General features: G+C 39.3%; 2 protein-coding genes across 7 annotated transcripts; both read left to right on the top strand.

Annotated features, from left to right (window-relative positions):
• The first annotated feature begins 15,832 nt into the window (after window positions 1-15,832).
• C4H1orf53 (chromosome 4 C1orf53 homolog) lies at window positions 15,833-26,949 on the top strand. The gene is made up of 6 exons (XM_044003141.1): window positions 15,833-16,355; window positions 19,845-19,946; window positions 21,343-21,426; window positions 23,892-23,996; window positions 26,657-26,779; window positions 26,866-26,949. Exons 1-6 carry the CDS (start codon window positions 15,978-15,980, stop codon window positions 26,947-26,949), a joined length of 876 nt encoding a protein of 291 aa, XP_043859076.1. The 5' UTR covers window positions 15,833-15,977.
• LHX9 (LIM homeobox 9) lies at window positions 25,723-51,860 on the top strand. 6 transcript variants are annotated; one of them, XM_043964477.1, is made up of 8 exons: window positions 25,723-25,786; window positions 26,657-26,779; window positions 27,153-27,226; window positions 33,180-33,298; window positions 35,467-35,669; window positions 36,761-37,116; window positions 43,658-43,860; window positions 45,140-47,701. In XM_043964477.1, the coding sequence occupies exons 3-8, from the start codon at window positions 27,199-27,201 to the stop codon at window positions 45,395-45,397; spliced, it is 1,167 nt and encodes a 388-aa protein (XP_043820412.1). In that variant the 5' UTR covers window positions 25,723-25,786; window positions 26,657-26,779; window positions 27,153-27,198; the 3' UTR covers window positions 45,398-47,701. The 6 variants fall into 6 exon arrangements, with proteins under 6 accessions (XP_043820412.1, XP_043820416.1, XP_043820413.1 ...); XM_043964481.1 differs by lacking the exons at window positions 25,723-25,786; window positions 45,140-47,701 and adding exons at window positions 25,945-26,006; window positions 48,145-51,860; XM_043964478.1 differs by lacking the exon at window positions 25,723-25,786 and adding an exon at window positions 26,274-26,320.
• Window positions 51,861-72,089: the final 20,229 nt, after the last annotated feature.

A 72,089-nucleotide genomic window follows, 5' to 3' on the forward strand; every position in this document is an offset into this window, starting at 1 on the left:
AAGTTGTCATACCCCAAGGGTGATTGCTGCAGAAATAGTTCTTTATTCTTGTGTGGATCTTCGCCTGATAAATAGCTGATTCTATCCACCAGCAAGTGAATTATTCCTTGGCTCAATACATAAGTGAAAGAGTCAATTAACTTAATGGATATAGTTAACACCATCAGCATAATAACAATAATAACTGACATTTGTATGGTGTCTTAAGGTTTGAAAAATGCTTTACATGTATTATCTCATCAGCTGGTAGTCTAGAACAATAATCAATAAATCACATGGGGATAATTCTAATCATTTGCTTTGAGATTGTACAGAAATGTGGGGTAATGGAAATGGCACTGGTCTGAAAACTTGGATTTGAGTCCTGGTTGTACTACTTACTGAGTGGTACCTTGGGCTATATACTTAACCTTTTTTTGTGAGGCAATTGGAATTAAGTGACTTGCCTAGGGTCACACAGCTAGTAAATGTCATGTGTCTGAGGCTGGATTTGAACTCAGGTCCTCCTGAATCCAGGGCTGGTGCTCCATCCACCGCGCCACCTAGCTGCCCCAAAACCTCAGTTTCTTTATCTACAAAATGGAGATATTGATAGATGTAATACCTTGGTCCCTGGGTTGTTGTAAAGCATAGTGCTTCATAAAATTTGGAGTTATAAATAAGAGTTTTTATAAGAGAGATTAAATGAGGTAACAAATGTATAACACTTTGTAAACCAGGTACCATATAAATATGAGCTATTGTTATTCAACCGCATATTGGGGAAATCAAACCACATTTCACAGGATTTCAAAGACTTTGACTGTACACCTGTAAAAACATGAAGGGGACTGTGGATGGTGTGATGATCATTGAAGCATATCTCTCTTGTCCACCGTTGGGAAGATATTAACATGTATCATACTCAGTAGACTAGTTGTACACATCAAAGTCGGAGATACTTGACCTGAAAGTCAGCAAAGCTTTCATTCCAGTCATGGAACAGCAGACATGCTTTTCTCCCTCAGCAACCACAGAAGTGCCAAGAACGGCACTGTGATTTGTATGTTGTATTTGTGACTTTAGCCAAGGCATTTGACTTTGTTGGTATATGAAAAATTATTTAAAAGATCAGCTTCTCATAAAATCTCCAAAAATCATGTGGAGACATTTTCTATGTCTACTCGGACTCAAAGAGGGCTATCTTTTTAAATACCATTGCTGTTTATTAACTATTTTCCCAGCAAAGACTGTGTTTTGAATAATAGGAATTAATGTGAAGTGAAGGTATGTTATATGATTCTATATCAAAGCATGATGCAATAGAAAGTGTGCTGGATTTGGTGCCAAAGAATTGGGGTTCAAATCCCAGCTCCAGGGTCACCTGGATGATCCCAATTAGGCGAATCACTTAGACCCTCTGGATTTCAGTTTCCTGAATTAGAGGCTTGAGCTAAATGGGTCCTTTCTGACTCTAAATTTATGATCTTATGATAATTATTCAAGATATTTTATGTATAGCCCACATAAACCTCTGGGGATCCTCATCCTGACTTATACTCACTCTAATGAGGCAGGTCCCCAAGAGCAAGACCACATCTCCTCTCCAGGGTTTTGAGGGTAACCCTACTAGGTTATATTTTATTTTTCTCTAATGCCATTGGCTTGAGCCCTGATTCTGGTGCGTTCTCTCCAATATCAATCACCAGTGATTAGTATCCCAGCATCATTTAACTGAATAACATCAATTAACTTCTACAAAAGAATATTTACTGAAAAGTTATAGGAAGAACAGATGTATAAAAATTTCCCTTCAATACCTGAGGAGACTCTGCTATACCATCTCAGGATCCCCAGGATAGTGAGTTCAAACTTAAAAGAGTTTTTACAAAGTATTTGCCCCACTGAGTTCACTTCCAAATTCAGGACAACCAAGGGGTGTGTGGGAACCAGGTGGATTGTTAAATTTTCAGTGTGAACATTTACACCTTGTAAATTGGCAAACACTACAAATTAAGGCTTAATTTATTGTTTTGTTGATTGTCTAGACTTAAAGTGATAGAGAAAATGTTAATGCAGATTAAATTTAAAAGTGTGTCCTGCTTCTCTCCCCTACCCACAACCAGTCGTTAAATATTTACCAACACACCACTAGATGAGCTCCTACCTTTTATAGGACTCGTATCTAGGTTGTAGGGTCAATATACTGCTAAGCTGGCCTGGGTCCTGGTCATTCTTTAGGGATATGCTGTGAGATCACAAACTCTAGTCTTGGCTCCCAAGACCTCTGGTAGTTAGTTCTCCTGATCTTTAAAATTCACAAGGCTATAGCCTAATTATACTCAACCTACAAGCAGGAGGGAATCCACACATAAGAGACAGAAGCAACAATGGGGCCATGAGCTCATGGCCTACTTGGTGGTGGTCCAGGTGGGAAGATAAAGGGGAAGAGACAGGAGAAGGAGTGAAGCTATCCCTTGCTTGCCTCCTCACTTGAACATGGTCATAGGCAAGCGGAAACACCTTGTCTGGTTAGTGCCTTTTGAATGCATTCTCAGTTCTAGTTGAGCAGTCAATTGGAAATAGTTCAAAATACCAACGTATGCTCTGAATGTGGAGCAGGGCCCTTCTATTACATGTCATTATACCTTTCTAGAATTAAGCCCCCCACCCTCTTTTAAATGGGCTAGCAGCAAGCAAAGCATGATGCACATGCTTTTAGAATTGGCCAGGGTCCTATATGTGCCAAATCAAATCAATTCGATTAATATTTAGGTGCCAACCGTATGCATGACACTATACAAGGCACTATACCAGACTCTGGAGATACAATGACAAAAATGAAAATGGTTTTGACCTCAATTAGTTTACATCCTACTTGAGTAATAAAATATGCACAGATAAGTAAATATAAGGTAATTTGAGGGGAAGCAAGCAGTTAGAACTGACCTTATCAGGAAAGGCTTCATGCAGGTGGTATATCAGGTGAGGCCTGAAGAAAATCCTGATTCTGAAAGGTAGAGATTAGGAAAGAGTGTAGGGAATGGGTTCTGCATATGATTATAGGCAGGAGATGGTAAGTCGAGTTCAGGGAGGAGCTATAAGGGTAGTTTCATGCAAACTGAGCATAAACAGAAGCAATGTGAAATAAGGCTGTAAAAACAGGTCATCCAGAATGTGAAGAACTGTCAACACTGGACTGATAAATTTTTACTTAGTCCTAGAAGCAACAGGGAATGGCAGAAATATTTTGCACAAAGGAATAAAATGGTCAGGCCTATGCCTTAGGAAAATATTAGCAACTATGCATAAGATAGGAGGAGGTGAGATTCTAAAGGCAAGGCCATCAGTTAGGAAGCTTTATAATAGTCCATCTAAGAAGTGATGACTATCTGAACTCGGGTGGTCACCTGAGTGGAAACAAGGGGAGGATTGGAAGAGATGTTTTGGAGATAGAATCAACAAGACTTGTCAACTAATTGGATATGAGAGAAAAAAGAAAAGAGAGTCAAGAATGATTGGGGGTTTTGAACCTGGGTAACAAAGAATAATGGTGCTCTCAACAGGAGCAGAGTTTTTTGGTAGAAGAGGTTTTGGTGGGAACTTTAATTAGGTAGAAGCTCAAGATGGAGGCATTTAGAAGATTGTGGCAGCCTGGAATTCAGGAAAGTGAGCAGGCCTGGATTTGAAGTCATCTTTGAAAAGATGGCAATTGAACCAATGGGATCAGATGAGAATATGAATACCAAGGAAAAAAATATAGAGAAAAAGATAAACGGGAGTAAATCAGCATTTAAAGAAGGAAAGAAGGTTGATGATCAGAATGTGGCACAATTATTGGGTCAGTTTGCCATGGCAACTTCATTTTGGTCTCTTGGAGAAATGGGACACTGTAGGCGTTCTACAATGATGCTGAAGTCTGCCTTTTCAGATAGCTCTTATCTTAGTAAGTTTCCCAGGACACTTTCTTTGAAGAATAAATAACTGCTTGGTGTAGGAGATTCAGTGTTATGAAGTTAAAGTCAGAAGCATATCATATTTGTATCATGTAATAATACTCAATATTTTGTTAAACTATATAACTACAGATTTTTACTATCATCATATAAAAAAACTCAGTTTCATATGCACTTCCAATACAAGATAAGCTATAACATGATTATTTAAGTTATTGCTCTAAATATGTAACATCAGTGGAGTAATAAGTTCATTGTGGTATCAGAACAGGTTCAGCTGGTTATGCTAGACAAATGTTAGAATCTCCCAAAGAATTTTCTATGGTTAGCTCCATGGTACATAGTATGCTATTGGATGTCCCATTAAAGGATAGAAAGATTCCCCCAAAGGCAACCTTAAGGGCATGTAACATTTGTCTTCAATCATGAGAATTGATAGTGATAATGTGCCCTGCATGGATCATGACATATCAGGACACCATCCAGCTATCTGAAAAATAACCAGTTCAGAAATCAGTGTCTGAAGAAAGGACCAGACAAAGCAGATGAAGTGCAGAATATAAGCATGACATCTATGGACAGTACTGATGAATCCAAAAAAGTTAATCAAGGGGTCTACAAATGAACAATTCAGTTTATTCCTTGTTTATCAAGACTAATTGGCATTCTTTTTTAATTAAATTCAGGCTGTATTTTTAGTGTTTGAGTAGGAATCCTGTTGTCAATTACAAGGCATATATTGTAAATCAATAAATTTAATCTAAAAATATTTCAGAATATTGCTTTTGGGGGTTCAGTCTTGCTTTTATTCAAGACATACTAAATGCTTGCTATGCTGCAGTAGTCTGATGTACAGGAAGTTCATTAAAAACCCCACATGACATTTCTGTCCAACAGTTGGGAGCATGCATTTGAAATTGAAGAACCAATGTTACAAAAATAATGACAAGCATATGTTGAAAATATGAACCTAAATACTGATAAGGTTGGGTGAGTTTGACAGGTGTTTGTTGTTTTATTACACTATATATATATTTTTTTTTTTGGCAGGGCAACGAGAGTCAAGTGACTTGCCCAGGGTCACACAGCTAGTGTCAAGTGTCTGAGGCTGGATTTGAACTCAGGTCCTTCTGAATCCAGGGCCAGTGCTTTATTCACTGTGCCACCTAGCTGCTCCTAATTACACTATATTTAAAATTATATTCAAAATTGAATGATAATGATTTGGGGGGAGGGGTTTAAGACAGTGCTCCAGTCACATTTCCCATGCAAAAGGTAAGCCTGAATAACCAGGTCAAATAGAAAGATAAATATTGGGATCTGGCACAAAACTTCTCTCTGTCAATTATGAAATAGATCTAATATGGGGCAAGGTATGATAATAAAATACTAGGCTACAAGTTAGAAAAAAACATGGCCTCAGGTTTTGATTTTGCTTCCACTATCTAGCTGTGTAACATTGGTCAAATAATATCATTATTGTGGATTTCAGTTTTCCTGTCTGTAAATAAAAGGGTTAGACAAGTTCTCTTGTAAATCTAAATTCTATAATTTTAGGGGTACAAAATTTAGAGAAGCAGGGGAAAAAAATTGGATCATATTGTAAACAGTAAGGATACATTCTACAATATGTTAAGAGAAACAAGGACAGGTAGTGACCTGGGTAGAAGTGAAAAGCAAAGAAATTCTGTGACACTATAAATATAACAAAACAGTGACTGAAGAAGTGTGAACAAAAATTTACTTATAAAAACTTCAATGTTAGTCATGTGATGAGCACTGTACTCCAATTAGAAAAAAAAATTTAGCTACTAATTTGCAGGGCAATGAGGGTTAAGTGACTTGCCTAGGGTCACACAGCTAGTCAGTGTCAAGTGTCTGAGGCTGGATTTGAACTCAAGTCCTCCTGGATCCAGGGTTGGTGCTTTATCTACTGTACCACCTTGCTGCCCCAGAATAGAGTGTTTTAAAGACAACTTTACTAGAATTTATTATAACATTAAAAAAACCTATTAATCCCTACCAATTAAAATAAAGAAGCAGCTCTAACAAAAGTTTTGAATTTTAAGATCAATTTTATTACTTTGCAAAGCTAAATTATATTAAAAACTAAGATATTTGTTGGGTACTAAGTAAACAAAGTAAATCCAACTAAAGAAAAATGATCATCCACAAAGGGCCATATCATATGACTCATTCAATTCAACAAAGATTTTAAGTAATGTGAAAAATTTTGTGCTAGGCAAAAAGGAAATGGTCCCTACCTTCAAGGGGCTTATATTCTATTTGAGGGATGAAATGGGAATGCAAATAAGTCTAATAAAAGAGAAAACAAAAGGAATAAGAGAACGTTAATAACTGGAAAGGTTAAAGAAAGCTTCCCTGAAGAAGTGGCGTCTAATCTACCTTGCAGACAGACATAGAACAAAAGGGCTTATCAGGAAGTATCAGAGAGTGATGGGAAGAGCTAAGAAGAAAGGTACTTATTATATAGTCCTAGAAAGTCCGGGCGGGGGAGGAGAAAAAAGGAAAACATCACTAGTTTTAACTTATTAGGAATATTAGCTCATTTGATCCACATCCTGCTAGGAAGATGGAGATCTCTCCTCTCTTAAAGTATTTTCACCAAGACCAGGGAAGAATTTCTGGTAGGCTAGAGGATGGTAAAAAATGGAGACTGAGAAGTTCACAGAATCTGTTAGTTGCCATTCATATAGAGAATACACCTTTCCTCCAAGAATGAGAAACAAATACCCTTCCTTTCTATGTTTATCTATTGGAAATATAATAGGAATAGATGCATGCATAACTATTCCTTGCCTGGTTTCACTCCAAGAGACCACGTGGAAGTTTGAGGTGAGCTTGTTTCTGGCCATGCATGACAGAGGGGCTGGTACTGTGTGATCATGAAAAGACTTCTAATTGGCCATGGAGCCAGAAAAATTGATGGCTCAGGGATTGCTGAGCCAGAACTAAATGGGTATATAAAAAAAGCAGCCCATCCCCTCTTTTTTTCCTACTGCTTCCAGTGAGGCAGAAATATTTGGAATTGCCTCCACAAGTTAGGTGGGGGAAGGATAGTTTCCTTGTCCCCCAGTCAGCCAAGGTAGCTATGAGCATATGGGTTATGTCATCTGCATCTGTTCTTTCATGATCTTGGGGGAACTAGTATTCCTAGATGGAGGTGTCCAGGTGACCTTTTTGAGAATTGGAATGACACCTCCTGCTGGAGGGACATTGTAAGCTCTGGCCTGAAAAGAAATCATGTGACTTTGGTATCCAGAAGTTGTGTCTGCCACCTGTGGGTCCTGTCAATCAGTGTTACCAGCCAATTAGCTTGGAGCTCTGTGTGTGGATGGCTCTGTTTCCAGTTTCACAGGCGGCTTCTGGGAGAAGCTGCTTAAGAGCGAGGTCCTTTTGTTTCTAGACTTTGGCATGGTGGGGGACTTCACATAGGCTGTTAGGGAAAGGTAGGTTTTTCTCTCTAGCTATACTTAATAGTTCTAAACTAGGATTTTCCATGCTATAAAGAATCTGTTCTCAAGCTCTCTCTCTCTCTTCACTAACTTCTAATGCACTTTAATAACTACTTAAAAGTCTAAACTCTTGCTAAAGCTTCTAATTTAAGGCAACAACACATTAGATTTTAGACATCACTGCTAGAATTTTAGGCCCTTACACCTTATAAGTTCTGGAATTCGAGGGGTCATATTAGTTGCTACAGTTAAATGTTAGCAATAGTGATGTCCACCAGAGGTGGTAGAAGCCAATGGCAATAAAAACCCAGCAATATGTGTAGGAAAAGTCATCTGTGGATGGAGGAAGTCTCCTGAAATATGAAGAGTAGTTAGTCTATGATGCAAGAAAGGTACCTCAAAATCTAGCAGACCTACACCTAAGAGAAGCTGCTTTGAGATTCCACCAAGGAAAAAAAAGGACGACCAGTACAAATAAGAATCCCTCTTTTGTCACAAGTATTCTCTCTCTCTCTCTTTCTCTCTCTCTCTCTCTCTCTCTCTCTCTCTCTCTCTCTCTCTCTTTTTGGTCAGGCAATGAGGGTTAAGTGACTTGACCAGGGTCACACAGCTAGCAAGTGTCAAGTGTCTGAGGCCGAATTTGAACTCAGGTCCTCCTGAATCCAGGGCCGGTGCTTTATCCACTGCGCCACCTAGCTGCCCTACAAGTATTCTCTATTCATGCTCTTCTCTACCATGATTCTCTAAGTTTAAGCCCACATGCCCCACACTCTGTGTGTATTTATAGGAGACCAACCCCACATTTGAGAGGAATGTTTTGTTGTAACTGTTCTTACCATACCACAAAAGTAAACACCTTTGTTAAGAGCTATTTAAATCTGCAATAATGACAGATTGTTAGTGGGAAACACACTGGCGAGAATTCATGAGCAACAGTATTAGAACTCTAAACCCGTAAGATTACCCCTAAATGCCCAAGTTCATAGTAGTAGTCATCCCACTGCAGGGGACCCAACTTGTGAGTGCAATCAACCAGTGGAAGAAGTGGTTCCAGAAGGGATGTATATAAACATAAAGGTTATTTAACTTTTGAGGATTTCTATGTCCTTAAATTACTTTTAAGAAATTCTTAATTTCTTAAGCACTTAGTTTTAGAAAGGCTATCAATTTTTAGCTATAGTCTCCTTATTTATTGTACTTTATTATTAGTCTCAAGGTAAGATCCATGACTGGATTTAGATCTATTCTTCTCTAGGGTTTAGTCTGAGCAGGACTTTTACATTAAGAACAGTTTTATTGAGTCTTGATGTGCATATTTATACTAATCAAATGTAAAGGAAAAATGCTGATATAAGCTTCAGTGCCAAATTATTTAATTTATAAGATCTATAACCAGCCAGTCAACCACATTCTGATTTTAGGTGGTTATAAATTTTCATCCCAATAAGGAGGTATTTACTTAGAAGACCAGATTAAGATAAGGTTGACTGGGGGCGGCTAGGTGGCACAGTGGATAAAGCACCGGCCCTGGATTCAGGAGTACCTGAGTTCAAATCCGGCCTCAGACATTTGACACTTACTAGCTGTGTGACCCTGGGCAAGTCACTAACCCCCATTGCCCTGCCAAAAAAAAAAAGATAAGGTTGACTTATGAATACAGAATTCAAAGGGGCAAGGGGTAAGGAAGCATGGATACTTTGATGAATTGCTCTTCTCTAGTATAGTCTATTAAAACAAAGACCACCGAGTTCTACCATTTAATACCTGTGTGACCTTGCACAAGGCACTAAACCTCTTCAGTATTTAGATTCCTCATATGTCAAATGATGGCATTGGTATAGTTGATCTCTAAGGTATCTTCTAGCTTTAGGTTCTATGATCTTGCCTACCTATTAAGACAACTGGATCCTCCACTTATCAGGGCTTTCTTTCATCCTACAAAGTTGAGGAAAAACAAAGTTCTACCCTTTAATCCTCCTTTATCTAAGTTTTATGATGGGTAGAGTTATGGTACTTTAATTCTATTCTTAACTGTTTGGCTTATGCTAATTTCACTCAAAACAAATTTTTTCTTTCACCTTTGCCAAATTCCACCTTTCTTGAATTCCTGATATTTTGCAGGGACCTGGTTTCTATTTCCATTTTATGAATTCATTTTACTCAAAAGACGCACATGGAGAGAGTGCTAGTATCAGAGGCAGGATGACATAGGCTCAAATTTCACGTCTGACACAAAGTGTTAGCATGACCCTGGACTCAGAAACTCTTTAAGACTTTAAGTTGCAGAGAAGGTGAGAACCTGCATGACAAAGAACTTCCTCAACAAAGAATTCCTATATCATTAAAAATCACAAAGTCTACTCTTTATTCCTATAAAAATGTTGAGCATCTATTACGTACAAGTACTGTTTTAGATTTCTGTGAAGGATATAAAATGAACAAGATGCATTGCTCTTTTTAATCAACAAGCATATATTACGTGATTACTGTATTCACGGTAGACAATAAATGTTTAAGCGCCTACTATGTGCCCAGGAACTGTGCTAAACAGAGGGAACACAAATACTAAAAGAGAAAGACCCTATCCTCAAGGAGTTTACCAATCTAATGTGAGAAGACCAAAACACAAAAGGAAACTGAAAAATTGTGGGGGGCAGGGATAAGTACCAATTGGGGCCCTGGTGGATAAGTCAGAGATGTCCAAAGTAGCCCAGCCAGGTGAGAAATAAGATGTCTGAGCTGGGCTCTCTCCTAAATTAAGGTTTGGAGTTCATTCATTCAATAATTCTTTCCAATGTTGCTGAAGGCAATTCATTGGTCTTGTGTCTCTTGTCTATGTACTTCCAAAGTTCACCGTATGAGATCCATCCAATGTGCTGAATTCCTTAATTTCTCTCAACATTTTGAGGGTATGTGTAGAGCACTCTGGCTGTCAATCTCTCACTCCTTGCTCTTGCCTTGTGACCAGTCATCTTCTCTCCCAGTCACACAATTCTTAGTGACATCCTTTTTAGAGTTCCTCATTGGTTATACTGTATTAGACTCTTCACACCCATCATACACCTTTCTTTTTGCCCCTCTCTGTGATATTCCTTTTTACTTGTTCAGAGGTATATTATACAGCTGTAATATAGTAGCTTTGTTAAAATGTTAGTATGAAAAGATGGGCCTTTGGTTTCATAGCAAGCTATAAGGTCAGTAAAAGTTTTATAATACTTAAAAGTGATCTATACCACTCTTCTCTTTTCAATGCCAGGAATCAGTTCATTATCCATCTATACAATCTTCTAAGATAGACGTAATGATAGATGTTTTACAGGTGTCCATCCAAATACAGGACTCAAAGAAATAATTCTGGCTGGAAAGGTTTAATGGAGGTTAAAAGATTTCAAAAGGCAATATGTGAAGCATGTCAAGGTGGGGGAGAAAAAAGTATAGGAGCCAAGGTAGAAGATAAAAAGTATACTCTATATTTAAATGTGTTTCAAGAGTTCCATGTAATAGAATATAGGTATCGGAAAGAATATACAGTGAGATATGGTTTAAACAGGCTAGATGATATCAGCTCACATAGGGCCTTGAAGTAAGGATAAGGAATTCTGAACTTTGGGGCAGCTAGGTTGTACAGTGGATAGAGTACCAGCCCTGGATTCAGGGGGACCTGAGTTCAAATCTGACCTCTTACACTTGACACTAGCTGTGTGACCCTGGGCAAGTCACTTAACCCTCATTGCCCCACCCCCCCCAAAAAAGAATTCTGAACTTTATTTGGAAGTAGATGGCAAACCACTAAAGGTTTTTGAGGGAATTTAATCTATATGATAGATTGGTGGCTGGGTGCTTGAGAAAAGGCTAAAGGCATAAACCTATCTGGAAGCTATTACAGTGTGACAGGAACACTCAACTTAAATGAAGGTAGTACTTTAATGGAAATAGAAATGATAATGGAAAAAAATTTGAGATATTGTAGGCGTATGCCTTAGTACAGTGCCTGGTTGTAGGTAGGCACTTAATCAATGTTTGAATGACTGTGTAGAATCAATAAGCCATTGGTGGGCAGCTAGGTGGCGCAGTGGATAAAAGCACCAGCTCTGGATTCGGGAGGACCTGAGTTCAAAGCCGGCTCATATACTTGACACTTACTGGCTGTGTGACCCTGGGCAAGTCACTGAACCCAACTGCTCACCAAAAAAAAAAAAAAGAAAAAGACATTGGTGCTGTTTGGATGTGACCTGTATATGCCATTATCTATTTAGGTCACCTAATATAGAAGAGTAAGACTGAAATTTACACTGGATCATTCATTCTCCTTAAACACCAAGTGATCTGATTGCAATAATTTTTGTTTGTTTGTTTTGTTTTTGCAGGGCAATGAGGGTTAAGTGACTTGCCCAGGGTCACATAGCTAGTAAGGGTCAAGGGTCTGAGGCTGGATTTGAACTCAGGTCCTCCTGAATCCAAAGCCAGTGCTTTAACCACTGAAACCACCTAGCTGCCCCCTCTGACTAATATGTATGGGAAGATTCCCCCCTTCTCCCAATCTCCTCCCTCCCCTGCCTTGGACAGGGAATGTTTGTTACCTTTTGACTGTGCCAAAGAAAAACATGCTGTGGAAAAGGTTAAAAATTCTTCCTTTTCAGTTTTCTCTCCCAAGGTCTTCCCAAAGCTGCATATTTCACCATTTTCTCTCCCCTTATTAATCCCATCAATTGATCAAACAGCAAACATTTATTAAAGGCCTACCTACTATGTGTTAAACACTGAGGGATAAAAGTCAAACATCTTTTGCCCTTCAGGGGATTCTACCAAGGCAGATAAAAAATGTTCACAGATTAATAAATATAACTACTTGTCCAGTTGGTCCTCAGAGGGCAGCTGCTAATTCTCCCCTCAGGTATGTAGGACCTGAAGGAAATGGAGAGCGTGGTTTCCAATGCTTTGGCTCTTGAGCCCTCACTGGTGTGCCTATCACCAGGATTACCAGGTGACATTAATTAGCCAGCCAGACAATTATTTTTGGTTAAGGGTATTTACTAAGGTAATACAATAGAAATAGTGGCATAACCACCACCACCACTATAACCAAGTCCCCATCCCCCTCCCTCAAACAAAAAAAATAGGTGCACTCTCCCACAAGTACATAGAGTCCGGGGAAAGTGTGTCTGTGCTTGGAGCAAAGGGATATCATGGTTCCTGGAAATCCTTTTCCTGAAAGTCCTTTTCTTCTCTTTAAAGGGGGATTCATAAAGTTTCTCTTAGGTGTGGCACAGCCTATTGCTAGACTCCTTGTAGAGTGCTGAATCTGACTTCCCTTGTTGTGTCCAGTTTGTCCCTTAGCTATTCTTCAGATACTGCTAGACACGATGAGACGTCCAAACCCTCTAAAGTTTGGTTCTGCTCAAGGTAGGCAGGGCGAGATTGAGACTTCCTCAGCACCTTCCCATCTCCCAGTGATTCTAGTTTGGCTGGAATCTCTCTTCTAAGCTGCCAGACTGATAAAGATGGTTTCTAAGCTCAAATAATGGATCTTTATCTAATTACCCCCCAAATAATGGGTATTTATAAACCTTTACTAGGTGTTACAGGGGCATACATTTGCTTAAAGCATTTGATGCAGGGGCAGCTAGGTGGTGCAGTGGATAAAGCACTGGCCCTGGATTCAGGAGGACCTGAGTTCAAATCCAGCCTCAGACACTTGACAATCACTAGCTGTGTGACCCTCGGCAAGTAATTTAACCCTCATTGCCCCACAAAAAAATAAAAACAAAAACAAACAAAAAAAAAAGCATTGATGCCAGATCTTCTCACCTAATAAAATATCACCATGATAAATATTGATGTTACTTTAAGTAGGGTTGGGTGATTGATTAGCTCAGTTGACAACCCTCCCCTCCCCCCCCACACACAACTTTACACTGTTTGGGTTCACTTTCCCCTGGACTCTGTATGTATCTGAGGGAGAGTCTGCCCCTATTTTGTTCAGGAGGGAGGGAGTTATACCACTATTTTTAATGTACCACCTTGACTATTTAATAACCAACTGTTAATATTGGGGAGGTCCGGGGCAGCTAGGTGGCGCAGTGGATAAAGCACTGGTCCTGGATACCCCGGGCAAGTCACTTAACCCTCACTGCCCCGAAAAAATAAATAAATGAGTGAATGAATGGATAGATAGATAGATAGATAGATAGATAGATAGATAGATAGATAGATGGATGGATGGATGGATGGATGGATGGATGGATGGATGGATGGATGGATGGATGGATGGATGGATGGATGGATGGATGGATGGATGGATGGATGGATGAACAAACAAACAAATAAATAAATAAGTAGACAGATAAATAAATAAATTTGGGGGAAGGTCCAGGATTTTTTCCTTCTATTTTGGAGATTAGTTCTCTGACAGGCAAAGTGGATGAAGGAGATTAAATCTTGGAGTTGTTACTCCACCCAACTAAGTAAACTTTACTAAGAATTTAATCCAAGGTGAATTCCAGTCTATTGTGTTCTACTCATAGGACTGTGTAGAGGTAGATTCTTTGTCTAGATTGCTCAAGGCTGGAGGTGATCTGGGAGTCATCAAAGTCACATCTCCAGTCCTTCATTAGAAAGGGCACGCCCTCTCTTTATAATATTCATTCTTCTCATTAATTGTTAACCAATCACAGTTAATTGTCACTCTCAGGAACATTCACTCTTCAAAGGCCACATAAGCCTTGAGAGAGTTCCATGAGGTGTCTTTGACGTTCGAGAATACCACTGTCCCCCTTTTTTAATCTGCTAGCATGATTAATAATTAATAATTAATTACCCAGAAACTATGTCTCTTTGAATGAACCTGTTATCTGTCACAATACCCTAAACAAAAATAAAGTCTGGCTGGTCAACGAATTGCTATTCGTTACTGATACTTGAAGAAAGCACACCAGTGGGAACTTGAGAGCCATAGGGCTACCCCTAGAATCCTTAGGGGAAAGATAATAGTCACCCTCTGGGGAGCCATCCTTCCAATGTGGGTGGGGCTCCAGAACCTGTGTTGCATAAACAAAATAAATACACAGTAATTTGAGGCAGAGCTAGTAACAATTAGGGGAATCAAGAAAAGCCTTTTGAAGAACTTCTTGAGCTGAGTTTTTAACGGAAGCTAGAAGTTCCAAGAGGCCAGAGGTGAGGGGAGAGAGGATTTTCAGGTTCCAGGTGACAGCTGTTTCTTTTTTTTATTTTTATTTTTATTTTTAATTTATTTTTTTTTTACTGAGGCAGTTGGGGTTAAGTGACTTGCCCCAGGCTCACACAGCTAGTAAGTATTTAAGTGTCTGAGGCTGGATTTGAACTCAGGTACTCCTGACTCCAGGGCCGCGTGCTCTATCCACTGCACCACCTAGCTTCCCGTGACAGCGGTTTCTAATGCATGGAGGCAGCAGATGGAATGTTGTGTACTGGAGAAGCAATGGACTAACTGAATTGAGGAGTAACTTGTGGAGAGAGTGAGTAATGTGCAAGCTAGGAAGAAAAACTGAATAAGAAAAGATTAGGAAGGGCTTTTAATGCCAAACAAAAGAGTTTGTATTTTACTCCTAAAGGCAATGAAGTGCTACTAAGGCTTCTTAAGCAGGAATTAACATGTCTGGCTTGTATGGTAGCATATTAATTCGGCAGCAGGTGTAGAGAATGGTTAAGGAGGTCGATTTGAAGGTTATTTCAGTAATAGTCCGGCGTGAGAACTGCGTGGACTTGGACCCAGGTTAGTATGGGCATACTCTGAAAAATTGGAAGGAATGCAAGAAATGTTGAGGATCGACAAGATCTGGCAACAGGGGTGGGGATGGGAGGATTGATAGTAAGTAAAGGGTAACTCTTTCCAACTTGACTAGAAGAATGGTAGCGCCCTCAACCGAAATAGGGAAGCTAGAAAGAACATGAGGAAGCAGATGTGACCGTGAATAAAGAGCCAGAGAGCTTCAGGATGACCAGGATTCAAACCCTGCATCTGACATTTGTTGTCTGTGTGACCCTGGCAAGTCACGTAAAACCCTGGTGTCCTAGGCAATTAAGACTAAACTGTTTAACTGCTTTAACTAAACTCATTAGCTGGTATTCTTTACACCAACAAAAAGCCTAGATCTTGACCTGTGGAAATCCCATGCATGATCTTCTTAGGGCGGATTTATCATTTTCTAAACCTTAAGAGGGGAATGGATAGTCCCATTTGGCTGAGGGGAAGAGGAAAGGTGTATGCGTGCTAAAGTGAGCACAGGGACCTACCTAGCCTGTGCTAGGAGGGCGTGTTGTTACTACCAAGCTTAGGACAAGAGCCCAAGTCTCAGGTTCCCCGTCAGTAGATGGAGTTAGAGCATTGGGGGTGGGGGTTTACACCTGCAAGGTCCCTCCCACTGAGTCTAGAGTGCAGACTTCCTGGTCCAGAGGAAAGAACGTTTCCTAGTGAAGTTTGGAGTCAGAAGAAATGGGTTCAAACCGTGACCGTGGGCATGTGCCTTAACCTCTCCGGGCCTCAGTTTCCTCAGCTGTAAAGTGGAAGGGGGTGGGAAGTGGGGGATGGATGCCCTCTAAAGCCTCTTCTAATTCTAAGTCTAGACGTCTGCGCGCAGCTCCGCCGCTCTGCCTGGGCTTCAGGGAGCTGCGCCCCGCCTCCTGCGGCCCCGCGGTGGCGGCCATGGTCACGGGCAAGACCATGGCGGTGTGGCGGCTCCCGGTTTTGGCAGGGGGCTCCAGGGGGTCGCCGTTGTCCTCCTCCCTGGGGATTCGGGTGCCTTCCGGCTCTACGCTGAACTCCTCCTCCGGGCCCTCCGGCGGCGGTGGCAGCGGCAGCGGTCCGGAAGCGCGGGTCCCGGAAGGTCCGGAAGGCACCAGGCCCGAGAGCCCCGAGCTCACAGAGGCCGAGCTGCGGATCGCCCGGCTGCACGCGGCCGCCTGCGCGGTGAGCTCCTTCCCTCCGCTTTTCTCGGCGGCGGCCGCGCGCCTGCGCCAACCCCCGCGCTCGCTTCCTCCCCGCTCCGGGCCGCGGCGCCGCTCGGAGCCAGGCCGCGGCCCGAGCCCGGCTGCCGGTTCGCGGAAGGCGAGGAGGCGCCCTCCCGGGGCCCGTGCAACGGCGCAGCTCTGGGCTGCCCTGCTCCCCCCGTCCCCCATCGCATTGTCGTTCTCCGGCCCAGGCCGATCCTCTGGGTAGCTTCTTGGGAGGGCAGCGGGTCAGCTCTCTGGCCCCGGAGGCGTACGCTCTGCCAGCCAACCCTGCGGGGCCCGCACCAGGAGGGCATGCATGCACGCCTAGGTGCACCTGGGAGATTGTGGGTAAATACGCTCTCTTGGAGCTGACCTATGTAAACTAAGTCCACGACACGAAATTCTCGTGTGTATATATCAACGTGTGCCCACGTGGGTGTGGACTTTGAGGGAAGAGTAGGAAAAAAAGTTGCATGTTTATTTCATGTGTAAAACAAAACCTTCTACGTTTTAGTGAGTAGATGATGACATTAACGCAGCAGGAACCCAAGACATTCCCAAATGCATCGCTTCACATTTACTAACCCAGAATGTGTTCAAAGTTATCACTTCCCTTTTTTGTAGGTACCTTCCCTTCCTTCTTTCCCCTCACTTCGTAGTCCAACATAAATAAGAATATTTGGAAAGAAACGAGAATCAGAAGTTTCCAGAAGACACTTAAACTGCATTCTCATGTTCTGGGCTTTTTGATAATTGTTTAAAACGTGTCCAGGACTGAGAACATCTATAGTCAAAACTATGGCATAACCTGCCCATGAATAAAGTTTCCCTCTACCCTTCCTTTCCTTTGGAAGATAATAGGAAGACTAACCGAGATTCCTATAACAAATCAAAATTGAGTAAGGATTTATTAATGTTAATTAATCATTTGAAGCCAGAACTTGGCTTGGACAAAAGGGAACAAAAGGGAAGCTAGGTGAAGGAGGAAATTTACTTCTTCAGAATCTTATTTCTTTTGCACAGGAATCAGTGTATACTAAGGCTGCAGACTTCCCAACAGCCTCTTTTTTAGGCTGCGATTTCCTGCCTTAAAATCCTCTGGTTACTGATTGCTTGGATTTTCAACAAATTGTTAGGTATTTGTTGATACATTTTTTAAGGGCTCCAAATAAGGCATACTCCTGTTCTTTTCCCTCTATTCTAACCTAGGCATAGGTGAACGCAAATTCATTTTTTTTTTATAGTCACCCCTATCTCTCATCTCTAGATATTTCTCTGTCTCCCATGTCTGCACTACTCTTCTTTCTCATTTCTGCCTACTAGATTCCCTTGCTTCCTGTTAGTTCCACCTAAAATCCTATCTTCTATAAGAAGTCTTTCCCAGCTCCTCTTAATTCTGGTGCCTTCCCTCTTTTTATTATTTTCTATTTGTGTAGTTTGTGTGTATGTGTTTGTTGTCTCCCCCATTGGATTGTGAGCTCCTTCAGGGCAGAGACTATCTTTTGCCTCTTTTTGTATCCTCTGTGCCTAGCACTTAGTAGTTGCTTAATAAATGTTTATTGACTGATTGCCTTCCATCTAATGACTGAAAATGCCATTGTTTTTACAAGGGAAAGCCACAGTTGTATCATCAGGGTTCAAATGATTGTCCATAAATAAAGCCAATAATGATATTGTTGTTATTTTTCTTCTTAACAACAAACCAGACTCCCCTGAAAACCCTGCTTCAAAGCCACAGGGTAGATAGCTTGCTCTCTTTCCTTTCCCCCTTGCTTTGATGATCATCACTTCACATCTTGCTCTTCAACTAAACTGTCAGCACCTCAGCTACAGCTTCATCCACCCACCACCATTATGAAATTCGTTTACTGAAGACAAATTAAATTCTTATGGACAAACGTTCTCAACTGGAGTGGAAGGCAAGATCAGGAGTTTGAGGTTGTGGGGTGACCTCAGAAGGCTTCTAAAGGTTATTGAAGGGGGTTTGGGGGAGGAAGGAGTTGCTACTGATTCCTAATCTTTTCACATCCCAAATTTAGACTTAGTTCCCAAAGTAAAGAAGAGATGATTAAGTGATCAGCCATTCTGAGGTGGAGTTTCATGCCTTCAGTTTTCAAGAGGTCTTTCTTTGTGTGTCAAGGATTTTGGAGATATTATGGACCTTTTCTATCGAATGGCTTGCTTTTCAGTCCTCACTCTATTTATCTACCTCTGGGACAAGGGTTGCAGTTCAGTTAATACTGAGCTTTCTCACTTTATGGTACACTTTTCACTCAGTGGAGGAGAGAAAGCCAGAGCGTTAAGTCAGCATAAAATGTTCACCAACAAAGATGATTCCCCCACTTATTTTTCTAAAATAATTTGAAGTGACTTAGCTATTTCATATAAAACCCTCTCTATATCAAAAACGTTTGAATGACCTCTAAATGATTATGAAGGGAATTTTTCTCAAGAATGAGGGATAGAATTGCTGCATATTCAGTGGACTATATTAAAACACCCAGAAAAGGTTCCCCTGTAAAAATGAGAGACCAAGAAGCATTATGCTGAGGCACATATATTTGAGTTCCTCTCAAAAGAGAGGGTGGGATTTACTCTTATACTAAATACTCATTTTACTAAATTTGCAAATTGTAGAGTGTTTCTTTAGCATCAGAACTGTTAGGATGAGTGACTTTTGATCAAGCAGCAGTTGAAAGCAGTGAATATTGATATTTTATAAGAAACTCCCCTCTCCCCATAAATCATGTTTTCGAAAAAGAAAATATTGTTTAAAAGTGTAATGAGGGGCAGCTAGGTGGCACAGTGGATAGAGCACCAGCCCTGGAGTCAGGAATACCTGAGTTCAAATCCGACCTCAGACACTTAACACTTACTAGCTGTGTGACCTTGGGCAAGTCACTTTACCCCAATTGCCTCACTAAAAAAAACCCCAACACAACAAACAAACAAAAAAGTGTAATGAATAAAGCAGATAAAATGTAATGAAGATTGTAAAATTACAGCACATGTTATACTTTCTCTGAAACCTCTATATCTTCTGATTGGTATGTTTTCTGGACATTTAAATCCCTCTATACAAATCTAAGTTGAACTTCACATTCAAGGAAGGTCCTCTGCAACTTGAGACTGTCCATTTTCAGAGTTTTAAGTTGTTAAAGAAACTTAAATTGCTATGGTCCTGAGAAACCAGATGAAGAATATTTAAGCCATCATTGGGTGCAGTTGAGTTTTTGGTTTCTTATGTTTAATTTTCTTTGTTTTCCCCAATTTATTCATTTTTTCCTTCCATCATCTAAATTATGCACAGTAGCTCAGAAGCAATCTTTAGTTATTAATGGGTTGGGTTCCAGGGAAGGAAGTAAATTTTTGTAGAAGTATTATAGTCTCTTATGAAAAGAAAGTGCAGTGTAAATATGAAGACTATAGAGCTTTCTAAAGTTTTAATAGTTTTTTTATTTTTAAGGCTGGCCAACTAAATTATGTGGATCCAACCACTGGCTATTTTGTACTCACCAAAGTTGCCCATTTGCAGAGAGGGGACTGCTGTGGTTCTGCCTGCAGACACGTGAGTAGTAAACTCTCCCATTATCGCTGCTACTTGCCTCGCTTCTATAACTTCGTAAATAGGTATTATTTGAAAAACAAGTCAAATAAAAAAGCTAAATGGACCTAGAGTGCACTTTTCACAAGCTACTTTAGCCAAAGACAATGAAGTCCTTAAGGGCCAATGAAGACCTTTAAAGTTAATAGAATTTTGCCCCATTTCACATGAACATCAGTTCCTTAAAATGCTGTGATTTGAAATTCACAGGAGTTCATTATTACAGGGAAACTTTTCATTGTTTTTCAAGTTAAATTACATTCACTAGGCAAACCCAAAGGGCAAATTGCAAAGAGCCAGTATATTACAGGCCTGAATTAAAATGATTGAAATGGTTGAAAACTGACCAACCTTGTTTCTTGGACTTGTTCGGGGTAATTTTTTTCTTTCCTTTCTTCTTTCTTCCCTCCTTTTTTCCTCTCTTCCTCCCTTCCTCCCTTACCTTATTTCTTTCTCCATATTTTCTGTTTCCTTTCCTTTCCCTTTCCCTATAATGGTTAGGAAATAGCAAAGAGACTGGATTATTAAAAATAACTCTGTTTCCTCCTTAAAATGTTTGGTATGGTGTTTATAGCAATACATCATATTTATTGATCAGGGAGTCTAATTTTTTTTTCTTTCAAGCATACAGTTTGTGAGACTCATGGAAGGAAGAGGCTATTTGATGTGACTTTTCACGTTGTATTAGAAAAGGGAGGGAAGTTGATAAGTCAAGGGTAAATGAACAGGTAGCAAGTCTCAATTCAAAGTATTTGTTTATACTCCAACTTGATTATGCTTCTAGTTAAGGTACATTATGATTCTGAGTCAAATGCAAATTACTGTATATTTTCAGTGGATTAAAAAGATTCTTTTAGGATTATGCATAAGAACAAACCATAAATAAGAAAATGTATGTATGATTTAGAGGGACAGGGAGAATGTTTTCATTGATAATCCATTTTAACAATTGAAAAAATGGGTATTACATGTTTATGTTAACTGTAGCCAGTATTAAAACGAAAAAATTTAACTTGCACATTTTCCTGTCTTTGTCAATTGCTATTTAAAGATAGAGTACATAAGATGTATGGGAGTAAGGGCCCAAATAAATTGAAGTGATTGGTGTTTTTTAAGGAGAAGGTTTGGACTGTAAAACCCCTAAAATTCGAAGGAGCATTTAGGAAGTGGTTTCTTGGACACTAATTAGGACCATTTGCTTGAGGCTGCCATTATTTTTCCTTTTAGTCTGGAGGGCACGATAGATCAAATGAGCTGTATAACATCATTAACAATCTCCTTTTTCATCATAAGCAGACTTGTAGTTTTCTGCTGTTTGTTTATTTTAATGCAATAACGATTTATTTTATTTATTCTGCAGTGTCCATATGGCCAAATAAACGTTAAAGATCATCGAAGAGGAAGCCGATTCAAACTCATTGGTTTATATTTAAGAATGATTTCCGTTTGTGTTTTCCTTTTAACCGCCTGCAAATAAAATACAATAAAAAGCCTAATCCAGAATTGTTATTCGTTGAAGAATTTAATTCCTCCCTTTTTTTTTTTCTTTTTGATGCTCTTTAAAAAAACTAGTAATAAGATTAAAACTAGCTGTTGGTTTTTTGTGTGCATTGAGTGTTACAGAAGTAACACATCAATAGTTAATTTCCTCCCATTATCTTCCCATTCCCAAGCACATATGTTAAAGCAAGAAAATAACTCTCCATTAAATAAATAGTGGCAATAGGTCACAATGGAGGTTTCTTGATAATATATTACTTCAAACTTTCCTACTATCTCTTATATGACTGATCCATTACCAAGGAGGGTTGCTGGACTGCTGGCAAATGGGGTTTGAATCAATGATTCACTTCATTTCTGTCTACAGGTATAAAAGATGACGATAACCCTATTTTGTGTGGCACACGAGTGCCAGGAAGTATAATTTTGCTGTAGAGTAGCTCTCATCTTCCATCTTTTCTTTCAATACAAACTTTAAATCATTACCACCTGGGGGTCGGAAACTAAATATGAAGGAAGGGTTTTGACCATCCTCCCTTCTCTTTTGCACTTTTATTTCTCCCACCCATTCCAGAAGCTCCTGAGAGTTTTCCACTAGCTCACAAGGAGTTTGCAGTGTGATGGGAAGGGTGAACAGGGGCTTACATAAGTATTTGAGGTGTCCCCTATCTATACCTTTCTCCATTTCTTTGATCAGTATCAGGAGACCCAGAGGATCATTCTGTGTAGCTGGGAGCCCCTAATGTAAAGCAAGGAACTTGCTAAATTGAACTTGCCCAGAACCCTAACCTTCTCACCAGTGTGGATTCAAAGGTATGAAACAGCTTCAGTGGTCCTGCCAAAAACACACCTATCCTTCAAGTTCAAAGGTGGTCTCCAACGGCATATTCATACCACTTTCTGAATAGCACTCTTTGGAGTGGTGGCGGTGGATTTACCCTCTCAGGATGGAGGGTCGGAGAAAGATTGGATTTTGCTTCATAGGAGTACCCATGGATCCCGAAGGGAACCACGTTGTGCATCCTAAGAGTGTTTTAGCATTTCCAGAAAATCTGGTGTATGTTAGTTTCTTATTGCTAGTTTACTTTCTAATCACAAGAATAAGCAGCTTCCATGTCTCCCACTAGGTTTGAAATGACCAAATATAAATCCTGCTTCCTCCTCTCAGGGTCAAGGCCAGCTATTATGGGTTTACTAGCAGCTGGGAGGGGAGAGGGATTCCAGATATGTACAAGTTGAATGAATCCACCAACCCTGAGGACTTGAGGGATCTGGCCTGGGGGAAGAGGAGGTAAGAAGAAGAGATTCTTTGGGTGAGAGCAAAAAAAGAAGATAAAGGTTTTGTTAAAATTTCCTTTCCAAATGGAATCCTCACAGGCTAGATACCTTTAGAGAGGCGTCTGTTTTCTTCTACCCGGGGTTGTGTTGCAGTGGGCATAGGCAAAGGAAAGAAGAAACCTTAATCTCTCCTCAACTTCTCTCCGTCACTGGAAGAATAGCAAGTAGCCTTTGAAATGCTTCCCTAGGGAGGTTTCTGCTTTTGTAGACTAACGTCATCGGACCCTTCAGGAATCCGCTTCTGAAGAGAACAGTTTTGTAACGATACCTGCCCCATTTTTCCCCCTCCCATTTACCTGGACGCTGGGAAGCTGAGGACTGCAATGCTCCGGCTCCAGTTTTTGTAATGATACAGTAGTCAGTAACACATCTGGTAAGGCAGTAGTGAGACCGCTCCCACATGAAACAGAATAGGGCCACATAAATGGGACTCACTTCAAGTGCTTGGAGCTATATTGTATTCACACGTTGTAAAGTAAAAATGAGGGCATATTACTCTGTGTGTGTGTGTGTGTGTGTGTGTGTGTGTGTGTACGGACACGTGTGGACCCTTAGAAATACACACAGTCTAGCAAAACTTCGTATTAAGTTGCTACTGCTATTTAAAGGTTTCTGAGCATTTCTTTTGCCCGTTGTGCAGGAATCAAATGATTGTTTCTAAATTCAATGACCCAACAAGAACTTGTTTCTCATTGTCAGCCAGGAAAATCCTGCACCTTCAATTCACTTATTAGCTGGAGAATTTCCAAAATGAGGTCTAGTGGCGTTATCTGGGCAGCAATCATGTACTGTAACAATGAAATAGAACATGCTATTATTGAGACACGGCGCAGCAGGTGGCTTATTATGCTCTTGCATATTCCCCTTTCTCTTCCAACCATTTAGATGCTGGTAATTGAGGGGAGCAGAGGCGGAACTAATTTTATTTTCAGAGATTAAAATGTTGGCTCCCCAAGCCGTGTTTGGGGTTTGTTCCTGATGGGATAACTGATGATGACCATGGAAGCGTGTGAGCTGCCCCGGGTGACAATATTAGACAGCTTCCTCTAACCTGTATTCTGCTCCTCAAAGAGTCCTTTCTCCGTGTTTGCTTCTACACCATCCCCTGGCAGCACAGAATTGGCAAAGACACAAACACCCACCAGAGGAGTCCACAGGACAGAGCTACGTTGCCAGGCAAGTGAAATATGGCTTCTTGGCATTATAGTGAATTCACTGGGAATCAAATGGACTTTTTGTGTTGGCACAGAATCAACCTCAGTTTTCTCTTCCTTCCATTTGCTGTCATATCCCTTTTCTAACACTCAGAAATTCTAACTTTAGACCCTGAGCTCTATTTAGAAATTGCCCTTGGCAGGAAGATTTAAGCTCCTGGGAAAGGATGTTTAAGTCGTAGGGACAAAACCCTTAAAAATCTTCAGGGTTGGTCCTGGTTTTGAGATAATTAAGTGAAAACCATCGGCAGCATTTTTTAGTCCAATAATAGCTTAGAGGCAAAGCCTGATTGAATATTATTAATGGGCTATACACAGGAGGAGGATTGCTAATTTGCTATATACGGTTCCATATTGGTCACACATAGAATATCACAGTTTTCATAGAAACTGACTGACCGAGGTTTTTAGTGCTGAGTTTAGAACTGGAGATTCTCACCATTATGGCTCTGTTCTGTCCCAGTGCAGCCATGCACGCTAGGTAGAAATGAACAAAGGTAAAGAGCTTTCTTCCAAACGTAATACCCAGTGTCATCTATTTTAATTCAAGATGCTTGAATCAGCCAAGTTTAACAGCCTTGGGCAATTTGAAGATTCCCTTCTCCTTAACTCCTGATTGGGATCCAAATAGGGTGAAGAAGATTAACAGATCAAAGAATTTTGTGTGAGGAGAGAAGAAAAAGAAAAGAGGGATGGAGAGGAAGGAAGGTAAACCAATAGAATTTGCTGGTAGATCTAGCTGCTTAGCTAGAAACAGGCACTCACTTCACCCTGATCCAAGGTTCAGTGACAGCTCTGACTCTGTGTTAGAAGTAAAGGAGAGAACCAAGAATTAACTGACTCTGTTTCCCCTCCCCTAGAATATGACGCTGAACCTCTCCCAAAGGTAATGTCTTCTTTTTGGTTGATTCTCTTAGCCTTAGTTGATTTCAGAAAGTCCATTCCTATAGGAGGTACCAAAGAAAATTTATTCTATTAGGGCCCTCTGGATGGAAATTGTCTATTTCAGGCAACATTCTGAAGCTCATTAACACAGTTTGTCACTTGGAATAAAAGAGGTTGGTTAGATATGCTAAAGAGCCTCATTGTTTGGCTGGGCTAAGGAGGAAAGGGAAAAGAGTGGGGGTGGCTGGCACTGTCACATGGAAAAACATTAAGGAAGGCAGCCAATGTCTGTGCTCCTACAACAACCACAAATATGATGATCCTCCCAATAATTCTCTCCCAATTCCCCGCCCCTTTCTTCGCTGCCCCCTCCTTTCTTAGAAGGGGGAAAATAAAGTCTGTAAATAAAGGGCGAAAGGGACAGACATCCTTTTCTGGTTATCCCTTCAACTTTCTGACGGACTTTGCTTAGGTCAGCCCGAGAACAGGCAGTGTGCTTGTTAGGAACCTGAAATCAGGTAAAACCAACCCACCCACCAATTAATCAACCAACCAACCAAACAACAACAACAACAAAAACCCCTCTCTCCACCAGAGGGTGGATGCCTATTGTTCAGTTAGTTGGCCACTTGTCACTGGACTATAGCTTTCCCAAGGATGATTTCCATTCATTCTGGCATCCGATTTTATCGTAATGGGTTAAATTGGATTCACTTTGCTGATTACTCTGCGTCTGACTGCCTAGCTAGGCAATACCAAAATCACACAAGGGTGGGTTGTGGGCTACCGCTCCCTTCGGATACATCAGGAGATCAGATCACATCAGATCAGTTGAGATTGGAATTTTCTTTTAATGGAGTCTAGAATGTGAGAGATGGGACTGGAGGAGGGCAGGAGGGGGAAGATGGGGAGTTCGGAAGGGGAGGAGGAGGAAAGAGAGGAAGACGTTGTTTAGCTGTGGCCAAGCTATCCATAGATACTGGCTCCGATTAATCATCTTCTATGGGCTTGCTATGTGGGGAGTTACTGGTGGGAGCATCTTAAGGCACAGGGTCCAAGAAGGAAAATCCGAACTCCGGGCCTGGAGGTACAGGTTGCTGAGAAAGACTCCAGACATAGCACTCTGCAAATTTCTAAAGATGCTCCTTCTTTTATTAGTTTTATTTGCAGCAGATTCCCCATTAACACTTTTCCTGAGTATTGAAGGGTTGAAAAAACTGAACAAGGGAACTTAACATCTCGATCTACATGGGCTCTTTGCTTCCCTCCCCCTTTACCTCCTTTGTTTCTTCTCTCCCTCTTTTCCTTTCTCCTCCTTTTCTCCCCTTCGTCCTCAGTCACAATTTAGAAACAAATAGAAAATAAAAGACAGGTGGAAAGGCTTGGCAGAGGAGGTCAGAGGTGAGAGTTGGACATCAATTCTATATTCGAGGCTGCAATCGGAGAGAGAAAAGAGACGGGAAAGACAGAGACAGACAGATAGACATACAGGACAGACGCACACAGAGACAGACACAAGGGAGGGAGAGAGGGAGAGAGGGAGAGAGACAGAGAGACAGAGAGAGAGAGACAGAGACAGAGAGACAGAGAGAGAGAGACAGAGAGAGAGACAGAGACAGAGAGAGACAGAGACAGAGAGAGACAGAGACAGAGAGAGACAGAGAGACAGAGACAGAGAGACAGAGAGAGAGAAGCGTTTGTCTTCCGATCCAGCAGTTTGTTTATTTTGATTAACAGAAGTACCCTCGGCGAGAAACGAGGAACAACACGGATCTACTGGCAGGCTTACAGTCGCCGCCTCTCTGTCTTCTCTCCCTTACTAAGGAGTCAGTTTTCGGGGGGAACACCTGGGAACTCAAGGTAAGATTCTGCCAGGTTTCCTCCCCCTCCCCCCTTTTCCGGTAGCTGCGGGTTAGTGCAGTTGTGTGTCATCCCCCTTTTAACAGCACGGGACGGCCGATTCCCCTGGTGTAATCTCAGGCAAACGTCTGGTGTCTTTTCCCCGCCTCCCCTCAGCTTCAGAAGATTGAGTCTTTCTACATCCTAAAGGGGGAAAGCCTCATTTGCTAGGGAGCTGTATCCTTCACCTGAGTTTGCGGTTGACTGCAACTAGAGGTTGTGGTTGTGATTACCAGCGTTAGTCTCTAACCTTGCTTAACCAAAGACCGTGCTGTTTAGGAAGCACTGTGATCTGAACTGAATGGGAATTTAACGCGCTGCTTTTTAATTACAGTGGCGGGCAAGTACCATTAAGGTTGAGATAAAAGTAAGCCTTAAGGATGCTGAACGGCACTACTCTAGAGGCAGGTCAGTTATACACTACATTCCTTCTCATTTTCTTTATGTCTCCCCCTCTCCACCCCTAGCCCCGCTATTGCACTTGTGTGCGTATGTATATTTGTCTGTGTCTGAGTTCGTGGTTGTGTCCGTGTGTCGGTTTTCCCTGTGTGCTAGGGGAAAATCTGCATGTATTTTATTTTAATTTTTAAATGGTCAGTAACTTCCAAATGAGAAAGTAATCCAGCTATGGATATACAGAATGGAATTCTTTCATCTCACTCCCCCCACCCCCCATCTTCCTTGAATTTAGTTCTCCTGTCTTCTCATGTACTTGTGTATCCTTCCTTTCCTTTCCCTTGAATGTCTTTGCATTTCTCCAGGGTCCAGTGTTCGGTGTAGGGCACAGTCAGAGGAGCTGGCTTGACAGGATAGATACCTTGGTCTATTGTAAGGGAGGATTTCATCCCTGTCCGATTGAGTATACATTTATTGGGATGAGAGGGGTAGAGAGAGTTGATGGAAGATGGACGTTACCTGATGAAAAAGCGGTAGGAAACAGGAGACAGTTTCTGGCACTGGGTATACCTTAACTACAAGCTCTGTTCAAGTATATGGTCATTCGTATAGCATATTGGCAAATGCTATCTATCTGATATGGCTTATTCAGTAAAACCACAAGGCAAACTTATTTCTCCCATCCCTTGTGAGGACCAATACTTTATATTCACATGGTTTGGTGATTTGGAGTGTGATTTGGTATGGATATGGGGAAACACAGCAAAAGGTTTTTTAAAATTTTGAAAGCATCTTTTTATCATCAGCACCTACCCAATTCGAGATAACTTAAGGGGCTTCAGGAGAAAAGAGGTTTAGAAGAAATGAACACTCAGAAAATTCTTCCCCAAGCAGTAAAAGATTTGGTGAAGGAGATGGGTGTGTGTTGCAGAGGGAAGAGGTGCTGACCTTCTCAGCTCAAGGAACAATGCTTCGGAGTTCTGAGGGAAGTTGTTCATGAAGTTGTCCTAGACATGAGACTGAACAGTGGCGTGGCTCCTGGTGGGAGACTGACTACTTCTGACAAAGGCGGAGTGTATTCTCACCTCTCACTTCTCATCCTCCTTTCACTCTGTCCTGAAATTCCCACCGTAAGAAAGCTCTGTTACATGGTCTGAAAGGAAACTTGCTGCGTTCAGGTTAAATCAAATCCCTCTTCAGTTTGGACATTTGTTGTCCAGTATTCCATGACCTGTAGGGTATCAGTGGCCATTAAGAAACTTCACCCAGCAAAGATTGACTTTGGATCTTAGGGCGTTGCCAGAGGTCCTAAATTGTTTGCAGATTAAATGATGGTCAGTGAAGACCACGAGGTTTTTATCATCTGCCAGGACTTAGCACAATGCTTGGCACATAGAAGGCACTTGATAAATGTTTATTGATTGAATGAGGAAAGAGAGCTAGGTTTTGGTGGAACTGAGAAAAAAGGAGGGAGACCCTTTAACCTGTGATGATCTGAAACACAAATCATTTGGCCACCTTAGATAGCTCTGTAAAAATCTCACAATCCCAACCATTGTATTTGCAAAAATGTTTGTACATTTTAGGGGAAGAGAGAAAACCTGGCATTATCTAACTGCTGAATTAAAGCGGGCAGCGTGTGTATGTGTGTGTGTGTGTGTGTGTGTGTGTGTGTGTGTGTGTGTGTATGGTTGTGTGTGTGAAATTTTGTTTTATTGGTTCAGGGCAAAGGGCTCTCTCTGGCTTCAGATTTTGTCCAACAAACATGCTGATTGATAAATCAGTTGATTTGTTTGCAGTCATTCGATTTGTTTGTCGAGAGTGATTTTCTTTCCTAATCAAGCCATTTTGTCTTGCCACCCCTATGAGGTAAGGACAACTTTGCCTTGGGGTGCTAAGGTTGTCTTGGAGAAACCCTAGGAGTCTCATCTGAATATCGCCTCAAAAGGCCCAGACTTCCTGTTTTGGATCCTTCCGACATTAAAAATTCCTAATCCAAGAAAACACTGGTCTTCTCAGAGCCAACAGCAGCACTAGCAACAGTAGCATGAGAATGACTGGTGGAGCAGAAAGAAAGGAGCCTATAATTAATTAAGTGTGCCCAATTTAAGGGATTTAGTCGCTTCTAAGTTGACTTGTAGGATCTGTCCAATTATTTCTAATAGTGTCATCGAGTTAAGATAGGGAAGGAGGCTAAGCATCTTCTTCCAAAGCACTTGGATGGTGCAAACTGCCTCTCTGCACCTGCAGGTTGCTTTGAACAAGGCGACCATTAGCTTAAGGAATTGGGGAGGGTGGGCGGGTTGCAGGGGCGAGAGAAGGGGAAGAGTAAATATTTCAACTTTTATAGGCACTTCCAGGCAATTTATTCTGGAGCTGAGGAGAAATGGGGTAGGGTAGGTAGACTATTGGATGCTTTCTTACGATAGTACTAGAACCTTCCGTGGCTACAAGAGCTACTTTCAAATTAAAGAGTGGGGAAGCACAGAAAGTCGGTAGAGCCATAAGGAACATAAAGAAGCCCCCCCCCCCTTTTTTTTTAAAATTTAAACCCTGATTGCCCAGGGACTTGAGACCACTCCTCTTCCTACTTTGGCAAGGAAGGTGAGTTGAATTGTTCTTGGCCCACTCTCGTTTCCAAACGAAATTAGCTTTTCCTGTATGGAAGTCGGGACGCCTAAGGGCACAATTCAAGACTCCTGGGCAAACTCGACTTTCTGAACGGTCTCTCGCTCAACGGGGAGCGTCCTAAGGACTTCCTCTTTATATGAACCAGGAGGCACTGAGCAGGGCCGTGATTGCGCTGAATGCGATTTAGAGTGAAACTAACAAAGACAAGAGAAACCCAAAACAGAATAGGAATCAAACATATAAGCAAAGCTAGAGTTTCTTGGGGCCTCCTGGATTTAACTGAGGCAGAGGTCCTCAATATGAGACATTATGAAGGAAGCAAAGGCCGCAGAAACAGAGATGCTGGGAGAGAGAATTGTAACCTGAATTTTAATATGAAAGGGCACGCAGAATTTAGGTCTTACCCCCAAGCGAATTAGACTGTGCTTTGCCGGCTTCTAGACATGGAGCAATTTTTAATCACTATCTTCTCACAGCCAAACCTCTCATAACCCCATTCTACGAAATTCCTATTTTTGAAATATGAATCTTAGTAGAACCATAGATTCATTAAGTATTAAGGGTTGGAAGGACCATTTCTAGTTCAACAACCTCATTTTATAGGTGAGGAAACTGAGGCCCAGAATGGAATTACGTTGATGTTGTATGAAAGACACATATAGTTTCAAACTTTCCCATCCTGGGGGTGGGAGGAGATCATCAAAAAAACTACAAACCCTTTACTCGGATTAAATTCCCAGTGGCTTGTTGTGCTGATTGACTAGGTTTCTCTCCTTCTCCCTCCCCCCCCCCCCCAGGACAGTACTCCTTTTTCTCTTCAAGCCTGAGACGTTGATTCCTCTGAAGGAAATCTGCCTCCCTTCTATGAGAAAGGACCTTTGGTGAAAAGACAACTATCACTCCCAAACTTCACTCTGAGTAGCCCTTGGTGTTTTGTTGTGCGCGTGTATGCTTAAAGCACATTGATTTTCATCCAAAAGGGCTAATTACATTACTTACAGTAAATAGCAGCCCTGCTGTCCAGGGTCTAGTGTGCCAACAGAAGGGGGGGGCGAATCTTCGGCTTATTTCACTTGGTTGACTTCATTTTGTGTGAAATGGTGTTTTATGAGCTGCATTCTGGCACGCGGAGGAATGTAACAACAGCCGATCTGCAAATAACATTAATTTTGACTCAGAGAAAAAGCTGGGAGAAAGCCGAATGCATCTTGGGTTTCATGGAAGAGGTGACTCCAGCAGACCCTCAGTGGGAATGATTGTGATGCTGGGGAAAGGAAGCGGGGCCCCGCCTGGTGTTTTTTTTTTCCACGACTGGGCTGGGTTTAGTGTAGAAATCCCTACGGACAAGGGGAGCAGCTCTGCCTCCAGGAAGATCCTTCAGGAGGGATTGAGGTGTCAGAAAACAGCCGGCAGCTGTTGGAGTGAAAGGCACGGAAAGAGAGAGCTCTGTGAAAAGGAGCGGGGCATGAGGAAGGAAGGAAAGATAGTAAGGAAGCGAGAAGAGGAATTGATGAATCGTATCTTTATCGTATCTCTTGTCTACCCTTCAGACTTGGGAAATCAAGCAGATTTCCGTGGACTTGGGTTGGGTGGAGGTATTGAATGGTAGAATCAACCTACAACAGCCTGGTGTGGTCCGGTACTTTTGGCTGTGGGGAAAGGGCTTTCGGCTACGTGAACATTTTAGATTCTTGTCATTTTTAGCTCGGACATCTCATCCCGCCTCCATTCCCCCCGCCCCAATTTTCCTACTCTTGAAACCCTTTTTACCCCTGAAGTCTATGAGAGAATGTGCAAAGTTTACAGTGGTCTGGTCTGTAATTGATCTGTCTCCTTACCTGTTGGGTAAATGGGAATTGTGACTGATAGTGATTTGTGGCCCTTATTAGCAAGTTTCAAACAAAACTTAAAAGTTACAAGACATTTAGGACTGACATTCACTTGGAGTTGGGAGTAAAGTCCTGAAGCTATACATTAGATTTACATATTCAGAGAGAGAGAGAGAGAGAGAGAGAGAGAGAGAGAGAGAGAGAGAGAGAGAGAGAGAGTCCTTTATCTGAGGGCGAAAACATTCCACCAACAGAAACAGAAGACAACTTCAGTAATCAGCTCCTTTAATAGCACCTTTCGAACCTTGGAGAAAGTGAGGAACGAAAACCTCTTGATTGGATGTGCTTCTTTTATGGGAAAGGAGAAAGAAGGAAACAGCATCTTTAATTCACAGCTAGATGTGTCTTGTTTTCGGTAATGGATACAGAGCTGATTGGTTTAAGATCAGAACCCCAAACTAGGGCGTCCTGCAAAGTTTGCGCAGTTGAGGTAGTCTGTGTCATATCTTTGCCAGACTCTAGTCTTGACCTAGGACCTGCTTTGTATTTCCTGAGCCCAGCCTAGGACAATGAGTATTGCCTTTTGCCTTTAAAACATGACCGCTGGGAACTGTTGGAAGTGTGTATCTGGAGGGGAAGGCGTGTGTGTGTGTGTGTGTGTGTGTGTGTGTGTGTGTGTGTAAGCGTGTGCGCCGAGGTGGGTGTATGTGTGTGTGTGCGTGAGCGCGAGTGCATCCGGGAGGGGGTGTGTATGCATTTGTGTGTAGGGGAGGGATGTGTGTGTGTGCGCGGAGACGGGGAGGGGGCTTGCATAAAATGCCCCCCTCCCCTTTTCCTTGCCTCCCTCCTCCCCCCATTGTAATGTTTGTCACTGCTGGCCGATCACTAGGGGGTTGAGAGGAGTATGACAGGTCTTTGTTGTCTGAATAAAAATCAGCGGCAGCTCAAGGGAGAGAACTCCTCCTACTAAATTATCAAAAATGGGCTGGCTTTAGTCTCTTAACAAATTGGACACAGCTCCGGAAAGCAGCAGTCCCAAATCCAACCTACAGGCACTGGGAACTTTAAAGCATCCAGGGACGACTGAAAATAGCATTTCTTTTTCTTTCTTTGTGTTCAAAACTATTTTCTGTCTCCACCAGATTTTTTTTGTCTCCCCCCGTTCCAGTTGTTTTCCATTAGTAATCCGATCTCTCCAGAGCAGTAAGATTCGCCTTCTTCTCCTTCTTTTCCCACCCCCCTGTTTGTTTGTTTTCCGCACATCTCCTCCAGGAAGCTGTTGGTGCTTTTTTCCCCCTTCAAGAAGTCGGTTTTTGCAATTTTTCTCTTCTTTTTTCTTTACTTCTCCGTATTTCTCTCCCCCAGTCCCCTACCCCCACTCAGTGACCGTCTACAGCGTAGACTTTTTTTTTTCCCTTTTGGATGATCTGAGACTCTGGGGTGTCTGTATATGGAAATAGTGGGCTGCCGAGCCGAAGAAAATACTTGTCCTTTCCGTCCCCCAGCCATGCTTTTCCACGGAATCTCCGGGGGCCATATCCAAGGGATTATGGAAGAGATGGAAAGGAGATCCAAGACTGAGTCCCGCCTGGCCAAAGGAGGGCAGATGAATGGCAGAGAAGCGGTAAGAGGCCCGGGGCAGTTTGTCCGGGCACACTTCTTTCCCAATTCCACTTGACTGAAAACATGTTCCTCTCCCTCTCCCCTCTCTAAAACGGTGAGACGAGCCCGTAGTCGTGTGTGTGTGTGTGTGTGTGTGTGTGTGTGTGTGTGTGTGTGTGTGTTTTAGGGGTTAAGGTCGGTGATTCTGTTGTAGCCTGGTGAGTTTGCAGACTGTGTTTTGCTTACTTTAAATGTGTGAGAAATAACGGGCCTCTCTGCACGGGATTTGGGGTGGAGAGATCGCCTTGGAGCAATGGCCAGCTTCTTAGAACTAGCCGGGATACCCTGGGTGGAAGTCCCTACTCTCTGCGGAAACCCGGCGCAGACGGGTCCTAAACTTCCCGGTTGCTGAGCAGACGCTTAAGGAGCCGACTAAAAGCTTCCCTACAGATCCGGGGCTGAGGTTGTTTCCAGCCCTTGACAATCAGGCGTCAGAGTCCTTTACAGAGGAAGGAATCTCCTTGGCTTTCCCTCGAGGGTTACACATGCCACTTGAAGGAGTAGGGGAATGAATAGGAGGAAGCGAAGTCCGTGGTCCCTAAGTCTTCCCCCTCTTCATCCTCAGTCCCGCGCACAAGAGGCATTTCAAGGTATATCGGCTTTTCACCTCCATCCCCCTTATTGGAGGCACTGGAGAGGTTTGGGAGAGATTACCTTTAAGATTTTTGAGATCATTTATGAAAGTAAACCTCGTTAAGATTTCTAACAGAATCAAAACAAGGGACATTTTTTTTTTAATTTTAGACACCTTTCTATGGCGAAAACGCTTCCCATTTAAAATGAGGGAAATATTCAGGACACTCTCTGGAAATGATTTCAGGAAAGGGAGATGGATATATTTTCCTCACATTAGCATATCTCCTACAGATCGCATGTAGGGAATTATAAAACAAAATAACGGCCTGGAAAACCACGTTAGAGGTTTTTGTTTTGTTTTGCTTTGCTTAAAGTACTCGTGTGTGTAATTTCAACATCTAGGCTCACTCTAGGATGTTGTAAAAAACACGAATAAGTCTTTTGCTTTTGTAATTCAGTAGAAGGAAGGGAGACGATGGTAGAACAAAACATTTCTCTCCCGTTTGAAAATATCTAACAGATGGCTTTGGCATTTCTCCGGTGTGTGTGTGTGTTTGTGTGTTTAAACACAAACCCTGAACTTCTGGTTTTGTAAATGATGGGATTCTGTCCAGTCCACATCTGCCCTCCTCTTGCTCAGGTAGAGCTGAACACAGGAAGCGAGAATTGATGCTAGACCATGATTTTCAGTGTAAAGATGTATGTGCGGGTATTTACATGTGAACAATGAACATTATACAAATGTGTGTGTGTACATGGGCATCCCCAAAGTCTTAGTATAGTTTGAAACTACACTAATTCATCTGGGACACCCCGAGTATTATATTTGTACTCTATTAACTTATCAGATAGAAACCCTACAGCCTTCTTTCTAAAGTTATGACACACTCAGAATCTGTCAAATTTTGTAGAAATTTATTGTCTGCCACACAGGCATAGAAACAACATAAGATTTTTTTCTTCTGCTTTGTTGGGTCCTATGCCTACTAGGATTTGGGAATATAGGTGACACCATTGAGAATTTAACCTAACAATAAAATCAAGTCTTTGTCTTAATCTGTACCTTTGTGCATCAAGGGTGCAGTTAACATTTCTCCGTGGTTTATTTTTGCCCATTCCAAAAAGGACAATTGACACAAATTTAGTTGCAATTATGATGATTCTGCATTTCCTTCTAGACTGCTGTTAATAAAATCCCAGTACTTTCCCTATCAAGGCCTTTTGCTTGGTAGTCTGATGTCTGGGAATATATTTTGTAGCCCAGGGTACAGACAAAAAGACAGATGTAGGGAATGGTATTGAATGAAACAAACACTAAAGTTCCATGTTAACCAAATAAGCACCATTTTCTCTCTCATGCCCTGAATTTGCAGTACTCTGAACAACCTTAGGGTAGGATTGGGTTCTGGAAAATTATTTTTCTCTGCTTCAGTTCACCAGTTTGATCTATCTTGTCTAGACTCTAATCTTCCAGTTTAATGCTTGTCTTTCCTGTTTCTTTCTTAACCCATCTCTCCTGTGGTTGTTGTTGGTTTGTTTTTTTTTTTTTTTCAGAGTATGCCCCCTATGAGCCCCGAAAAGCCTGCTTTGTGCGCTGGTTGTGGAGGGAAGATCTCAGACAGATATTATCTGCTGGCCGTTGACAAACAATGGCACCTGAGGTGTCTTAAGTGCTGTGAATGTAAACTGGCTTTGGAGTCAGAGCTCACCTGCTTTGCCAAGGATGGCAGCATTTACTGCAAGGAGGATTACTACAGGTATTAATTCAGATAAATCTTTCTATCCAAGTCCACAGACACTACTACCCTGTACAATCAAATCTAAGATCGAGAGATGATGTCCCATGAACAACCTGTTTTGTGTATTTGGTGATGTAATTAAGAGCAAAGAGCTTGACCCCAGGTGACAATGGGGTTGGTTCTGTAGATATGCATTTCTGTCCTCATCACCATTGAAAACATATACATCAAAATGCATAAATATCAGATCGCTCAGAGCAGTTGTTAGATCTAGAGAATTTTTAATAGACTACAAAGACACCTTGCTTTCTTGGTATTTGTTCTAGAAATTAGGGGTCCCGGCAATGGCCATGTGAAATTTAAGAGCAATATCTTTATAGTAGGAAGACTTGAGGGTTTGTTTTCTCCCCCTACTTTCCGTTTCCTACGAAGAAGGGAAAGTTTACCTCTAACTGGGCTTGATACCTATGGTGATTCTTATTGCTATATTGTCGTGCTTGGGGAGGACCCTGTAAATTAAAATAGAAAGGGTTCTAAGGGGCACATTTTAAGCCATTGAAAAGCGAAATTCTTTATAGAAAAAGGTCACTGAATTTTTCAGCTTGCCCTAGTAGTTGGAAAGAAATCGAAAGCACTTTAAAAATTGACTTTTCCCGGTTTTTATCTTGTTTGTTTTGGGACTGGGCTAGATATAAATGTGTGTCCAGGGGATCATACTCAAATCTCAACCAGAGCGAGGTAAGCAAAAACAAGAGGGTCTTCATTAAAAATGTATGTATCCACAGACACACCTGTGTGTCTGCATATGTATATATTTATATAAGAAATACACTTGTATAATATACACATGCATGTCGAGTCAATTTTAAAGGAAAGGAGGATTTCAAAATATTCTTCCTTTGTTTCAAACACATAAAATAAACTCCTTTATTTTACTTGCCCCCGGACTCCTAAGAAGCTGCCTTGGGCCCTTTGGGAAGGTGTCAGACAGTTGCAGACCAGACCCAGATGCCTTTCCCCCCTTCTTTCATCCACCTCCCCCCTCTCCCAAGGGGAACGTGGTTCTGCCAGTTCTAAGTTCATGCTCTTATTCGGATGTTTCTTTTCAGAAGGTTCTCCGTGCAGAGATGTGCCCGCTGCCACCTTGGGATCTCAGCTTCCGAGATGGTTATGAGAGCTAGGGAGTCTGTCTATCACCTGAGCTGCTTCACCTGCACTACCTGCAACAAGACTCTGACCACCGGCGATCACTTTGGCATGAAGGACAACCTGGTTTACTGTCGTGCCCATTTTGAGACCCTCTTACAAGGAGAATACCCCCCGCAGCTTAGCTACACCGAGTTAGCGGCTAAGAGCGGCGGGTTGGCACTGCCTTACTTCAACGGCACTGGCACCGTCCAGAAAGGGAGGCCCAGAAAAAGAAAGAGCCCCGCCCTCGGAGTGGACATCGTCAATTACAACTCAGGTGGGCTCAGGACATCAATAGTTAACCCCTTACTCAATCGCACCTTGAGGAAAAGTCCCGGGTTTCCTTCTCTCTGTGAACTCCACTAGGTTAGGGCTGGTCTTGTTCAATTCAGCCTTCCTCATTCCCACCTTGTCTACCCCCTCAAAAACCAATCCTTATCTAGACAGGGGCACACCGACCAACTTCAACTAGAGGGACTAGGAGGCTTTGCAGGGAGACAAGTGCAACCCCCAGCTACCCAAGTACCAGTAGTAGTCCAGTTACTTAAGTTGGAAGAAAGACCAGGGGCAGTCTGTGGATTTACCAGGTACAAGTCTTAGTGGAGGGTTTCCTGAACACTGTAAAAAGAAGTTTTAATTTCATCCTCAACTTTGAAAAAACAGAGTTTTGAGATCACTAGCTGGCCCCGAATCAATGATGAGTGGTCCTTAGTGTAGTAAACCAAAACTTGCTCTTTGGTTGGGCAGCACGTCGGAGAAAGACAAGTTTGTTACGTGAGCTAAATGACCAATATCAATACTTTCTGAATGACTGACAAATTAACGTCACCTCGGCCTTGCTGAATCAGGTTGGAAAGAGACTGTGGTTAAGCTACTGGGAAGGATTTCCAGGGGTTCAGAGCTGAGATTTACCCTTCTTTCCAAAAGTGAGGCGAAAGTCTCTCTAGTTCGAAGGGGAAAATTCCTCTTGTTCTTAACTTGTCTGCCTATCTGTCTGGGTGTTTCTTAAACTCGGGGGGTGGCAGGGAAGGTTGGTTGCTTTCAAACCCCTCCCCCACTCCCATCTAAGCCTATTAGCTAATTCCTATTAGCAGGGTGGCTGGAGGTGAAAGCAGAGCAGGTCTGAGCTTTCCTCCTTTAAGTCACAAAAAGCACTGTTGAGGAAGGTCTCAAAAAGCCCAAGTCCTATTTTAAGGCTACTAAGAGATCCCTTGGCTCGCCTTAACCTTTATATCCCTCCTGTTCCCGCCCCTTTCCGGCTCTCAATCCGAAAGAATAGGAGTAAGAAGGCCCCTACCCCAGGTTCCTCAAATTCAGTGAAAAAGTCGGTGCGCTTTTTAACAACTCTCCTTAACTCTTGCCGCATCTTTCGCGTAGGGGCAGCATGACCACTAAGAAGTCTGGGGTGGGGGAGACAATATGACACACCACCCCCTTGGGCACATTCCACTCCCCTGGGCCCAGAAAGTCCAGAGCTGGTGAGAGTTTCTCGGGGACTTATCTAAGTCCTTCGTGGTTTCAATCTGGGACAGTTTTGAATAGGGCTGGGGAGGTGGGGGTGGGGAGGGGAGAGAAAAGGAAAAGACCAAATCCTCCAGTCTGCTCCGGGACCTGCTTAATCCTTCTCCGCCGAGGGCAGCAGGATGCCGTTCCTCGTTTTGCCAACCCCCAGCCGAGCGGCCGCCCTCCCGTGCCCCTGCCCCTGTAGCGGCTCGTTAAGGGGCTTTTGGTCTAGGGCCGCATTACCGAGTGCGGTTATTTCATCTCCTCTGATGCGTGGCCTTCCGAGCCGGGGCAATCAGGGCACTAATTGTTCTTTATTAATGGAAGATGACATCGGAATCCCTGGCTACTCACCGGGGCCCTAATTGGTCTCTAGGAAAAGAGAAAAGAAAAAAAAAAGGAGGAAAAAAAAAGACAGAAGAGTCCTTTCTAGCTAGGGATTCCCTGCAGTCCATAGAAAGCCCAGGGAGTGGGGGATTCCTGGCCAAATTACAAATAGAGTTTTGCATTTGTTTATTTAACCTAATTAATTCTGTTTGATTCGCTCCTTGGTTCTGATTTGGTATTCTCAAACCACCCCTTGTAGGGGACAGTAGGGTGTGGTCAGCGTCAGTACTCTGGAAAACTGGAGAACCAAATGCAGTTTCTTTAAAAATAACAAACAAACCCACAAGGGTCATCCAGGTGTTTGTTTTTTCAATTTAGGGAAGAATCTCCTCAGAAACCGAGGGTCGGGAGGCGATGGTGCCACCATCTTCATGAAAGGCCAAAAAACAAAAACAAAAAACCCAACCCAAACCCAAAAGAGTTTTTTATTTAGTCCTAAATTTGTATGTGTTAAGAAATCTCCTTGTTCTAGGTCTCCTAATGATAAAGACTCTATTGAAAAGGACCCAGCACCACCTTGGGGCCCCCGTTGATGAAGAACATTTCCTTTTCTAAAAAGAGGGTTAAACAAAAGGGTCAAGAAATGTTCAGTGATGTCAAAAATTCAGTAACTACTTTAAGTGGTACTTTGAATAAGTATCAGGAGCCACAAAACCATTTTAAAAAGAGTGTTTACGAATCTAATGCCAGTGTCTGGCACTAAAACGAGCAAAAGAAACCCTAGAGAATTAAAAACATGTTAAGCATTTCCTTAAGCAGGAAATAAAATGGTCTAACAGTTTTACCTCATTAAATTTCTAGTCTTCATTGGTTTTTGTACTGGCTGGCATCTCTTCTAATATGTAGAATATTTATATATGTCGGCATATCAATAGAAGTAAACAAATATGATTTACACATGATATATTGTACACATGTGTACAGGAATATATGTACATATATGAATACACATCTATACCTTACTACTTAGAAGTCTATATGAATACATGAGAAATTCATAGTGCAATTGTGTGTGTATATACATATATTCATGTATATATATACATGCATGTGGACCAAATGTATATTAGAAGAAACATATACAGCATGCTTCAAAATTTGAGAACTTTTATATGGGTCATTTAACATTTGAAATAACCTAAATGCATTCCAACGCACATCCATATTTAAATTATACACCTATTTCCACAATTAGGAATGAACCAAGTAGGCACTTTGGGAAAAGAAATTCAGGGTAATGGGATTCTGAGGAACAGTTTTCAAAAATGAGGAAAGGAGTAGTGAGATGCATAATTTGGAAAAAGATTGTTTAGTTTTAGAAGAAGATAGAAATTATTGTAGTAATCTATCATTAAGCTACCTAACAGTGCCCTTCCCAAGTCCTTTACGTTTTTCCTTAGCTTTTCAAACTTCTCTACCTATTTCAACTATTAAATGAATGTGGCAGTGACCCCTAGTGGTACCTTTAGAGGGGGATACTTCTCATAATCTGGCTTAATTTGCCAATTTAAAAACAACTACATTTAACAATGTCCTAAGTGTAATAACAAGTAGTTAGTTTTAGTTTCATATTTCATAATTCAAAAGAAAAAAGTATAACTTATGAACTAATGTAGTAATGAACTATATGTTCACCTATTATTTTTGCTATAAACAGAAGCAGCATGGTGGAGTTGACAGCGTACTTACTAGCCCTGAAATCAGGAAGACTCTAGTTTCAAGAGCTGTCTCTGGCATAGACTACGGGTGGCACCTTTGGCAAGTTACTTAGCTCCTCAGTGTCCCAGGCTACTCTGTAAGATGATAAATTCCAGAATAGTTGCAGATCTTCATTGGTGGAAGGAATTTTGACACCAGGAGTTTCCCCCTTTGATGAAATGAAAGGTTCAACCCCACCCCCTATAGCAAAAATTGTATTAAAACTTAACTAAATTTTATTTACTAGCTAGTATTTCCATATAAGAGCTACTATAGTTTGCATACTGCACTAAAATATATTGCTTACTACCCATCAGATTAAAAAAAAAGGTTACAAAAGTACAGCAATGGAGAAACTTTTTAAATAATAAATTTTTTCCCTGTGGAGATGCTATTTAAAGCACAGTGATTATAGAATTTTATACACACACACACACACACACACACACACACACACAAAATCCTCATCTAAGAGTAACTCTATCAACAGATTTCCTAAGAAATAAAAAAGTGAACAAGGCATGGAAGGTTGAGCATGTATTTAAGAATTAAATTAAATTTTTATTCCAAGTATGCTTATTATCCAACATGTTGTCCAAGAAAAGTTACCTTTTGCTTTATTACCCACCTCTTCTAGTCATATTAATTTTCTTCAGGAAGAACTCTGAAACATGAAATTATACTTCTCTGGTCATTTTGATATTGGTGGGTTGTTCTGTACTAAGATCCTGAAGCATGAATTGTTTTCATAAGGCTAAGCATAGATTTACAGTTGGTCTCTGGATGCCAATTGAACCATTTTGATGATGTGGAAATGTAATACTATATAATTTTGCACCAAAACATCCTTGGCTACATCTGAATAAAGTAAACTCTAAAGTTAGAAGAGAATTGTCCATTATCTTAAAGAAAAAATATCTGATTTCTGGCAAGGTTTAAGGCTTCTGGTCACAATATTTAAATGTCTACACATGACTGACTCTATTTTGAGTTAATTTGATTTAAAAAAAATAAAGCTCATCTGACTTCAGTTCATTGGTCAAAAATGTTTATTAAGTACTTTCTATGTGCTAAGTTCTGGGGAAGCAAAGAAAGGGAAAAGACAGTTCCTGCTCTCAAGGAACACACAATCTAATGGGGGAGACAACATGCAAACAGCTCTGTACAAATGAGCTAAGTAGAGAGTCAATTAGAAATACAGGATATTGAAATAATTAACAGAGGGGAAATATTAGAAATAAGGGAAATCAGGAAAGGTTTCCTGTAGAAGGTGAGGTTTTAGTTGAGACTTGACCTGTCAAATATCCTGTCTTACTTGCATATCTTAAAGAAAGTATTAAGAAAAGAAACATTTGGTAAATGGCTAGACCTATCTATTTAAGAGCAGTTGCTTATCTGTTGGTTTTCAGTGTATTTAATCTTTTTTTTTTATTTTATTGGATTAATAGATTACCAAATACAGCCTTCTTATATTTTTTCTTTGGGGTTTTACCAAGACTAGAAAAATATGTCTAACTATAAGATAACATGTAGACAACATTTAAATGAATAAAAACAAAGGGCTAATATTAATTCATGGTACTTTTTATCACACTTTCTTCAAAATTGGGTTCTTTTCTCATTGTTACACTGAAGTAGGTTTTAGAACTCCCTGGTTCTTTTTTTTTTTTTTAAAGTGAATTAGTATTAGAGCTGAACAAAGAACATGGACTGTTTATATTTGAGGATGAGGTTAAAATTGTCTTTTGCTGTTCTGAAATTAGCTGTGGTGTTAGATGCAGTGATGCACTCATTTTACTAGTTATAGTCTCCATGAGTGACCAGCATTGGGTTATTAAAGTTCATGTAGCTTTACTTCTGAGAGATTATGAATGTTAGGCTGGTATCTTTTTTTCTTCCTCTTTAAAGCACTTCTAGTGCTAAAGAGATATTTTGTGTAGAACATCCGTTGGTGAAAAGAAAACACTAGGTTCTCTCCAAGGCCAGCTAAAGGCACATTTCTTAGGCCTACCCATATTTACCACATAAAGGAGGTAGATCTGAGTCTGCTACCTGGCCCCTCTGAAATGCAAGCTGGGGGATGCTTCAGGCATAAACTTGAGTAGAGAAGTAAGTATAGGATTATACTCCCTCAGAAATGTTTATTTGTTTTGTTTTGTTTTGTTTGAGAGGCAATGGGGGTTAAGTGACTTGCCCAGGGTCACACAGCTAGTAAGTGTTAAGTGTCTGAGGCCAGCTTTGAACTCAGGTCCTCCTGACTCCAGGGCCAGTGCTTTATCCACTGCCCCACCTAGCCGCCCCCAGAAATGTTTATTAAAATAACTCCAATGGGGGAGGGAGCACCTGTTTTCTGTAGGGTAAAGTCACAATTTAGCCATTTATACCTAGAAATCCATAATGGCTCAAAAATAGTATAATTATAGTTACATCAGAAATTTCCAAATCTCTATTTACCCTTTTAAAAATATGACAGGGAAGAGATGAAAGAAACTTAATCTCTTTTCTATTATCTGTGCCAATTTTCTCTGAATTGAGAAGGATCCAGGAAGGGCTCTAAGATTAAAACAAGCAAACAAACAAAATCAACTTGAGCAGGCTTTAACTTGTCCTTCAATTTGTCATATATTTTCTCATTGGCTAATAGATCTAAAGTTGCAAGGGGCTTCAGAGGTCATTTGAGTTTTAAAAAAATTAAATAGTATTTTATTTTTCCCAATTACATGTAAAGATAATTTTTAGCATTTAAAATTTTTTTTTAGTTCCAAATCCCCCTTCCTCACAACTTCCTCACCTCCTTCCTCCTTCCTCCTAACTAAGAAGGTAAAATCTGAGGTCTAAAAAGGTTAAGAGGTTGATTAAGGTCATACAAATAAGTATTCATCAGAGTCCGAATCTGAACCTAGGACCACAATAAAGTAATCACTCCCGCATCTAAGAGAGGAAAACTATCTCATAATTTGCCAAATGTAATTGTCAAGTTCTATATGTAGAACAAATTCTGATTCCTTGAAATTTTGTTATTTCTTTTTTGGAAAGGAAAAGTTACCAAAAAAAAACTTTACCCATAAAAATAAAGTGCTTTTTTCAGTCTCACTTCACCTACTTATCATTTTCCATTCCCCTTTCAAGCAGTTACTTTGAAGCAAACAAAAAGAAGTAGCTCCCCCATTCTTTTCTTCATCCAGGGTTCTTTACATTCATCAGTTGTTTTCTCATTGTCATTTCACCAGGTTGTAATGAAAATGAGGCGGATCATTTGGACAGAGACCAGCAGCCTTATCCCCCATCCCAGAAGACCAAGCGCATGCGTACCTCCTTCAAGCACCACCAGCTCCGGACCATGAAATCCTACTTTGCTATCAACCACAACCCGGACGCCAAGGACCTCAAGCAGCTTGCCCAGAAAACGGGCCTGACCAAAAGAGTTCTGCAGGTAAGAAGTCACTACCACTGGTTGGGTCAAAATCTCCCTTCCCCTTGCCATAAAAGTAGTTATCTTCCCTTCTTAGCGTGATATAGATATTATCTGTACTGTTTCTCATTAGTTTGATTTAGCTATATCCCAAGTGGGTGTGCTGAGGATTTGAGGGGGAACATGATAGGGTACCCAAAGAGAGGCCCAAGAAACTTTAAAGAAATGAAGTCAAATTCTTCCTTCTTTTATGGAGATGGGTCCCATAGAGAATGCAGGGTTTACCATATTACTTTGCTTATAGGAAGCAGTAATTTACACAGCAATGACACCGGTGTTTGTTAGCAAAGAAAGAGGTATTTTATGAGGCTTAGTCTATTGGCTTCTGGAGAATTGTCATTGCAGTCCTCTGTTCAGCAAAATCTTGGCAGTCCTAGTTACATGGCAGGGAATTTTGGATTGATACAGTCTTCAAAGTTCAGGTGGTTCCCCTTTTCCACTTCCAAAGGCCTAGGGTATGGTTTTTTTCCCTCAACAACAAATTTGTCAGTTTCTAACTAACAAATTTTGCTAACCAATAACAATGAAAAGAAAAATTCCAAATAATGAGCTCTGATTTATTTCCTCTTCCCTTAACGCATGGTTCATCATGTGGGAAGATGACACTCTAGTCCCACTGTGAGTTCTTTTTCCAGCAGTGGGTGATGGGAGATGCTGAGACAGACACTTTTTTCTTGCCCAGGCTGCCTCATGACCAATAGCATACACTTGCAGTTTGGCTGACCAGGGCTTGTCTGTGGCTATGGGACAGAAAGCTTTTTCACTCTGTGAAAGATCTAAGGGGAGGTGATCTCAGCAATCAGAAAGTCTGTTAGTACTAACTGCTGCCCATGTTGCCATTCACCTTTAGATATTTTCAATTACCATCACTCTTGCTTACCTTCAAAAGACTCAGAGCAGGCCCTCTTAATGACCAGTAGCTAAGGGCATAGTGTACTTTCCCCCTTGTTTCCCCATGCTTCATTTGAATTATTTCTTAACTTCAGTTCCAGTTGTCCTAAGAGGCACTTGTCATGCTGGGGGGTTATGTGCAGCCTAGCCAGAAAGCATTAATATGAAGTTTATTTGAAAAAAAAAAAGTGAAAAAGAAAGAGAAAAAAAAGCTTCTTTTTTTTTAAAAAAAGACAAAACAAAACAAAACATTTTAAAAAGGAGAAACATACATCAAAAAATAAAATAAAATAAAAACAATCAGCAAAAATAAACATCGGTAAAGAAATCAATTGGGATTGGTTTGCAGGTTTGGTTCCAAAACGCACGAGCCAAATTCAGAAGGAATCTTTTGCGGCAGGAGAATGGGGGTGTTGATAAAGCTGATGGCACGTCGCTCCCGGCACCGCCCTCAGCAGACAGCGGCGCTCTCTCTCCACCCGGCACTGCGACCACTTTAACAGACCTGACCAATCCCACTATCACTGTAGTGACATCCGTGACCTCTAACTTGGACAGCCACGAATCCGGAAGCCCCTCACAAACTACCTTAACGAACCTTTTCTAACATTGGATTTTTTTTAATTCTTCCTCTTCTTTTTTATTATTATTATCCTAATTATTATTATTATTTTTATTATTTACAAGACTTTTTTTTTTAACCCACAAGATATTTGGGGGAAAAAAAACAACAGCTTGGTGTGTAGCATCTGCAGCCACTTGGCCAATGAGTTTACAGTCATGTCTCTCGTTTAAAGTGAACATACTTTGTCTACAAACTGTATTTGGATTTTAAAAAATCATTAGGTCTTTCAGTAGGTAAGGGAAGTTTTTGACTCATTCTAATAAGTGCCTCTTAAAATTGTATGTTACTTATTTCCAGAATCTCGGGAAAAATGAGCTTTATTATCATGGGCAAAGAATCCCATTCCCAGTCTAATAACCAGGCTAAAAAAGAATCAGATAATTATCACCAAATAGAATTTTCTGTCTGGCAATGACACATATGCTTCTGGAATTTTGCAGTCTTCACATTAATTTTTATTTTTGCAACTTAAAAAATTTAGATGATTATGATTTCTCACATGCACCAAAAAGTTCAAATGAAAAAATGTGATTAGACAAAAGCACTTCAAAATAACGATTTAGAGATGTGTAAATGTTCATTGATTAAAGTCCCATCCAGCTTTAACATTCTAAGATGATTTGTGATTAATTGGGGGAACCTACTCTAGGAAGTTGGATTTTCCTTGCATGGGCATATAATTTAACAACAACAACAACAAATGACATTTCATTTTAACATTCTAGATATTATTCCCTTCCCTCCTCCCCCATCATGAAAATTCAACTTAGAATTTTAAAATTGAATACTTTTAGTCTCAAAGGACTGAAAAGTATATAGTCTTGAGGTAATTCTCTATAAATTACTTTCCTTTTTTCAGGGAAAATGGAAATAAGCAAAATATAATTCATTAAGATGTTTAGAAAAGTGGTTTAGTTAATTTGATTCATCGCTATTCTGATTTACTTCAGATTTTCCATACAATTGCTCCTGGCATCACACATACAAAAAAAAAAAGAAGAAAAAAAAAGAAGAGAAACTTTTAAAACTTCAGCACATTAATATTGTTCCTATCAACATTAAGTTTTTTGTTTTGCTTTATTTTATTTTGTATAAGAAGATATGTTTTTGAAAAAAAAAGGTTTTCTGAAATTTGGAATTTGTAGTAACCTGTTCTGAAGCAGATAAACTCAGAAGCCTTGTGGATGCTGATCTGAAATAATTTCCTAGTTTACAATAGCATTTTTTCTTTTTATTTAAACTAAAAATCTTAATGGTCTGGGCAGTGGTGAATGTTCATCTGTATGCTTCTGTTGTAGTTAAATACCAATTAGATTGTGAATTTTCTCAGAAAAAGTCAAGATATATGTCTTGCTTTAGTGGATTGTTAAGAATAACTTTGCACATATTCTCCACTTTTTCGGCCCCATAAATCTCTTTTGGTGGTCAGGGTGGCTATTTAATATATTTAAAGGTGTCCTTTTGGCTGTATAAATGTGTGGTTACATATTGACAGTTCACTGCCCACATTAAAGTGCATTATTGTAACTTTTGCTCAGGGTTTTTAGAAAATTAGCACAGAAAGTAGCTTATTTTTAAAAAAAAAAAGATGATGGAAGAGATGTTAACACTGTAACAGAAGAAACGTGTGATTGCCATTATATATTTAGCAAGTATGGTTATCATCTTATATGGAGCTTAAATCTTGACTTTTCCTATTTCTATTACACTATGGGCATTTACCACTAACCAGACCAAACAACCTTGGTAAGGCTGAGATCTTATTAATACACTTTTACAGGTAAAAAGATTGATACGTATAAATTTTGTTCTTTGACAGAACAATATATGGTACTATAGATCTACTTTATTAAGTAGACTAATCATAACTCAGTTCTAATATGTGCCTTATGATATAACTTGGAAGTAAGTTTGTGAAAAATCAGGATATATGTGTTGTTTGTTAAATTAACTGTTTTAAGCCCTTTTGACACCTCACTAGTTTTGTACTGTTTTACCTCTTATTTCTGAAACTCTTTTTATGGTGTATCCTGTTAGAGGGGACAAACATGTCATAGAAAGCAGTTGTGCACTCTTTCAAATATAGTTGATAAATTCAATAATCTTATATATTGAGCTTCGTGTTTATAGTACAGTAAGTGGTCTAGCAAAATTGTCCATGTTTCTTTGTTTATTGAGAAATACATTGTATAGAAACTATTTCCCCTAAATATTTATGGACCAAACAATTGTGATATATCCTATTAAATTTGTGTGAATAAACCATTTTGAATCTAAGGAGTTTTATTTCCCATAAGTTTTATTTAAGGTGTCCCTGAATTGGTGTGTTTCCCTGCTTTCCAATATTTATGACTGAATCATGTTAAAAGGGTGATACAAATTTTATAAATATTTAACAAGACAATTAGTCACTAGCTTTTCAATCCCTGGTTCTTATTCACTGTGTGTGCCATTGAGGATGCAATGTAATTCCAGATTCCTTTTAAAGTCATTTTTGGATAATAAAAAATGCCCCACTGATTTGATGCAACAGTCCCAGTTTCAGATTCTAAAAATGAAGATAAATAGCAGCTAAAGTAATTGCATGATAAATCACCTAAATATGATAAAGATTCAATGCTAGGTATATTTAACACAAATGAATAATGGTAAAACCCAGTAGAAATTGAAGACCCCTACAAGCCAGGTTGCTCTGTAGTTTAATAAATTGTCACTATGATTTCTTTCAGGGAGAACAAATCTTGGGGCATTACAGCCAAACATCCCGACGTTTGAAAATTCCCTAAAGTATTAAAAGAAGGGGAAAAGTTTGATCGGAAATCCACTGCAGTGAAGACAAAGACAATATTAGGTTATGATAATCATACATTAAAAAAAAAACTATTGAGCCAAAAAAAAATAAGAGAGAGAGAGAGAGACTTAAATGTCATTTCCTGAATGTTAACAAATTTATGTTCTTTATGGCATCTAACACAAATGAAGGCTTACAAAATTGTGTGGTTAAAAACAAAAGTTAGATAAGCTGTGTATAAACCAGAGCAACCTGGCAGTAATATACCCTACCCATGTTGGAAGAGAATTAATCCTTAAAAAAAATAAAAAATTTAGCAACAGCACATTTGTCAAGCACAAATACTTGTAAAATAAAGTCCAAATACATTCATTCCATCTGCTTGCTGATGTGTACTAGTCATATCTGTTAAATGGCATTTTTGTAAATTAAAAGAAAATCTATCACTCATTTAAGAGCATAGGGATCAAAACTAAGTAATTTTAGTATTATTGTTTATGGTTTCTTTTTTTAAAAGCCGAAAAATCTGCATGCACTTTTACATCTGTCACCTATAGTGTACATTTCTGTATGATGACTTCTCTTTGATGTTTCTTGTATAATAAATAGCTTTCATGAATAAACATTTTATTTGATGCAAACATAGTTAACTTTATGTAAACACACCTAATCTAGCTGTTGAAATTAATTTAGAATATTTTGGACACTCACTGTCTTAAAAGGCAGGATGGTAAACTTCCAATTTGTTATATCTTGAAAAAAAATAACCAAAACAACAAGGTGGCATTGTAGCTTAGTGTAAAATGATTCCCTTGGATTTTAATGTTTCATGACTTACTTTCATTTGTTGTATGCGATTGAAACATGTACTTAAAATTAAAATAAAGACAGAGGAAACCCAAACAACAATAAGAAAAACAAATCTCTGAAAAAGAGTAGCATGTGTAAAAGCGTCAGCAACATTTTTTTAATTTTAGAACATTAGGATAAAATTTATGGATTCTTGATAAGTTTACATGTTCACTATGCAATGAACAAATTTATTGACATAAAATATATTCTGAAATATGAAAGGATCTGATCTTTGCACAGTCCAATTTACATATGATTTTACAAGCAAAAATGAATGGAAAAATAAACCATTATTTAATAATGAGGTTTTTTTAATTGTTAGAAGGAATATTTGCAGAAAGAATTTTTTAAAAACTATTCGTATTTAGCTGTATATCCAAAGCTTATGTTAAACAAATTAACATATAAAATACTTTCCAGAAATTTTTTCATTAAGATGAAATTTTTATTATATACAAATGAACCCTATGTAAATGATGTAACTTTTATGAATAATTATGACAGACATTAAATATTTCACATGTATTCTCAGTATTTGAATGTTTTCTTAAATGCTTTCATCTTCTGGATACCAAAAAAGAAAAAAAGAAAAGAAAAAGAAAGGAAAAAAGAGAGAAACTCTTAATAAGAAGACAACACAACATGATATATAGATGATTTGAGACATCTTGAAAAGTGCTGGTTTTGTTAGTAACTAAAATGTTTATGCCTCAGTGAAATCTCGTATATAATTATAGTTGTTTAAATAGATTTAAAAATATACTTCATGTCAGTTAATTCAAATTCTTCTTCTACAGAAATACTCTTCTCCTATGTCACTCGCCTGTGACAGTTTGATTTAGAAATATCGTGGCACCTCTCCTAGTTCTATAGATGTTTAAATATTTGTTTGGTAAATGAAATGAGGAAAAATACCAAAGGAGAAAGGGCATGTTTTGAAAAAAAATCTGAAAAAAACACCCTGAAAAAAACTCAATGTAGTATCAGTTTTAAACAGGCACATTTTACAAAAAGCAAGAACTAATTAAGCAGGTTGGATGTGTAGAAATCATGTGATTTAGAGTTGGCAGAACTACTGTGGTTTTCTGTGTTAGAGAGTAGTTCTTAGAGTCTGGGCAACTGCCTATTTCTTGTCTTGGATTGAAAATGGAAGAATGTGAACTTCGAGGTAGGAGCAGTGCAGCAAGTTTTCATAGCTTCTCTACCTATACTGTGGATTGGACAAAAGTTGAGGATAGCCTTGTCTATCTTCTAGCAAGTTAATCATGGATGAGGGGAAAAAGGCTTCACTGAGATTCCCGAATATTACTGGAGATAATAGTGGTTGAGTTGGATCCTTTGATATTAATTAATGCTTTAAATAACTAAAATAACGGATGGCTTTTTGAAAAGCCCAAAAACAGTTTCAAAGCATTTCTGAAAAAAATTATAATTAATAGCCTAAAAAAGGAAAGTTTTAGTGTATCCAAACTCTAATGGAAGTCACTTAAAGTGTACTAACACTATCATGTATTTAAATAAACTTTCTTCCAACGAGCTCGAGGCACTCAATAAATATCTTATAAATATCTCATTTTTCCTTCACAATATCGCTGTGTGAGGTATAAACATGGATAACTATTACGAATTTCCCAATTCATCAGTAGTGAGCAGGAATTGGGTGTTTGGAGTGATGCTATTTTAAGTTCTTATATTAGGAGTAACTATATCATTATTATGAAAATGGATTTATTAACTACTATTATGGTGCTTTACTAGTTACTATAGCTTACATTTGCGATAATAATATTTTGACAGTGAACTAAAATTGTTGGATTTCCTTATAGAGAGCTCCTTTATTCAGTGGAATATTTAAATTTTACAGCCAGAAATTTCTAAGCACCAGGAATAAGAAGAGAAAATTAAAATTTACCCCAACTAGAACAATCTACAGCATACTTTCTCTGAAACTAGAAGTATATGCCAATATTTTTTTTTGCCTCTCCATTTTATTGTCTTAATTATTAGGATCCAGTTCCAACTTTTCAAATAAATAAAACTTTGCATTTTATCTTTTAAACTTTGCACATCTTTGTTGTATTGCCAGTGCCCCCACATAAGGCATCATTCTCTTTACATTTTGTCCCCGCTTTTCAAGCATTTCATTCATATCTCCTATGGACATTTCTTTTAGGAGAATGGCATTAAAATTTTTTTTTTCAGTTGTCACTTCATTTTTTTCAACTGTTATCACTTTAAGGTAATATATTACTTTGCCCTCTTGATAGAGTTGCTTTGATTTCCTATATTGTCATAGCAAAAGGATCAGAATTGTGCATGGTACTCTAAGAAAAGTCTGTGAATAAGATGTAAGTAACAATAATTCACATTTATTTAGTGTTATGTTCTCTGAAAATGACTTTTTTTTTCAACTGTGTTGCAAAAGTGAATCTTCATTCTTATTTATGATTGCTCCTCAATTCTCCCATTTCTTTGGGAGTTCTTTATATAGTCAACTTTCCTCTAATATACATATCCTTCCCTCCATTTTTCTAAATCCAACTTCTTAATTTATGTTTCTTGACTTGATCTCACACTACTATGGCTCGCAATCTAGAGATGAAAGGTTTGGATATCTGTTTTAGGAAGTTCTTGCTGTACATCTAAGTATGCTTTCTCCTCACATCTTAGAATTGTCAGGAATGATTTTTCCCCTTTGGATTTTGTTTACATCTTGCATGATCTTAAAATTTATCTTAAAAACCATAAATGGATACCTTTTCTGGCTATTTGAAAATAAAATTTGCTGCAAACAAAAGAAGACATTCTAGTCTCCATTGCCTTATATTTATGTATGAACATAGTTAAAATATATTTTGTTTTATGCTTTGCCCCTGAAACAGAAAATATTAGTCATAAAGTAATATTTAAATTGGTGCTCATCACAAACTGATAAAAGATGAAGAAATTCCAGGTGAGGCTGTTGTTATTGCCTTAACTATTCTAATGCTGATTTCCTGCTCCTTTTTTTCTCCCTTGGCAACAGAAAGGTAGGAAAGGGTCATTAGCCTCCACTTTGACATTCACAGATCTTATCAATGGGCATTACTTGGGTTTTTGCCTATATTATATTTGGTTAACTTAGATTTTTTGAGATAAAATATCCTTTATGAAATAGGAGAAAAAACTTAGATGTATTTCACAATTAAGTTGTTTGAACTTTATAAACAAATATACATGACTTATATATATATAAAAGAAAACCTTGAGTAAGTCAATGAGAGAAATCGTATTCAAAATATTTTACCTGGCTGACAAAGATGCTGTGAAGAAATACTAATATTTTGTAGGTGGGGCCTGACTGACCAGTCTTCTGGTAGTATAGATCTGATATATGAACTAAATGAGACACTCATAGACCATTCAACAGTTGACAAAAAGATTCACTTTGTTATAGCAGGAGAAAACTACGTAACAAGGAAATGGAGCAAGGTCACACTGATCACAACTCCTTTGCCTTTGAGTTGCCCAGAGTGGTCTGCCAGTCAAATATTACAAAAGGGCTGGAACCCCTCAAAGATTTTCATACTCAGGTGACCAGGAAGTGTTATCAATAGTTAGAACCTTTAGTTCTCTGAGCCAAATAAATCTTGAGAATGGTTTTAATACTTTTAAGGAAAAAATGTTTACATGGTGGGATATTCTGGTAGATATTTTGCCTACCACATGCTTGAAAAGGAATCCTTAATGCAGTATTTTTTTTCAAATAAAGAAATGATATGGGCTTTTTGGTAATACATTTGAGGTGATCTACTCTAGAAAGCCAATTAGAGACTTCTTTTGATTTATTGTAAGTGTGCAGATTTGGGCTTTGTTGGCAGAACATGGAGTAGAAAATTTTAATGAAGCAGAAAAATTGATCTTTCAAAAGGTTCTTAACTCATTCAATTTCGTTTTCTTGAGCTCAGCAAGTCAGGAACCTAGTTGGAATGTTTTTCCAAAAACTTTGTCCTGCTTCCCATGTAGGGCAGTCCAAAAATAAAATGTCATTCATGACTGTAGGTTCATTTTTAAAAATGACATCTCAATTTGAAGTAGAAAATGGCAAAAAGTACTTTGATTTTTCTCTTTGATAAAGTCTCTTTTTGTTAGACTACCAGGATTGTGCTTCCCCTATCCCAACTCCCTACCCCCCTTATATTTTTAGTTTATAAGCTTCTTGTGGGAAATCAACATATCAGTCATTTTAGGTTATGCATGCACTGAACACTTAAGTAATACAGCCTTAATGGAGGACGGTGATGACTTTGATTGATTCTATAAATATCATCCTGTTTGTGTCATGGCTAATGTTAAACAACAGGTTGACCAACCTTCAATATTTAGTGTAAACCAAAATATAGGAAAAATTCCCTATGGATAAATAGAGTCCCAGAATTGTAAAGCTAGAAGGTACCTGTCCCTCATTTTGCAAGTGGTAAAACTAAGAACCAGAGAAGTTGTGAGGTGTCCAACTCTTTGTGGCAGAACTTGCCTTAATAATTAAATTTCACTTGGTTCACAAAGATATGCTTAAGAATTGGAAGGTGCATTCATATATCTGGTGAGTGTTTTAGTATAATTTGAACATTGGTCAATCCCTCAGGCTGTTTGGACATTAGAGTATTTAAAAAATATTAGCTATAACATAAACTTATTTCTATACATAATGTGGAAAGCAAAAAAAAAACATTTATAAATTGATGCGACTGGGACATTAAACCAACCACACTATACATTTCAGCAAATGTACAATGTTAGGAAGCCTATTTACTCTACATAAAGTTAAGAATTTAGCATCAGTCCTGTGCTTCTCTGATTCTCACTAGTCCAGAGTAGCATACTTGAAAAGACCACCAATAAAATGAAACTGTCAGATTGTAGAAGCTAGTTATTGATATAATTTCAGAATCATAATATGAGAAAGGACTCAGTAGATAAACAGATCCAATTCAGGAAAGTGCAGGATTAAACCACTTAATAGAGATGGTTGTCTATTCATTCTCTTATTAAATGACTTGTCCAAATATCACTAGATTTCTCCAAAGAAAATCACTAATAGGATAATTAGTTTAGTCTTAGATAAAATTGCTTTTTTCTTACCCTTGAAAGCTGGGGATATGGACTAGACTTGTGAGTTCATCGGGATAAGGGTTTTTTTGTTTGTTTGTTTTGTTCATTTTTGTGGGGCAATGAGGGTTAAGTGACTTGCCCAGGGTCACACAGCTAGTAAGTGTCAAGTGTCTGAGGGCAGATTTGAACTCAGGTCCTCCTGAATCCAGGGCCAGTGTTATCCATTGCACCACCTAGATGCCCGGGATAGGGAATTTTAAAGTGAGGAAACTCTACATATTCAGGTCAGCATCTTCTCGGCAAATTATATTCTTAGAGATTTGGCTATAGCCAATTTAAGTGACTTTTTTTTTTGGATCACACAGCCAATGTGCATTAGAAGCAAGACTAGAATGGAGGTCTTCCTGATTTAGAGGACAACTCTTTATCCATTATTCCAAGCTGCCTCACCCTTGTAAGAAAGTGAAACTAAATGAATTTTTAGTTTTGCAGCACAGTCATCAATGGCATCTTTATTATTATTATTTATTGTTTCTATTTATTACAGGATTGTTCACTTTAGAGAGTTTCTAATATCCATACATCTACCCAATAATCATCTTTTGAGTGCTTTCTAAATGCAACACACTACAGGATATAAGAGGATGCTAAATCTTCTTTCCAAAAATATTCTAAATCACAGAATCTCAGTGTTGTGAGAGACCTCAGAATCTATTTGGATCAACTCACACCTGAACAAGTATCCCTCCAACAAGAACCAGTAGGATGTGTCTTACTTTTCAATGTTTCCCCATTGCTTAGCACAGTACTTTGCATATGGGAATCCTTTAATAAATGCTATTTCATTCATTCAGTTATCCTGCATAATTCTTCATTGCTAATATGTTGCAACATAGCCACATTTCCTCATTCACTTCTCTCTTGCCCTTTGGTGACCTGAAACTTTATTTCAGACACTGTGGTATATTTTCTTTGACTTTTAGCTAGTATAATATCTGGCATGCAGTAATTATTTGATGAAAACTTATTGATTGGTTTATTGATACAAGATCACTGGAAGACTATGGGTACTAAAAACCAAGATGGCCCTTTATATTAGTGAGTAAGGGTACCTAAAAACTACTATAAATTCCCAAAGTCAATTCAGCTTATTTTCCCTATTCTGGTAAATTTGGGGTCTAACTCACTTTCCATCTGTATTGTTTGTTTAAGATCAAACAGTTCTTTGAGTTGTTCACCCAATTGTATGTTGTAGTCTGAACAATGGGTATAATTCCTCTTTTTGTTTTTTTCAACATGGATACTTGGGCCACAGTCTTGTGAGTAATTATGGATTTCATTTAGTATTTACTTATTCATTAAACAAACATTTATTAATTACCTACTATGTACTAGGAAACAATTTATACCACAAATTTACATTCTATCAAGGAAACACCATACAGACAGAAAGTCAAATTTAAAAATACATACACAATAGAGAGAAAGTGATTTCTTGGGGATGGAAGGACATTAGTGACCAAAGGAATCGGTATAATTTTTCTAGGAGGTGTCACTACAATTGAGTTTTGAAGGTAGTTGTAGATTCTAAGACTCATAAATGAGGAGCAAGTGCAATCCAGTCATGAGAAAGAACTTGTGTAGTCATAGAAGTGCAAGATATAATTGGATATATAGGGTAAATCAAGTAATTCGGTTTTGGCTAGAACCATTTTGAGGCATGTTCAATCTACATGTCATTTGCAAAAAGGTATAGTTGAAGGACCTCACAGTCTATAAGGAATACTTTTTCTGTTTGAACTCTGGGCCAGACATACTCTATGACTGATGATGATCATGAAGGTCTATGACACCTTTGGCAAATGTATGTCTCATTGGTCATTTCCTATCTACTAGAAATATATTCAATTTCATTTTTTAGATGCTATTTTGTGTTTTCCCTGCTGACAGACTCTTCTTAAAGGAAGTATTCATGAGCTAAGGAGTAATATTTTCTTTTTTGTCTTTGTAGTCTTGTTGCCTAACATAGTACCTGTAACATAGTAAGTGTTTAATAGATACTTAATTGACTAATTGATATAAGTGTAAGGCTTCTGTATAGTCTGTAAGCATTTGACCTCTCTTGCCTCGTACTTTTTTTTTTTGGTGAGGCAATTGGGGTTAAGTGACTTGCCCAGGGTCACATAGCTAGTAAATGTCAAGGGTCTGAGGCTGGATTTGAACTCAGGTCCTCCTGAATCTAGGGCTGGTGCTCTATCCACTGTGCCACCTAGCTGCCCCCTTGCCTTGTACTTCTGAACTATGGTTCTTACTTTCTTTCCCTACCTTTATGATGAAACCACCAAATAGTAAAGTAAATATCTATTTAATTTGGAGAATCTCACCGACTTTCTTTAAATTTCTCTATCCCCTCCATATTCCATAATAGATATTGGGATATATTTGTTTTCATTGTTGTTCAATCACTCAGTTGTATCTAGCTCTTCATGACCACATTAACTATAGTATGCCCATGCCCTTTTATCCTCCACTACCTTCTGAAGTCTGTCAAAGTTCGTGTTCATTGCTTCTCTATCATTGCATTTTATCCTCTGTCATCCCCTTTTTCTTTTGCCTTCAATATTTCCCAATATTAGCGTCTTTTAAAATCCTATCTTCTCATTATGTGGCCAGAGTATTTCAGCTTCATGTTCAGCATTTGATTTTCCAGTGATTAGTCTAAATTATTTTCTTTTTTTGCATTCCTTTTTTTACTTAACAGTTATTTTCCCCCATGAATTAGTTTCTTTAAGTTGACTGATTTGATCTCCTTGATGTTCAAGGGACTCTCAAAAGTCTTCTTCAGCACCACAATTTGAAAATGTTGATTCTGCAGTGTTTGGCTTTCCTTAGAGTCCAACTCTCACAGCTAAATATTGTTGCTGGAAAGACCATCACTTTGATTATATGGACCTTTGTCAGCAAGATGGTGTCTCTGTTTTTTAGTATGCAGTCCATATTTGCCCTTGATTTTTTTTTTTTTTTAGCGAGGCAATTGGGGTTAAGTGACTTGCCCAGGGTCACACAGCTAGTAAGTGTTAAGTGTCTGAGGCCGGATTTGAACTCAGGTACTCCTGACTCCAGGGCCGGTGCTCTATCCACTGCGCCATCTAGCTGCCCTGCCCTTGATTTTTTACCCTAAGGAGCAAGTATCTTTTAATTTCGTGGCTGCAGCCAACATCTGTAGTAATCTTTAAGCCCAAGAATAGAAAATCTGACACTTCTTCCATTTCTCCTCTTTCTCTTTGCAAGGAAGTGATGGTCCCAGTTGTCAAGATCTTAGTTTTTTTATGTTAAGCTTCAAGCCAGCTTTCACCCTCATCAAGAGGCTTCTGAATTCTTCCTCACTTTCTGCTATCAGAGTAGTATCATCTGTATATCTGATATGGTTGCTATTGCTCCCAGCAATCTTAATTCTGGCTTTTGATTCATCCAACCTGGCATTTCACATGGTGCACTCTGCATATAAATTAAATAAATAAGGTTATGGATCTAGAGCCGGACATCCTGGAGAATGAAATTAAATGGGCTTTAGGAAACATTGCTAAGAATAAGGCTATTGGAGGTGATGGAATTTCAGTTGGGTTATGTAAAATTCTGAAACATGATGCTGTTAATGATGTGCTCAATATGCCAGCAAATCTGAAAAACTGGAACCACTAGATTGGAAGAGGTCAGTTTACATCCCAGTCCTAAAGAAGGGCAATGCCAAAGAATGTTTAAATTACAGAACAAGGTTCTCATTTCACATGCCAACAAGATTATGCTTAAGATTCTGCAAGCTAGGCTTCAGCAATATGTGAACCAAGAATTACTAGAAGAACAGACTGGTTTTCCAAAAGGCACAGGAATTAGAAACCAAATTGGCAACATTTGGTGGATTATAGAGAAAGTGAGAGTGTTCCAGAAAAATATTTACTTCTGCTTCTTTGATTCCACTAAAGTCTTTGATTGGGTGGATCACAACAAAATGTGGGAAGTCCTCAAAGATATGGGAGTACCAGATCATCTTACTTTTCTCCTGAGGAACCTATATGTGGGACAAAGAGCAACAGAACTGAACTTAGAACAACAGATTGGTCTAAGATTGGGGCATAAACTACAGCTATTTCACAGTGGACTTTTAGAAATACTTAGCATGTAAACTGATGTAAGAGATGATAAGCTCCCCCATCAAACGGTGTTTCTCTTTTTTCCTAGGTTCCCCAACCTTGAGAGGTGCTCCCTTCCCAAATCTATTTTTTAGAGATTCTTGTATCCCATAAAGGTCTTGCTGAGGTATCATACCTTCTTCCATGAAGCTTTCCCCCAATTCCAATGCTTTTTGTTGTTGTTGTTGTTTGTTTGTTTTTGTTGTTTTTGGTATTTTTGCAGGGCAATTGGGGTTAAGTGACTTGTCCAAGGTCACACAGCTAGTAAGTGTCAAGTGTCTGAGGCAGGATTTGAACTCAGGAACTCCTGAGTCCAGGGCCGGTGCTTTATCCACTGCGCCACCTAGCCGCCCCCACTGTGCCACCTAGCTGCCCCAACTCCAGTGGTTTTAAAATGATGGCCCTCTATTAAAATCTTTGATCCCTTTCTTTTAAATCTTTCCTATAGACATATCATAGTTCATTTTATAATTCTTTTCATGTTATATCTTTTCCCTCTCCCTGATGGTACTCTTGTCTGTATCCTACAATGTGTGCTTGATTAAAGTTATTTTTAATACACACCGTCCTTTAGAGAATCATATATTTGAGCCAACAGGACCTTAGAGGTCATCTACTCTAACTCCTTCATTTTTTTTTTTGGGGTGAGGCAATTGGGGTTAAGTGACTTGCCCAGGGTTACACAGCTAGTAAGTGTTAAGTGTCTGAGTCCGGATTTGAACTCGGGTCCTCCTGACTCCAGGGCTGGTACTCTATCCTCTGCACCACCTAGCAGCCCCTAAACCCTTCATTTTAAAGATGAAGAAATTGAAGCCCAGTGAAATTAATCTACTTGCCCAAGGTTACACAGGTAGTAAGTGATAGAGGTGAGATTAAAAATCAGGCTATTTGAAGCACCGGCCCTGGATTCAGAAGGACCTGATTTCAAATCAGGCTTCAGACACTTGACACTTACTAGGTATGTGACCCTGGGCAAGTCACTTAACCCTCATTGCCCCACAAAAAAAAATTAGGCTATTTGACTTAAAACTCAGTGCTTTTTTTCATTGTGCCTCTCCTGGACCATTAATTTTTTTTTGGTATAAAGTCTTATGTTAACCAGAAGATTATATGTTTTTTTTTTTAAAGAGCAGAGCCCAGTGTCATAAGAATTTTTATCCCCAATGTAGCATGTGCTCAACTGAGCCCTCTTTAATTGAATTAAGGAATAGCAAAATAAAATTCTTGTTGTTCAGTAGATAGACTAGTCTTTGAAAGCATTTTTTGATCAGAACTCTGGGGAACAGTTGAGAGCACGATCTATTATAAAGAGCTATTGTTAGAGTGGCTTCTTTATGTTGAAATCTAAAGGGGGGAAAGCTACAACCTTATACCAGAAAGGAGAAGATTCCAAGGACCAGAGATAATGTCTTCATGGAAAAGTGCAGGAACAAGTTAGCCTAGATCTTTTGGTAGGGTCAATGGAATGTTCCCAATAAAAATTTTTTCCAAAATTCAACAAATTTTAAAAACTGTTGTCTTTAAAGGAATTCTGCCTTTAGTTTGGGTATTGAAATATGTATGTATGTATGTATGTATGTATGTATGTATGTATGTATGTATGTGTGTATGTATGTGTGTATGTGTGTATGTGCATGTTTGTATATATATGTATATAAATACAAACACACGTGTGTGTGTATATATATATATATATATATATTTGCAGTTATCCAGTCAATTCAGCAAGCATTTATTAAGTGCCTACTGTATGCAAGACACTTTTTCAGGCACTGAGGATACAAACACAAAACAAAACAGAGAGTCTCTGACTTAAAGGAGTTTACAATATATGGAGAGGGCATAGTTTAATTTTCTGGGTAATACTTACAGGGAACCATAGGTTTCCATTATTATCACAAAAAATAACATATTTTATAGGGTTTACAGTGCCTTAAGGACAGAAACAGTTTACTTTTTCTTTTAAAATATGTATTTTTAATGTTTTATTGATTTTTCTTGTTTTTACATCATCTACACTTCCCAATTTATCCTTTCCTTCCCCTCTCCCAGAGTGCCATCTCTTACAACAAAGTGAAAAAAGGAAAAAAAATTGGCAAAATTGACTAGCACATTAATCAAGTCTAATATGGTATGTAGTGATGCATAGCTCTGAAGAAAGGGAGGGAGATGCATTCACATACCTCTTCTTTGGGGGTGAGCTGTGGCCATAATTTCATAGCCTTTAGTTTCAAGTTTTTATTGCTTTGTTCTTTACTGCAAATGTGTATATTGTTTTCCTTAGTCTGCTTATTTTAGTTTGTATCTGCTCTTATAAGTCTTCCCATACTTCTCTGGATTTTTCATATTTATCTTTCTTACAGTGCAATAACATTCCATTACATTCATGTACCACAAGTTGTTTGCCATTCTCTAGGTGATAGTTTACTTTGTGAAATATGTATTTATCTCCTTTAATGTAGCATTAATTCTTTAATAGTCTTAGGTAATTCCTTCTTGTTATTTAGTAATTTTTTAGTCATGCCTGACTCTTTGTGACTCCTTTTGGGGTTATCTAGGAAAAGATACTGGAATGGTTTGCCACTTCCTTCTCCAGCTCATTTTATAGATGAGGAAACTGAGGCAAACTGGGTGAAGTGACTTGCCCAGGATCACACAGTTAGTAAGTGTCTCAGGCAAGAATTGAACCCAGGTTTTCCTGACTCCAAGCCCAGTGATCTATCTACTGCACCACTTAGCTGCCTAATTAAATCCTAATAAGTCCTAGTTAAATCCACAAATTGTAGGCTAGGTACTATCCATTTCCAATGAGGATAAAGAAAATATATCACTGGTGGGTAAATATATGAAGAATAGCTTATCAGCAGCATAGATTGGTGTACATTGGAATAGTTTTCTCAGATTTAAAAATATTATTCTCTGGAATTATGGGATGATTTAGATGTTATTAAATAGGAAGTATGTTTGCTTCCTCATCTTCCTATTTGATTACACTTAAAAGATGATCTCTTTAGACCTTTCTGAGCCCTATGATTCTCTTAATCTTAACTAGACTAGTTTCTCTTTTCTGGTTCATGTGTCCTATTCTCTTTCTAAAAGAACTGGTGCTAAAAATAGTTTAGTGAAAAGAGAATGGGAGCATTGCTAATGGGAACAATCCACTAAAGGTAAAAAAAAATGTCCTAGCTTTTGTGCTTTGTCTTGGTCTATGAGTCAGTCTACCTAGAAACTAGTTTTGACAGTTTCATTTCAACCACTTAAGGAGTGGTGCTATTTTTTTCATTACTCTCTAAAACAGTAGGCAATTTCTTTTCTTTTCTGTTTAGAATTTTATTTTCTAAATTACATGTAAAAACAAATTTTGACATCAATTTTTTAAAACTTTGTGTTCCAATTTCTCTTCCTCTGTCCCTCTCTATCCCCCACCACCAAGAACTCAAGCAATTCAATATAAGTTATACATGTGTAGTCAGGCAAAACATCTCCACATTAGCCAGGTTGTGAAAGAAGACAGATGAAAACAAAACTTTAGATTAAGGAACTATCAAAATAAAATTATGCTTCAATCTGTTTTCAGATATCATAAGTTCTTTCACTGTAGATGCATGGCAATTTTCAAAAGTCCTTCAGAGTTAGATTGGATCATTGCATTGCTGAAAATAACCACATCCTTCATAGCAGATCTTATTACACTAATGCTATTATTTTGTATATAGTACATTTCACTCTGCTTCAGTTCATGTAGGTCTTTCTAGGTTTTTCTGATAGCATCCTATTCATCGTAACTTTTATATAGTACCTTAAACTTGACAAATAATTTTCTTCATAATAGTCCAGCAAAGTAAGTACCATACGTTTTGCCATTATAATTAATCATCGTAATTGTTTCCCTCCATTCTATTCCCTTCCCATGATATTTACTCTATTTTCTATCTTCTTTTACCCTATTTCTCCTCAAAAGTATTGCTTCTGACTGCCCCTTCCCTGCTCTGCCCTCTCTTCTTTCAGCCTTCCCTCCTTATACCCTTCCCGTCCTACTTTCCTGAAGGGTTAGATAGATTACTCCACCCAATTGGGTGTGTATGTTATTCCCTCCTTGAGTCACTCTGATGAGTGTAACGATTGGAATAACGCCACCTGCTGGATACTTACTGTAGAGGAGTTCTGCCCATGAAGGGAAGGTCTTTGAGGGCAAGACCAGGAGTCAGGAAGTGACGCGGGCTAGTGGGAGGAGGAAGGAAGAGACTGGCGCTGAGTCTCGCTCGCTCTTTCCTCTGGACTCTGGCGGAGAAGGGAGCTAGAAATGCGCTCTCCCTTTAATAGATAGGAATCTAGGCCTTTCTCTCTCTCTTTATCAAATTCTTATTCTCCTTAATAAATGCTTAAAAGTCTAACTCTTGCTAAAGCTTATAATTTATTGGCGACCACTCATTAGATATTTTAGACAGTTTAGCTAGAATTTTAACCCTTAACAGATGGCTGACCACGAAGAGGAAAGCTGAACCTCACTTCTGATCTTCCGGTTGGGTAAGAAATTTCTCCTACCCTTTAAACTGCTAAGTACTGGCGCACTGGCTGTGTTTTCCCTTTAAATTTTTTCGAATGGACCTTTTAAACTCCCTAATTACCCTATTTTTGATTTTAGTCTGTTTAACCAGACAAATGGGAGATAAGATCATGTTAATGCTTTGTTTTTGTGGATTTTCTATTTTTCTTTTTATTTTTGTTAGAAGAGCCAGCAACTTACTCACACAAGGAAATATCTCTCCCTCTCCCAACCATGCTTTTTCAGAGAAACCTGAAGAGATTCCTGCAGCTTTCCCCAGTTCTAACACTAATTGTTGCTCTAATTTTGCATGCCTGGAGGCAATGACCCACCCTCTAGAAGCTTTTAATCCCCTAGCACCTGGAGGCAAAGTGGGGGAAGAGGAATCCAGGCCTGAGTTCAAAATCAAGTCTGATTCAAATTTCGCTGGTCCCTCCCCTCCTCTCCAGACCCCACCCTCTACTCCTCCCATGGCCAAGCCCATTGCTTCCCCGCCCGGGAAGTCCAAAGATCTAATGCGCATGCTCAACTTTCTCTAACTACATTTGCCCCTTCAGGCTCAACCCTTCCCCAGCCTGGCTGTGCTTCTGAAACAACCTTAGAAAACCCTTTAAATTCCAGATATGCTCGTTTTGTTCTTAATTTTGCTAACCTGCTTTTGTCTTTAATTAGTAATCTTATAAAGCATTTGTATGGTGAAAAGGCTGACAGACAATATAGAGGGGTTAAAGAAGAAAAACTTAAGCCGAATAAGAATGACAATCATCAACATAGTTCAAGACTCCGATTCTTTTGCCATGGAAGGGTATATATTTTACAGAAATGTAGAAGTAAGCAGCAAGGTATTGATATGAGTATTGGGGATTTTAGATATCGGAATCAAAAGTGTTCTGAATTCACTCAGAGTAATAGTATCAGTTCAGAGGTTACATAGGATTTCTATGCTATTATATATACATTTTGAAATTAATGGTATGGGTTTATTTTCGTAGAGATTTTCATGCATTTGAGATTGTGTTTTATACTTAGTTTCTAAAACAAAGAGAATATTTGTAAAAGCTTTTTATAGTCATGTGGTCCAGTTTATATTTTATAATACTCTTATTGATATTAAGTTCATATTCATTTAGATTTCCCTAGTTTGAATTTCATTGTCTTTTATTATTCCACGTGTATTTTCTTCTATTCATTCATCTATCTAATTTTGAAACATGGTTTTGATTTCATAATACAATGTTAATTCTAGGAGTATTGTGCTCCCATATTCTGAGTTGTTTGTTTTTGTTATTTTTTTTTCCTCAACTGATTATTTGATCAAACTCTTTAAAGCATTTCCCTGGCAAATTGGTTGCCATGGCAAGTGTAAATTGATTCTAGAAGTATTATTTTTGATAAGCATATTCCCAAAAAAAAAAAAAAAGAGGGGAACATTTGTAAAAGTTTTCTTTTTTCAAAAAAAAAAGTTCTTTGAGATTCTGTTGTGCTTTAACTTGTATTTAAGTATGTTCTGATTTTTCACAAAAGTAATTGTATACTAAGTAAAAAAAAAAGGGGTATTATTTGAAATTGTTGCATAATTATATATTGTGTTCTGAGTCAAGATGTATTCACATTTTTTGCAATCATTTATTATCCTCAATTTTTAAATCCATATGAGACTTGGATTATGGGAACTTATCATTTAAGACATTAATTGCCTTTATTCTGAGTTATCAGATGCCAGTTGGCCAAGATGCCATCCAATCACAAGAGGAATACATGCAAGAGCAGACACTGAACTGTCACATGAGGGGAGACATGCATGAAGTCAAGGTATGGCTGAGGGAACGGCTTTTGACAAATGTTGAGGTTGGATTCTCTTGGTTTAATATTTTATTTTATTTTTCCCCACAATATTGTACAGATGGCTGGAAGTATTCATCCCACCCATCTCACTTCTACACCTGGCTTCCATGCTCCCTCCTATATGCCTGATGCCATGGACATCTCAGTCCCATGCATCTGATTAAGTCTGACTCAGTTTCTTCCAATATGTTCAGTGGCATGGACATATATTCCATCCACCTATTTTAAGCCTGGCATACTGTATGGGCAGTACATATTGCTCAAGTGTGGGAATGCTCATATCCCATCATTTCTCTGTTCTTTTATGGTAACCCCCATAATTATCTCAGGTGTCATGATAAATACAGTGTTGAATTTGGCCTTGACACCTGTTACCAATTATATTAGATTTTTAAATTTCTCATAATGGCATGAGGATAATTAGGCAGATGATGCAAAAAGTGATGAAACAAAGATAAAAAATTATTTTTAATAATTAATATCGCAGCAATTGTCTTCTCAATTACCCTCCATAAGGGGGGGGACTATAGTAATATTATAATTTTAAAGAATGGTTCAATTTTTGTTTTATTATATGTTTCATGTGTAACAACTAAGATTCTGAATTCCCTTAGACATGTTTTTGAGAACTTTCATTGTTTGATTTGATTATTGACAAAGCTATTTTAAAGTTCTGTTAAGCTCAATTTTGTAGGAAATTTTCCTGGCTGATTACCAGCATCCACACATCAACCCCTGAAAAGACTTCCATTCCACGACTACACCTAGAGGACATCTGAGAAAAGACTTTCAGAGACTTTAAATGAACAGTTTTGATTTGTTCTTTTTGTTGGTTTTTTTCTCTTTCTGTTATAATATGCACCATCTGTAACATGTATTCTCTGCAGAGGCCCTCCCTTTGCAAGACTAATGTCAAAGCGTCGGTTCATGAGGACAAAAAAAATCGCCCCTCTGGACAAAACTTTCCTCTCTTCCTTTTCTATATTGTTGTTCACATATTATTAGTTAGCAATAGTTATCATATTGTTTTTACTGTTCCGTCAAGGAAACATTTTGTTTCTTGAGGAACAACAGGGGGGACTGTAACGATTGGAATAACGCCACCTGCTGGATACTTACTGTAGAGGAGTTCTGCCCATGAAGGGAAGGTCTTTGAGGGCAAGACCAGGAGTCAGGAAGTGACGCGGGCTAGTGGGAGGAGGAAGGAAGAGACTGACGCTGAGTCTCGCTCGCTCTTTCCTCTGGACTCTGGCGGAGAAGGGAGCTAGAAATGCGCTCTCCCTTTAATAGATAGGAATCTAGGCCTTTCTCTCTCTCTTTATCAAATTCTTATTCTCCTTAATAAATGCTTAAAAGTCTAACTCTTGCTAAAGCTTATAATTTATTGGCGACCACTCATTAGATATTTTAGACAGTTTAGCTAGAATTTTAGCCCTTAACATGAGTTTAAGTTCTCTGAGCTAATTCTGATGTGTATAAAGTTCCTTTACTTCCACACACCTACCCCATCTCTCCCCACACTCCATCTACCCTTTCCTGTTTCTCTCATGTGAGATTTCACCCCATCCTGCCACTTCCTTATCCCCTCCCCCAGTGTATTCCTCTCTCCCATAAATTTTATCCTAAAGATGTCATCATGGGGCAGCTAGGTGACACAGTGGACAAAGAACCCACCCTGGACCAGGAGGACCCAAGTTCAAAGACTCAAGACACTCATTAGCCCTGACTGCCCCCCTCCCCCCACAAAAAAAGAAACAAAAAACCCAAATGTTTTACAGGTATCATCCTTTCTTAATCATTTCCTACCTGTGCCCTCTGTCTAAATTTATTCCTATTATCTGCCCTAATACTCAGAAGGCTCTAATGATTTAGACATATTATTTTCCCATGTAGGAATGTAAACAGTAACCTTTTAACATCTCTCATGATCTCTTTTTTCTGTTTATCTTTTTATGCTTTTCTAGGGTCTTGCATTTGAAAGTCAAATTTTCTATTCAGTGCAGGTCTTTTCATCATGAATACCTGAAAGTCCTCTTTTTCATTGAAGTCCCATTTTTGCCCCTTGAAAGATTATACTCAGTTTTGCTGGATACGTGATTTTTGGTTGTAAACCCAATTCCTTTGCCCTCCAGAATATTATATTCCATGCCCTCTGATCCTTTAATGTAGAAGTTGCTAGATCCTATGCTATCCTTATCATGGCTCCACAGTATTTGGATTACTTCTTTCTGGCTGCTTGCAATATTTTCTCCTTGACCTGGGAGCTCTGGAATTTGGTTATAATATTTCTGGAAGTTTTCCTTTTGGAATCTCTTTCAGGAGGTAATCAGTGGATTCTTTCAATTTCTATTTTACCCTCTGCTTCTAGAATATCAGGGCAATTTCCCCTGACAATTTCTTGGAAGATTATGTCTAAGCTCTTTCCTTGATCATGGTTTTCAGGTAGTCAAATAATTTTCAAATTATCTCTCCTGGATCTATTTTCCAGGTCAGCAATTTTTCCAAGAAGATATTTCACATTGCCCACTATTTTTTTATTCATTTGGATTTGCTTTATTGTGTCTTGGTTTCTCATAAAGTCACTAGCTTCCATTTGTTCAACCCTAATTCTTAGGCAATTATTTTCATCAGAGAGCTTTGCCATTTGGCTTTTCAAGCTCTTGACTTTTTCTCATGTCTTTCCTGCATCACCCTCATTTCTCTTTCCATTTTTCCTCTACCTCTCTAACTTTATCTTCAAAGTCCTCTATGGCCTGAGATCAATTCAGATTTTTTTTGGAAGCTTTAGATGTAGGGGCCCTGATGTTGCTATCCTCTTCTGAGGGTGCACTTGGATCTTCCTTGCCACTAAAGAAGCTATCTATGGTTTGCAACTTTCTCTGTCTGCTCATCCTGCCTGTCTTTCACTTGACTTTTAACTCCTTCTTAGTGTGGGGTCCTGCTTCCAGTATATACTGTCCCAAGCTTTAGGGGGTCCCAGGTATGATTTAATGAGGGGGCAGTTTTTTCACTTGCTTGGTCCTTTCTCTGGTCTGTAGATAACCCCAGGCCAACTTGCCAATTCACCAGACAGCAAAACTTTATGTGCTGTGATTGCTATCTCTGACAAGCCTGCACCCCTCCCCAACCTGGGCCACCACTGCTCAAGGTTTCTTCCTGGTTTCCCACTGGGGTAGGACACCCAAATCCCCCCTTAGCTCCTGCATACACCCCCATAGACTATCCCCCTCAGCCAGCAGTTCAGCCCTATCACCAGACCATGAGCTTAGCTCCAGAAGACACTGGCACTGTAGCTCATTCAGAGACTCTGGGGTAAGTTTCTCTGATGCAGCCGGCCCTGAGCTATATCTGTGTTGACTGATAGCAGGGATGGACTCCACTCCCAGCCTAGCTCCCCCTTCTGCCAAACTTCCAAGGTATCTTTGGCTGGAAAATAATCACAGCCATCTTTTTGTGGGTTCTGCTGCTCCAGGAGTTGTTTTCTGGCTGTGTTTGGATGGAGGGTTTTTTGGGTTTTTTTGGAGTAATTGCATCAGGAAGTCTGAGCATCTACAACTGTAGGCAATTTCTATCATGGTGTCACATCTTTTTGTTCCATTAATTTCTCCTCTGTTTTCACCAGAATGTATCAATTATTGGCATATTCTTTTTCTAATGTTCATCCTTTAGAATATCTGTGCTGAAAGCCATTTAAGATTATCCTTTTTCAAAGTCAGATCCAGAGTTAAATATTTGATTGGACAAGTATACAGATGATTTGGAGACCATTGTTCCTTTTCTTCTTTTAAAATGAATGCCTTGAAGTAAGGCATATTAAAGCACTTGGTTTATTTGGAATATGTCTCCAGGATTGTAAGAATGGTCCCACTTAGTGGCCTAAAAGAATGTTCAAAACTCAAATGCTAGTCAGGAAGAAATGAAATTGCTCTACTAGATCCAAAGGAAATGAGGTATGCTCCCTTCATTGAAAGACACCTTTCTGAGGTGTCAGCCTGAATAGGACATTATGATGTGGGGAGTCGATGACCAGGACTTTCCTGAAGATGGAGGTTTGCAGGTAGAAATTTGCTCTTTGGGTAAGCTCTTATAAAGTCAGAAGCAGGTAAGAAGCAGTGGCAAAGGGAAACAGCTTCAAGGAGAGGAGAGGTGTGACCTCTATGAGTAAGAAAACTATGGAGTACTGTACTACTGGCAAAACCTGACATCAAGAAGAGAAAAAGATTTGCCTGGCCTGAGAGCAGTGTCTGGCACCAGCCAGTGACAGGCTTATAACACAACAGAAAGAACCAATAAGGAAATTCAGGAGGGAAATAGTGCAATGCCTGATGCTGTGTAGAAGCCCCACAGAACTACAAGATGAGCCCATGGTGCATAGTGAGCAAGACCTGTCAACATCTCTTGGGAACAGCTAGGAGGTTACAGGAATAGCCACACCTCACAATATCTGCTCAGCACAACAGAGACAGGAGATTTCAAATTTGCAACTGTCAGACTGAGATACTCCATGGATCTTTGGAAAGGGATAACTCATTACAGGAAGGGTGTTTCCTGTGGATTCCGACTTGGGCTCTCTCTCTTTTTTTCTCCTTTCAACCTTTCAATCAAATGTCTGGTTTTAAAATTTTATGAACCACGTGCTTGTTAAAAGGTCTGGGTGTCCCCATATAAAGTGGTGTCAAGTAGTGATTTTCCTGGATTTTCTGGGTAAGCATTTACAATCCTGGAAGTGAGATACTTCTTTTTTTCTCAAGTATTCAGGGTATGCTAGCAAAATCCTAGTCTGTTCCACCCTTCTTCTACCTGTTGGAATCCTTAATTTATTTCAAAGCTCAGCTCAGATAAAACACAATTACCAGATGTTAGAGCCTTTCAACCCCAAATATTTTGTGTATATTTATGTGATATGAATTCTTTGGCACCTACAGCCTGAAGAGCTCCCACAGTTCTCCAGTACACCAAAGAGGTTGGGGGTTTCTTCTTTGCCATTGGCCCTCATCCATTGTGTTCCCCCAGTTTTGGGGGCCCAAACATCATAGGTCCATTAAATCACTTAACAGTCAGGTTAGCTTTACAGAGGAATATTTACTTCAAAGGTTTAGCAGAACATAAACATAAAATATTTCCCCACAACATGAAAGTTGATGGGGCATAATTCTCCTTATGCCACCTCATTTTTTAGGGAGGGACAATGGATAAGGTTCACATCTTAACTCACTTACCATTTAATGTTAGTCCCACCAAATTCAACTCCAACACGTGGCCCCCTCCCTTGGGTCTTGGGACCCTGGCTTCTAAGGGCTTCCCTGCCAAGATGGCTCCAACATCTAGCCTAGAATCATCTGCTCCAAGATCCTCATGGCTTAAACACCTGGTTCAGAGAGTCCATTCCTTGTACCTAAAAAGAATATACAAAATAGACGAAAACCCCAATAGTATTGCTTGGGGTCACATGCAAAGGGGAAAAGGAGATGGATCTCCAGCCCTTCCCAATTTAGTGAAAGGTGTCACCTCTATAAGTGAATGAGTCTCTTCCCCTGTCATCCAGAACAGAGAGAGACTGAGAGTGTTTCAGTAAGTGGTCTTAGAGATGCAGCCAGTTGTGGCTATATAGTTAATGGAAAGACACTACTGCAACCACATGGTAGGCCATCTGTGGGATGTCCATGAGTATACCAAGTCTTTTTCTCAGAAGTTCTCTTGTGTCTCCCACATGGGTATCTCCATTTTAGGTGGTCTGGAAATGCTCCAACCCCCCATTATACTTCTATGTAAACATGTTGCCCCTTGATAGACTAAGCATTTGGATATTTTGGAAGATGACAAACTTTCTGGTTGCTTCCCAATATATGGTGATCCACTGTCAAAAGGACTTGGCATTATCATATGTTACAGTACCCTTCTCTCCACTCACACAGGTACCACCCTTTTAAAGGCTTTCATTGCTTCTTGCCTAGACTATGAAAATATCATTCTAACTTGTCTCTCTTCTTCAAGGCTCTCCCCAGCCCAATCCATCTTCTGCTCAGCTGCCAAAGTGACCTTTTTAAATCACAAATTTAACCATGTCAAACCCTGCTCCCCACTCAGTAAGCTGCAGTTTACCTCTAAGATCAAATATAAAATCCTCTGTTCGGCATTTAAAGTTCTTTCCAACCTTGCCCATTCCTACTTTTCCAGTTTTCTGAGTTTACTTCTTGTACACATTTTACAATTAGCTACATGATATTCCATCTCTCCCTTCCATGCATTTGCACTGGCTATGCATGTTGAGGTGGAGAAGAGGACAGAGGAGGGGAAGGGGATGGCCTCTGTTACACTTGGCATTTTAATAAAATAACTATTTTTCATAATAATGAGAAATCAAATGAAAACATAAAATCTCAGTCCCTCTGTCTTCCCTGTGATCTAGGGCAGAAGGATCAAACACAGAGACTATAGCATGCACTATACAACACTCCTAAGTGTAGCTTAACCTGATTGAATTTTTTTTTTTTGCGGGGCAATGGGTGTTAAGTGATTTGCCCAGCTAGCAAGTGTCAAATGTCTGAGGCCGGACCTGAACCCAGGTACTCCTGCATCTAGGGCCGGTGCTTCATCCACTGCACCACCTAGTTGCCCCCCGATTGACATTTAATTGGGAAACATTTAACAAAATATATAAAATTACAATAAAACATATGGATTATGTTACATTTTAAAACTAAGTCAATATGTGGATTAGTGGCCCCCATTTCTATTTGAGTTTGAGACCACTGACTGAGGACATGCTACTTTAGGAATCAAGAGAATAATTAGTCTCATGGAAGGAAAATTTAGTTAATATAGACACGCATGTTGTATATGCCACATAGCATTACACTGGGAAATTTGCCAAATGTTTTGTGCTCTTTCTAGTCATAGAGTAGTCTTTTTCCTCCAAGATTTCCTAAAATTTCACAGTCCACTCACAAGTGCAAAAACAAGATAAAAAAATGCCTCCCTTCCAAAGGTCTGCACAGCCGGAGGACAGCTTGCCTGGTGTGTAAATCCCCTGTTGTGGTGACTGTCGATTGCTTCCAGAATAAAGAGCAGGGAGTGCAATCAAAGGCAGTTGTGCTCCCTGGTATCTGCATGAGTGCTTTCCTCTTCACCCTTGATGCTGACATGTGTCAGAACTGAAGTTCCCATTTCCTCTCTGGCTAATAGGGGAGAGTGTCCTGGGGTGTTTTTTCTACCTGTAGTGCTAATAGCGGTCCTGTTCTGGGAACTTGCTTTTTTGTATCCATCTGAAATTCACATGGCATATTAGATCGTGATTTGATAGGATTACAAACACACTCATTCATGGACACATATACAGCCTTTTTCATCCTTGGAAGA

This window comes from Dromiciops gliroides, chromosome 4 (genome assembly GCF_019393635.1).
Source record: "Dromiciops gliroides isolate mDroGli1 chromosome 4, mDroGli1.pri, whole genome shotgun sequence".
Taxonomy (NCBI): Eukaryota; Metazoa; Chordata; class Mammalia; order Microbiotheria; family Microbiotheriidae; genus Dromiciops; species Dromiciops gliroides.

What these genes read in the sequence shown, in the direction of transcription:
- C4H1orf53 (XM_044003141.1), top strand. Translation starts at nt 15,978, where the DNA reads ATGCCCTCTAAAGCCTCTTCTAATTCTAAGTCTAGACGTCTGCGCGCA. An exon ending in GTGGTTCTGCCTGCAGACAC is followed by an intron (nt 19,947 to 21,342) that starts GTGAGTAGTAAA and finishes TTTATTCTGCAG; the next exon opens with TGTCCATATGGCCAAATAAA. An exon ending in TATATTTAAGAATGATTTCC is followed by an intron (nt 21,427 to 23,891) that starts GTTTGTGTTTTC and finishes TGCTCCTCAAAG; the next exon opens with AGTCCTTTCTCCGTGTTTGC.
- LHX9 (XM_043964476.1), top strand. Translation starts at nt 33,125, where the DNA reads ATGGAAATAGTGGGCTGCCGAGCCGAAGAAAATACTTGTCCTTTCCGT. An exon ending in AGATGAATGGCAGAGAAGCG is followed by an intron (nt 33,299 to 35,466) that starts GTAAGAGGCCCG and finishes TTTTTTTTTCAG; the next exon opens with AGTATGCCCCCTATGAGCCC. An exon ending in TGACCAAAAGAGTTCTGCAG is followed by an intron (nt 43,861 to 45,139) that starts GTAAGAAGTCAC and finishes ATTGGTTTGCAG; the next exon opens with GTTTGGTTCCAAAACGCACG.